The sequence below is a fragment of the Anopheles coustani genome, chromosome X (genome assembly GCF_943734705.1).
Source record: "Anopheles coustani chromosome X, idAnoCousDA_361_x.2, whole genome shotgun sequence".
Lineage (NCBI taxonomy): Eukaryota > Metazoa > Arthropoda > Insecta > Diptera > Culicidae > Anopheles > Anopheles coustani.
Window position 1 is genome coordinate 18,732,644 of NC_071290.1, and position 72,089 is coordinate 18,804,732.

The 72,089-nt window shown below is 46.5% G+C and overlaps 2 protein-coding genes across 2 annotated transcripts; both read right to left on the reverse strand.

Moving 5' to 3' along the window:
• Positions 1 to 9,705: 9,705 nt before the first annotated feature.
• On the reverse strand, positions 9,706 to 18,658 carry LOC131269398 (putative nuclease HARBI1). Its single transcript, XM_058271743.1, has 4 exons — positions 18,551 to 18,658; positions 18,413 to 18,490; positions 17,443 to 17,642; positions 9,706 to 9,832 (listed from the first exon to the last, which is right to left on the reverse strand). Exons 1-4 carry the CDS (start codon positions 18,656 to 18,658, stop codon positions 9,706 to 9,708), a joined length of 513 nt encoding a protein of 170 aa, XP_058127726.1.
• Positions 18,659 to 19,051: 393 nt separating this feature from the next.
• Positions 19,052 to 34,661, reverse strand: LOC131269399 (uncharacterized). The gene is made up of 3 exons (XM_058271745.1): positions 29,441 to 34,661; positions 28,286 to 28,400; positions 19,052 to 19,067 (listed from the first exon to the last, which is right to left on the reverse strand). Exons 1-3 carry the CDS (start codon positions 34,659 to 34,661, stop codon positions 19,052 to 19,054), a joined length of 5,352 nt encoding a protein of 1,783 aa, XP_058127728.1.
• Between the last annotated feature and the right edge of the window lie 37,428 nt (positions 34,662 to 72,089).

Here is a 72,089-nt window from a genome sequence, read left to right on the forward strand (position 1 = left end):
AACATTATGCGGCATTTTTACAAGCTTACGACTACAAGATTCGTCATCGTCGATCGTCGAATCATTGCAACGCAGACTCGATGTCCCGTTTGCCAATCTGCACCACTGATCCCGAGACGGAGATTCAGGAAACAGATTTGATTGAGGTAAATGCCATAGAGGCCTTACCTCTTACCGTGGACGAACTGAGTACAGCAACTATGCAAGATGATTCAAGAATTCAAGAACTGCTCCGCGCCCTGATAGTAGAAAAAACCGTGGTTGCAAGATACAGATTTGGCGTAGACCAAGAACAATTTGGTTTACAAAAAGATTGCCTAATGCGGGGAAGTCGAGTGTATAAACCACCTTCCTTACGTCCGGAAATGTTAAGTGAACTTCATTCACAACTGGGACGTGGTGATCCGGAAGTTCCGGCAGTTGGTCTGGCTTCATCGAGTGAAAGACCTGAACCTGGCCCAAAAGGTGCTACTGCTTAACACCTTACTGCTCCCCATTGCTATGGTTATTTCGAATTTCAGCTTTATGTGCATCTTGTTTGTTTGTTCTGTGCTTTCTTCATAACAAAGGAGTCTGTATTAACATGTAGTCTGCATGAACAGCTACGATTTTGGACGGACAGAGGAAATGCGCACATGATTGGTATCATCAGAACAAAAAATCGGAATCAATTAGGTATATATGATGTAATGACATCATCATCATCATATGAAGTTAAACTTGACGATTCGAAAGCATTAGTTAATATCTATTTTTAAATAATGTTCTCTTTTTTGGCAGCAAGAAAGTTCCAACACGATGTGTGTAAGAATTCGCATTCTTCAAGGCATCCAAGCTTAACGTCCACGATAGGTCAACGTCACAAGGTTTTATTTTCTTTATATCACTTCCTTTGTTAACTTCAGTTTTATGAACAGCATCTTCGGTGACATTGCAGTACAGCAGAATATTTCAGGAATTTATTTAGGTAAGTTATCTGCTAAGACATATCGAAATAGAACCATACAAACGCTGTGGGAACCAGGAAGGTGCATTTCAGATTTTATTTTCTAAAATCATTGAAAATAAGAATCTTAAGATTATTAAGGCAAATAATTATTTATTCTACTTTTTTTCTTTTTTTCATTCCAGACTTATCTCTGCATTGAATAGAACGTGTAATTCGTGGGTAATCAGCAAAAGAAATAAAAATAAATAAAATGAAAACCAAACTAAAACAATTTTCGTTCAGCGTATCTATTCGGCGCACGGCCTGTGACGTCACAGCCAAGCGTCGGAGTGAAATAAACAAATACACCGCGGGGAAAAGTAACTCAAGGCCCTGGGGTGCTCGCGCGCTCACCACTGAAATCCCCGGTGTACAAAAACTTGCGTGCAATCACTGAACGCCATACACTAGAATTACTGAACGCCATATACTTGAATCACTGAACGCCAAGCAATAGGAGTCTTTTTGATATATGGCGTTCAGTAATTCGAAAAATGAGGGGAAGGCACTCTCTCCCCTTCTGTTATGGGTTACCCCTCCTCGTTCCTCCCTTCTCACATGTTTCCCCATACCCTCCGGGTCTCCCAATGCCCACGAGGGAAATGTCATCCGAAAATGTAAACAAAGACTATTTAGAAATTTACCATTTGTACATGTTACTCTTTTATTCATGTACTCTTTTTACACTTCACTAGCACACCTCCCAGATCTACTTCTGGTGAAACCTACAAAAGAAGAAAGATTAAATCACTTGCTTGCACAATTATGCACAACATAATCAAGGAATACTTATCTTATCTTCTTTCCTTCGATGAATTGGAGATGGACGGACGCCAGCATCAACGAGCGGAAGAAGCGGAGAAGCACGATTTTCATTTGCTTTACTTGGTTATATGATAACAAACACTTTATTAATCAATCTTATCCATGCAATAATCTTGATAAGATTGAAAACACAACTATTTTATGCACTTATATTTTTACTGCGCTCGACGCACGCCAAGTACTGCAGGCAGCTATCAACACTGAACTAGAGTTGGAACATCGGAGCTGGATCGTATGAGTTCATTTGCTCCCTATAAACAATTTTTCATTCCGACCGTAAATTTAGTTTTATTGGCTCCTCATATTGCATTATGAAGATTCATTGTGCATAATGATTGACCCACTCGTTGGTAAGTGGTAAGTGACTGACATTCAGACAATTTGACGAAAGCTGTTTGCTCCGGAGCAATCATTTACCGGTAACAAATTGTTTCAAAGCTTGTAATTACATAAGCTGTGAAATAATATAGCCACATAATTAACCTTGCTCACTCGGGACAGGTTGACTAGTAGTAATCAATTGCCAATTTCAGGCTTTACTGCGTACTTGCCTGAGCAATCAAGTTATCTTATCGACGCACGAGTCAACTATACAAAGCAGTATTTGATCGAGCAGCGAATATAATTCTAATATTCGTTTTGTTCGTGACTTAATCAGCAGCATAAAATAATGAATAAATGAATAAAGATTATGGTGTTATAATACCATATTTTTTTATCGACGAAAGGACTCGCTCCTTTGCTGGATCGGATGCGAAGATGTCATTCTTTTCTGGAGCTATCCCATCACTACACTGGTTTGTCTTTAGACAGCAGGAATGCTGACGGCTACTATGGAAAAATACGATGGTCAAAAATAAATCAAATTGGTGAGCAAAAAACGTGTTTGCGATGAAATCAACCATAAAAAAAGATTTTTGATTGGATACTATTTATTTATAAGTGCTTCCGGTTGTATATATTAATCAATCGCACTAAAAATCGGCAGTAACATTGTCAAAATATATACGGAATAAAACTTTGACCAGATGTAAATCAAACCTTCCTACTGTGGCAAATGTAGTTAGGATTCGAGGGGAGTGAGAGATATTTGAACCATGGATACCATAGGGGGTGAAACAGGAAGGCGGTGGGTGAAGAGTAGCTAGCAGTTGTGTGCAAGCAGCAGTTTGTAGGGTAGGGTGGGTAAAACAGTCAGTGAAACGGGTGGAAGTTGTGTGCAAGCACTCATTTTGTACCGCGGGGATAGCCCGCGAAGACGCTGCTATCGCGGGGAGTTGTCGCTGCCGGCTATTATTTGCAGATAACCGGCTATAACCCACTGAACTCAAGTTTATAGCATTCAAATGGTGGGTTTTTTGGACCCAACCAGCCTCGAATTGGGTTTCATTTGAAAATTGAGCAGCCCGGAGAAAACTCCATACAAAAAAAAATCGCGGACTTAGCCGATTTTTGCGATGCCACTCTCGATGATTGCCGTCCGCAGATGCCGCGATAGTGGCGGAGACCCGTCGCTCGCGGACTTAGCCAAATTTTTCGATGCCGCTCTCGAACATAGCCCGCCGCAAATGCCGCGATAGCAAAGGAGCGTCCGTTTTGTGCGATAGAACGCGAGCGACGATGTGCGTGTGATCTCACACGCAGAGTGATTTTGACACATCGAAGTAAACAAAACAGCACGGTAAGTTCGCTAAAGGTTTTCGCTTATAATTACATGTTATTTTTACATTTCAGCTGCTACAGGGCAATATTTCTTAACTTCAATCAACCTACGATTCAGAGCAGTTAGCAACGTATTTTAACCGGAGTGTGCAATCACATCATGGTGACGATTCCTTACCTGCCGAGATGTAAACAATCTGGTAAGCAATAAAGTGAATCGCACTCCATGCGATCCGTGTTCCATGCAAATTGTTTTATCATTTATGGTATTTGTTGCGGCTAGAATGAGACCACAACACCGTCGCTGTCAGCTGCACCAGCAGTCAATGTGACAGCGGCCGAGGCCCATGCAGCAGCGATGGGGCTTAGGCCACGAAGGGGATAAAAGGGCTGCGCGAGCCACCATAAGGTCTCTTCGCGATAACGTTGGCGTGATAATTGGCGGAATAAAGACACTAATTTGTGGTTTCTTTCGATACCGAAAATTCCGACAAATTTTATTCGAATATCACTGCCAACATTCCACAAAATTAGTTTGTGAGGATTGTGGAACTAACATTCCACAAATTAGTTTGTGAGGATTGTGGAACTAAGATTCCACAAATTATTGTGTGAGCATTGAGGAACCGAGATTCCACAAATTAAGTTTCTCTAGTCGAACGGTGTTGTAAATCCGAGGGGTTTACATCGCGAGTAGAGCTTAAAAGTTACCCGGTCGTGTTGAAAAGTGTTTTCGCGAATTCGGTGTTATTCGTACGGTGTTATAAAACCAAAGGGTGTACATCGCGAGTCGCCGGTCCAATGGAGAACACCCAAGAAGCACTTAGTGACGCGGGGTCAGATGGAAGCGCGAGCGCAGCGTCGCCATCGCGCGCAAAACCATCGATTGTTGATCGCGAATTGGAGCTGGCGCGGAAACGCTTCGCGCTGGAGCGACGGGCCTTCGAGATTGACATCTCGAAGCGGGAGCTGGAGCTGGAGGAGCTCGCCATCGCGATCGAACGAGGTTTGATCCAAGGCGTGCCGGCCAAATTTACCGCTCCGAGTGATCAGCAGCCCGAATACGCGATGGCGCCAGGCCACTCGTCGAGCCTGTACACAGCTCCGAGTGCGCGACCTGCCGGAACCGCGCTACCACAGGATCACTCGTTGAGCCACTTTGCCGCCACAAGTGCGCCACCGGTCGAATCCGCGATGCCGCTGGGCCACCCGTCGAGCCCGTACACTGCTCCGGGTGCGCGACCAGCCGAAGCCGCGATGGCGCCGAGCCGCCCGTCGAGCGTTCACCCCGTTCCGGGTGAACGACCTACCGTAGGTCATGGTTCGGCGGGCACCATGGCCGCGAGTGCAAGTTGGCGTCACTCGTTGGCATCTGTACCAAATCGGCTGGACTACCAGGAACGTCACCCTACCAGCCATAGCTTCGGGTTGAGGCTGGAAATCAATGGGCAAGAGCGAGATGGTGATAGCCTTGTCTCTTTTACACCAACGCAGAAATTTCCCCGTCCCGCCACCGCCAGAAATCTCTCCTTACCGCACCCATCTGCTGCCGCGGCAGCCGATCCGAACTGAAAAATCGAGGTTTGTGCATCAAAGTGCGCATGCACAATGCAATACGGTACGAAGTTTAAATGCCCTGCGCGATCGGGTCTTCGAAGACCCAGCGCGAGCGATCGAAAACCCAGCGCGAGCAATCGTAGACCAGTCGAATACCCAGCGCGGTCGAATACGGACGTACGGGTACCCGTACGGGTATACCCAGCGCGAGCGGTCATTCATTCATACGTACGCAGCGCGAGCGATCGCTAAATGAAGAGCAAAAACCGAAACGCGGTGGCCATATGAATTCGCTCCGCGAGAGGTTTAAATGGCTAGAGCGGGTTGAGCGTATACCGATGCATTCCCATACAGTCCATACAAACGGCTACGCAGTAGATATATATTGGGCCTTTAGCACACCGTTCTCAACAAAGAGCGACGGTCTTGCGGTAGGTGCGCAGAGACCGGACCCAAGGGGATTTTTGAAATATTTCCGGCGCCTGGTCCGACCCGTTTTCGCGTCGAAAATGGGTCGGTCCAGGGCACGATGCGCAGTAAATTTCGACCCGATTTGACAGGGATGTTGACGGGCTGTCAGATTCAAATTTGATGGTGGGTTCAAATTCAAAATAGTGGGTTCGAAAAAAATTATCAATCTAGGTTCAAAAATAATATCCTCTCTAGGTCTGTTTTCCCTCCTCATTCCGCTATCTTTCCTCTTCCCTCTCCTAGCCTCTACCTGTAATGCACACTTGATTCGATATTCTTTCGTTTTTTTACTGTCGCGGTCGTGGTTAACACAGTGGTAGTGATTACATTTGGTGGTAGCTGTTGAAGAGAAATTTTTATTGTTTGGTTAGTGAGGATTGAACACTTATCGTTATACATACCATACGATGCGCAGACCGGTTGATCCATCGGCGATGTTGGAAAGTGTCTTGTTGATTGTCTGTTTTATTTTACGTAACGATGGATACATTTTCTCAAAATTGCACTCGCGCGAAATAAGGTGCGTAATATAAAATCATGAGACTAGAGGTTGGAGTTGAAAAATTCGAAGAAGTTTGTGCAGTTTAATAATGTGTTTGATTTTTCTATTGTGCAGTTTTTTTAGATTTTAACACTCAATTGACGGTGACTGCAGCATGTTTTGGTCAGAAAGCACACGCCAATAAAGTGTTAAGTGTGAAAGTATTCATGCTACGACATCCACTGGGACAATCAATGTGAAACCCACCGAAACAACTGAAAACCGGCTCAGGACATTCCATCGTCACTGTGTATCTTTTCAAATTCCACCAGCATTGACAAATCACGGTAATTATTGAAATCATGTTACAAAGATATAACTTTATATTTGTGCCATTTATAAGACAAATACTGTGTATCATTTATTTTTAGAAGGAGCTTTCAAACGCAACCTTCACAACCATTAATATCATACCAGCATCTAAGCCATCGATTTCTGGCAAGTGAATCAGAGAACAACTCTTCTTTCATTAGTTGCATGAGTTTTGTCGTCTGCAAGGCTTGCGGTATTACTTTACATTGACTTTGGTCCCATTTTCTCTTTCCCAGTGTTTCGTTTCGCCAGCCCACCAGCAGTCGCTTCATGATGCTAAGATCGATAAGATGCAAACGATCCGCTACCACGACATCCTAGACTATGTAAAAAAAATAAATCTTAAAGAGGTGTAATCGTTCTTTGGTGTCCTGGATAGGCGCCTTGCCTGAATCCTCCATCAGTTCGTTGTGTCCCAGAAAATACAATGGTGCGAGCAACGCTGCCGTAGTGACCTACGACAGTACATTTCTGGCAACTCCTATAATCAACATGTCCTACTACACCTGTGAAAATTAAATGAAAGAACAATTAAATACATGTAAAATTGTCTGCTGATAAGTTTTGTAGTCAACCTGTTATGAATGCTCTTGCTGGAGCGTCTGCAATAATAGCCCTTAGATTCCCGTTGATGTTTACTCCACATTCCATTAATAAATAGCGTTGAAACCCCATTTCATCCACATAAGCTCCATCTCGATCTTCAACTAGAATTTCTGCTTCCACGGGTATATTGTCAGCTACAGCTTCAATATTTGCTGTAGATTGCTGCGTTTTGAACATTTTTCAGACATTGTCAGATCGACGATAGAAAACAGCATTCTTTCGCAAATGTTTTAATTCGGTTTTAAGCACATTTTCAAGGGATTTCTTGTACAAAATAGACACCAAGTTTTTACAACATACTGGACGAGCGGTTATTTTAAAATGTAAACAATTCCTCAACGGGCTGTTGCTAACACACACACAAGTCTATGCTGTTGGCAATATAACGCGAGAGAAAAGGACGGAACGATAGAGCAGACAGCATTTGGATTGTCATTAGGAAGTGAGGGGTATGTCAAATGGTGACGGAGTGGTTGCGGGGTAGCTCTCCCGTCGTGGAGGGGTTTTTTTGTATGGAACTTTCATGGGTTCGGGTCGAAACGTCAATTTGGCGCTCCTTGGGGAGTGGAAACAACGCGGTTCAATTCCGCGTAACAGCTCGAGACATGAGAATGTGTAGAAGGAATAGAAGAAAATAAGAGGGAGGGCCCCGAACGGGGCCTCCATTTTTCGTTTTTGTCGTGGCAACTTCGGTTTTTATCTTCGGCTCGAGCTGGATATAATCTGAATATACAGGCGAGAATCCAGTTTTTACCCAGCGGCGTTTTACAAGGCGCAGTGATTCTAGGGTCAGTCCCAAGAATATGCGCGATGGCGGCAATACTTGGACGACTTCCACCATTCCCGTGCCGGTCGAAGCCAACCTGCCACCAGCGAGCGGCACGACGCGATGGCGGCTCCGGCAGCGGAAAATGGTGGGCCGACGAGCACCGCGAGGGAACCGTCACACTGCACACGTGAGCTGAACGCGACACAGAAGGCGGCCAGGAGAATCACGGATGATCTCCCAACGTTTTCGGGGGACATCACGCAATGGCCGATGTTTATTTCGAACTTCGAAACGTCCACAGAGGTTTGTGGATTTTCGGACGTCGAAAATATTTTCCGGCTCCAAAAGGCCCTCAAAGGACCGGCGTATGAGGCGGTGGAGCAGCTCCTTTTCTACCCGGAAGGCCTGCACGAGGCGATGAGCGTGCTGCGCGAGGAGTTTGGTCGGACGGACCTTATCATTGAGGCGCCCATCGACAAGGTGCGAAGGATGCCGGGACCACGGGTGGAGCGTCTAGAGACCGTCGCGGCGTACGGGAAAGCGGTGCGGAATATGTGCGCAACCATTCGCATTTCCGGTTTACGGGACTATGAATGTAACGTCGCATTGCTTAAGGAGCTAACGGAAAAGCTCCCCCCTACGCTACGGCTTCAGTGGGCGCAAACAAAAGAGTTCCTGCCGGAAGTGTCACTAACGGAGTATGGTAAGTGGATTGCGGGAGTTGCGAGGGCCGTGAGCGGCGAAATTTCCACTATTACCAGCAGCAGGACGCCGGACCGCCCGAGGACGGATACAGCACCCCTGCGCAGTAACCTGAACCGCGGGCAACAACAACAGCAGCGACAATCATGGCTGAACTACCACACCGCGGAAACCAAGAAGGATGGCCGCTGCGTAGCGTGCAGTGGAGGGTGCCAGTCCTTGGTACACTGCAACTGTTTCCTCGACCTTACCCCGCGGCAACGTACATCACTGGTGAAGGAGGCAAAACTTTGTCAAAGATGCTTACGTTACCACAACTATCCATGTCGCGTGCGGGACACTTGTGGCGAGAACGGATGTCGCGGAATGCATCACCGGCTACTCCACTACAACAACAGTGGCAGTAACACGCACCATCCGGAGCCGGAGCGAAACGAGGATTCAGCTGTTTACGGCCAAACGAGCATCACTAATGTTAACACTGGAACGAACATTGAGATCGCGCACACTACCACAACAGTAAACGGATCGGGACGCGCACTCGAACACTGCAATACGCGCATGAACGGTCACGACGCTCTCTTCAGATACGTGCCCGTCGTATTGTATGGAGTTGATGGCCGAAAGGTCAACACATTTGCGTTCTTCGATGATGGGGCATCATCGACCTTGGTTGAACGCTCCTTGATCGACGAGCTGGGGCTTGTTGGGGAGTCGCATCCAGTTAACCTGCAATGGACGGGGAATACGGTGAAACGGGAGATGGACTCTATTCGGGTGAAATTAAGGATTTCGGGAAAGGAACCCTCGGCAACGATCTTTGAGCTCCCGAAGGTACACACTGTGAGAAGTCTTGCACTCCGTGAGCAATCCGTATGCGTAGAAGAGCTTGCGAGGCGGTTCAAACATCTAAAGGACATACCAGCGTCCTAGGACCGAGCAGTCCCACGGATCCTGATCGGGGTTGATAATTGCTATTTAGGCACGGCACTCATCACAAAAGACGGAGGATTTGGTGAGCCAGTTGCGGAAAGGTCCCGGTTGGGTTGGACGGTATACGGACCTATTCATTCGAGTCCCACTAGCGCTCCGCACAACTTGTGCAACATCGTTTGCTGTGAAGAAAAAGGAAATTTTAACGAGGTCATGAAGGAATACGCCAGATTTACTACCGTAAGTACTCCTTACCATGGTGGTTCGATTTCAGAGGTGCCACAATTGCCCGACCACAGTACAAAAATGGAAATCGAACACGAAAGCACAAGGGCGCGTTCATTGCAGCACCCACGAGGACGACATAAACACGCACGGCAGCGCAGTGGACGAGTTGTGCGATTCTGCTACCGTTCCGGTCCCACGGCCCGGTGTGGCGTTTTCCGATTTAAAACAGTGCCGGGAGCTGTCGGTACGATCGGAGGCGACAGCGTCTCATCGGATGAATCCACGGCGTCAACCAGCGAACGAAGGGCTGGCGAAAAACAATATCCTGGACTACTTACGCACCACATCAAACCATATGCTTTCAGGAAGTGCAGACGGGAGCAAACCGACCTCCGTTGTTGATAAGCCAAGACCTACAAAGAAGGAAGATGAAATGGTTGCTGCTGATGGTTACTTACCCCGGGGCAGCTGGCAGAGAGACGTCAAGACCATCGTGGCCAAGTATGCCACTGCAGTAGGCGTCTACAAGTCGACCGCCACGAAATTGCCGTTCTAGAAGTCGTACCACATGGTTTTCTGGATGCCAGCCGACAGCAGGACGGACTGAGAGAGTGACAACACTTTGTTTTGTCACTGGCCGGGGGAATGTTGCGGCTAGAATGAGACCACAACACCGTCGCTGTCAGCTGCACCAGCAGTCAATGTGACAGCGGCCGAGGCCCATGCAGCAGCGATGGGGCTTGGGCCACGAAGGGTATAAAAGGGCTGCGCGAGCCACCATAAGGTCTCTTCGCGATAACGTTGGCGTGATAATTGGACCCCCATCGTTTGTGTATCCATGAATGCATGATACCGGATCGTAAATAGTAAGGTAAGTCGAAGTGAAAGTGTTTATCCGAAATGGATTTGCCCATTTCATATTGTGTTCTGTGATTCATATTGTGCTCTAGCTCGATATTACAGGTGTAGGATGGGTCGAGGATACCGCTTTTGGATGTATGCAGTAAGCTGTATGGTGGCCTCGGACTCTCATCCTTTTGCCTCTCTTTACCCCGCGTAGAAAGCGGTGTGACCATTCCCATCGGCACAATCTTCTCCAATGCTCCGTCACCAGCAATATCTTCAACCATCGTAGTATCTTTGACCAGTGTGGAGGGGGGTGTTGTGCGGTTAGTAGTCAACGCATCCTCCAAAGGAACTTCATTTTCTTCATTATGCCCCGGAAGTAAACCGTTCGTTGCGGTTGTCTCATCTTCACATGGCGAAACAACACATTTTTCACCGGACACTTCAAAGGCCTTTTTCGGAGTACCTTTGTCTCCACTTTTCTTGTCCTCCATCTAATCGTGCGTTGGTTCTGGGGAAGAGTAGTAACCACTTTCTTTGGTTGAGTCGGCACCTTGTTCCAACTCTTCTAGCCGTTCCTGTAACATCGAAAACCACAGTCCTATCATCCACTGTATCGTACAATATTCCTTGTAATTCGCTTAAATGTGTCGATACTTAAGATTGCGGCAATGTTTTCTGGTATTTCTTCAGATGAATCAGAGCGTTTAAGATGTTGCGTTACCTCAGGAGTTGCCGTTCGCTTTAACGAAAACTTGTGACCGACCCTTCGCTGCTGGCGCTTCCGGAAGTAGTCTGGAACTGTGGTACGGTAGGCACAATCAGAGGGAATGACTCGGAAAAGCCGTTGCCTCTTTTGGTGTACCAAACGCCGATTTCGCTGATGCTGCTGAACACCAAGTTTGTCACTATCTACTACGGGTTGTTGCCTGTGCATTAAGCGACAAATCCGCAACCGTGATGGTGGTGTTTGGGCACCACCGCAACTGGTTCCGTACCTCGTAGATCTTCTTTTGTCGGTGGTGAGATATATTTCTCGCAATCAACCGGGGCACGATCAGCCAGCAACATCCGCCGCAGCTGCAAAGACTACGTCTTTTTGGGTGCCCTCCCAATATGTTCGAGTGAACCATAGAAAAATCTGCAATCCCTATGTTATGGAGTGGAAAGCTTGAAGTTATTCACGTTTAAGAAAGAACTAAACTATAGAACCTACACTCGATAACACGCGTTGAGAACAGGCACTAGCAGTTGCTATTGAAACCTAACCTCACCAAACGGGGATGAATGAGGAGGATTACGATTCCAAGATGGCGGCATTGTTCGAAAACGCAAGTTTTGATGCGATCATCCTATTGCTAGTAGCGCCGTCGCTCTGAATTGAAAAAAAAACGAACAGTTTTTAGAATACTCTATTGCCGGAACACTTTATGAGGAAAAGTTAATTTAAAAGATGAATAAGTTTTACTAAATAATTTTCATCAACGACAAATTTTTACCGAAATTATTTTAAGTAGCTCAAATAGAATCATATTAAAGGATTCTTTTCAAATAATGAGATGATATTCATCCTGATAATATCAACGGTCGATAACATTTACATTTTCGCAACCATGACACAAGCAAAATGGTAATTACTGTCGCGGGTTACTGCGATCGAATTAATCTGTATGATACCGAATTACTAATCACCTTATTTTGCGGTCCCTCAGATCAAAATGAAAATTTTTCCAACAACCATGAACTGTCACGAAGTTTTTCATTTTCTAAATATTTGCCGCTTTGTATTCCTTTCGACCGTTCTTACATGACATAATAGAACTGTAGAAAGCCAAAAGCAAAAGTAATAAAAACCTGAGATGATACCATTCCGCATGTACGGTTGGCAATAGAGCCTAGGGAAAAGCAAATTAATAATAAGATGGCCGACTGTCAAATACCTCAAAAGCGTATCCCCAGTCTTAACAGCTGCTGCTTAGCTTACAATCGTACTTTTTCTCCATGCTTAGAAATGGCCAGCAAACCAACAGAAAGACAAAACAAAGAAAACGAGCAGCAAAAGGAATAGAAAACTGTAGATTTGTTTTACGTCCACTGCATCGCATGGTTAGTGCAGGCAAAGAATAGTAAATGTGTCTACTATCAGATTACAATCACGTTACAGTGTGGTAATGTCGTATCGTAGCGCTCGGTTCAGTTTTTATGTTCCCATGCACCATTCATATTCAACCCGTTAAATGAAACCACCGAACACCGACCCACACGGAACATACCAACGCCCACACTTGCCCACACGCTGATCGTGTCCCTCCTCAACACACTAACCATGCCTTCACCTCCTCAAGGGTTTGCAGCATGAAACAACGCACGGCGACAACATCTCGTCAACGTTCCTCCAGCAACAATCGCCTCGATACACCACCGCCGTCGGTGAGAGGGAGGAAATCCTGACCATCAAATTCCCTCAGACGGTGCGCAAATGATTTTGCTGCTGTTTTCACAAATGAAAATATCCCGACAGACAAGCGAAACCAGCGAAACAACACCACACCAAAAGGATGACAGCGACGGACGCGCTTGGGTCGATTCGAGCGGAAGAGTACGTCAGAATCCTACGTTCAACAACAAATGGGCCAAACGTTTGACAATTCGAAGGAAGGTAAATGGTAAGAGAATGCGGAAGGGCGGCTTCCATGGGACGACGGGTACCCAAATGGTGTGATGTCGGCAAGGTTTAATAAGAAATATGTTTGCTCCGGCAATGAAAGCAAACTTCGACGCACTTCCTTGTACCGTCAAACAGCGTTGTAAAGTAAAGTATGTAAACTTTGTCTAAACTCACATATACAACTCAGTTTTCTTCTTTCACCCGTTATTTGTTACTAGTTAAGTACAAAAACGTCCACTTTGAGCTGCACTTAGCAACTCCAACAAATTGGACATCCTTCCGCTTTCACGAGCTGCGGCCAACTGAAGTCGTAAAACATCAGATACTGTGTTGCATTCCTTTCGTTCAGTCGCCATCTTGTTTTTTTCGATCAACATTGCTGACTTAACGATCACGAAAGTGAACAATCGCTGCGCAATAATAAAATCTTATGAAATAGTCCTTTTACTGATAACACCCCTTCGGTTCCAATAAATTGGTGGTAGGGCATTGTAATACTGTCTGTGAAACTCACAATGAACTATCTATGAACACACAAAATAACATTGATCACAACTGAACGAAAAGGCTAACTTTACGCGTTAACACGTAACTGAACGAAAGGCGAAAATGTTAGGTTAGGTATTTCCGGTTCATAGCCGCACACAAGCAAGGATTTACGTCGCTCAAGATGGCAGCCATGAACACACCCGGTTCCCTCTGTTTATCCAAAATGCCGATTCTATTTCATCGCGGTTAAGATAAAACTAATTCTTTCCAAAGCTTACGATCCGATCTTCTCATCTAACTAATTATCCCAGACAAACAGTATCAACACTTCTAAAAGTTTCCCAATATGACAAACCATTTCGGCGACCCTATTACCTTCTTTATACTGGATCATTCTAGTCCAACTATTCACCACATGCCACGGTAGGCATTCCGAGTTTTACGTGTTCTATCATCTTCCGTGCCATTAAACCATTCTTTAAAATGGCGGCACTCCAACAGCACAGAGTGGCTCGATTACCTCAATATAGACCACCCGAGAATCGAAGGTGCGACCATTGCACGATGTCCGGGATCTGAAGAAGTTCAACGCGCTACGATAAACTCATATTAACACTTTCGGTATCCAAAATTACTCAAAACAGATAACCAATGCGAATTGGTTCCGTTCACCCGCTGTGTAGTTAATTACACACGAATATGCAACGCGCCGACGGACGCTGGAGTTGAATTATTGGTTTTCATCGGTCGCAGTACAACGATTTGGCGATCTGTCAAATGACGGTTCACTATTCTAGAAAAAATACGAAAAGATGATTGAGGAAGAAGGCCGCATGCTATTGTATGGGTGGTGTGTGTGTGTGTGTGTATGAGAAATGTACATGAGGGGACAAATAGAAACTAAAAGTTGGGGGGATTATTGCAGATTCTATTGGTCTATTGGATTGCTGTTCATCAGTGTTTGTTTCTAGATGCATGCTCCGCTAGAAACAACCAGTTGAAGGTTTATTTTTGTCTTAAAAAATGCATCGAACTTGACAGTACACCGTGGTATGTTCGATACAATTTCAAACCGGTTTGGAAAGAGCACGATAGTTTGAAAATCAACGGAGTAGCAATATTACAAATCACAGCAATATTACAAATCTATAATAATGTGTCGTGTACTCGATGATCGACCGATCGATATATTTCGTCCGTTCTCCTAGACGGTTCAGTTCGAAGAGACCGTTCTTCCTGATATCTAGTGACAGGTGCTGACGGAGAGTAGATGACATATGTATACTCGGGTCACACCTGACACTACCCGTTATACCAGCTATAACTTCTCCGGGGGGTGAAAGTCGGTCGTCCTCGTCCGAAGAAGTGCGGAGTTATACATTTTTTCGTAATTCGTTATAATAGTTCTTTTTTTTCTTAATATTAGCCCTAAATTAAGCTGATCTAAACAAATTAAAGGTGCATTCACAATTATCTTTTTTACATAGGTTCACTTTTAAATTTGTATGGATACCATAATTTGAAATAGTTAATGAATGATTAAATGAAAAATTAAACGAGATGTCTTATATAATGAAAAAGAAGGTGGTCAAAAATATATAGCACGATGTCATTTGATTTAGGCCTTGTGTCTTATCACACCTTTTCCGTTTTCGAACGGTTTTTCTTTTACGCGCTTTGGCACAATTTTCTTTGCTGGCGGCTGCATTTTTGTTCTTATTTTAGGTAATCCAAAAAGTTTCTGGCACTCGCTAAATATTGGTGAAGCCCGCTTTACAATATTTTCTGCCATCCGTCTATTTGATTTAATTGCCTTTGGCATGTTATTTTTTGCCTTAAAGAACAAAATCTCTGGTGTTCTATAGTCGGTGTTGCTTAATAATTCTGTAGTTGGAAGATTTGTATTGTTATGCTTGGTCTACACGAAGCGCAAAGCAACCTTTGCAAACGGTAAAATGCTGTGAGTTAGCGGTAAAATGCTGTCAGATGGGCAGTCAACTGTCAGAATGTGCGCAAATTTGTTTTTCGGTCGGCGAGTGAAAAATAGCTTTGCAAAAATTTGCGCAGTTGTCGGTTCATTCGAAAGAGAGAAGGTACGTTGGTTAATGATATCATATTATTTGTTTTTAAACGAGTTTTTTATTACAAATGTATTAAAAATTTAGCAAAACAATGGAGAAACAGAAAAAAACAAAGGAGAAGCTGGTAAGTTGCGGTGAAAATTAATTGAAATGTGTGTTGAACTATGTTGTCCATACTCCAGGATTTGAATCGCGTACGTTGTGATGTTGACTTGGAATTATTGATGGAATTCGTAGGTCACGAAGAATAAGTGCTACTTCATCCGTTTGTGTTGATGAAATTTGGAAGCGAGCGTGAATAATTGATAGTCTGTCCGTTTGTGGTGCTCGCGAATTCAAAACATGGTTACCCCGTTAACACGTTAAGCGCATGCCGGCGTCGGTAAGCTCGGACCGACGAAGTAGGTTTGGTAGGTCGGCGTTTCTTTGTTTTGCTTTGTTCCTTATCGTCGAAACATGATTGAACGTGAAAGCACTTCTCGCTAACCGTTGATGGTTTGCTACGAGTCGCCGGCCCAACGGAAAGCAGTGCAATTTGTGCATAGCCGTTAACGTGCTAACATGTTCAATCATGTATCGTCGGTCCGAGCGGACAGACGCCGGCATACGGTTAAGAACGCTGTCGGTTCCACGAGACCGACGTAGCGCTTAACGTGCCAACAAAAAATATATCAATGCAAGTTTCAAAGCTAGCTTAAAAAGACAACATATTTGACAACAACACATTAAACCAACCCTGTGGGTAAAACTGATGATCGTTAACAATTTCATATATTGTAGGACGTCGAACTAACCTTTAACATCATAGACGAAATTAAAAAAAGGAATTTTTTGTGGGACAAAAGATGCAAAGAATATAAAAATTCGAACAAACAAAACGATGCATGGGCGGAGATAGCAGCAAAGGCGGGATTACCTATTCCAGAAACAAAAAAAAAATGGAAAACTCTTCTTAGCTGCTACCGAGTGTACAAAGCGAAGGTGAAGAAAAGCCTACAGACTGGATCAGGTAAAATTTAAGGAATAGTAGTAATGAATTCTTTTTTTCATGTAATAAATTGTTTCATTATAATTTCTTTTCCTAGGCGTGAAGGAAGTATACAAACCAAATTGGTTTGCATACGATGCGATGCGGTTTGTTTCGGAGTGCACGGATGTAGTGGAAACCTCGGACACAGTAAGTATTTCATACCTTTTTTATTTTACATCGTACCATTTAAGTATAGGTAATTTGCCATGTGATTTCTTATAACTAAAAGGTGATCCGATGTTCTGCTTGAAACAGCCTGCAGGCTTTGTAAAGGTGATTCTTGCCTCATGTTACGTTGTGCCATGTTTCGGTGTGTTTCAGTTCTTCGTGGCATCCGCTTCCTCAAAAAGTTGTGGAAATACACTGCTGTAAGCACCACTTTTTGAGCCACTTCGGGTGCAAGTTGCATAGGGCCTTTCACAACTCGAAAGCGATTGGCAAAAATCCCAAATGCGTCTTCCACTGGCATTCGAGCTCGTGATTAGCGGTAATTAAAATTTCTTTCAATCGCTCCGAGGGTGTTGTATGCTCCCCCATAAGGTCGAATACAATATTCGGTAAAGGCGAATGCCTTGTCACCCAGGATAAAATATGGTACTCTTATTGCATACGGCTCTTGCAGCACTTCAGGTTCTGGAACATTCAGTTGTTTTGTTTCCAGCATCGTATACAAACGGGTGTTTTTAAAAATTCCACCGTCTGAAACTCCACCCTGGCCACCAACATTGACATACAGAAAATTGTAGTCCGCATCAACTAGAGCAAGCATAACGATGCTGTGAAAGCCTTTGTAATTAAAATATTGCGATCCGCTATGCTTCGGAGCTTTTATATGGATGTGTTTCCCATCAATCGCTCCGATGGCGTGAGGAAAATTCCATCGCTCCTCAAATCGTTGCGAAACATCCAACCACTCCTCCTTGGTTGACGGTAGCTGAAAATATATGGGATAAAAAAGTTATAAATAGCCTAAGTAATGCAGTTTATGAAAAGATAGACCTAAACCAATATTTTTTATTTTCAGCTCGGGCTAGCTGGAAACATACTGAGGAACACCGAACCTGTGACTTCGAATTCATCTGATGCCTTAAGTCCTTTGGAAATGCTTCTACCTGCTTCTCCTATTCCCGGACCACCCAACCCCAATCCTACTTCTCCTTATCCTGATCACAACCTTTCAACTCCGCCCTCTTGCTCATCTCCGCTATGTTATTCTAACTTTCCTGACGTAACCATTGCCCAATCCAATTCCCCAATACCTGACGAGTCAAATTCCTTTCAAGGTATTTCGCATACTACTACTCCACTTCCCAATCCATCTATCCCAACCTCCAGTACAAGACGTCAGAGACAACGGGCACAGGACAACGAAATCACAGCTTCACTTCAAGCATTATTGGACTTAACTAGTGAACACATGCAGCGAACGTCTTCAATAATCGGTGGGAATGTTGCTCGCTGGATCGAGCGATTTGATCCCACAGAACAAGACTTGGCAATCGGCTTGTTGTATCAAGCCATGCACAACATTGCATCGGATATTGCCGAGCGAAGAACAAACACCGAGAGACACGGGACATAGCGAAGTGAATCACTATTTTAAATTCCTTATTTTTAGCTATAGTTAGGTTGATGGATTAATAACTAATGAATAAAGTAAAAAATAAATGAATTCTAAACATTAAATTGTCCTTGCTACGTTACCTTTATATAATCGTGCAATGCCTCCATAATTGCATCGCAAACTTCCGGTACCACCTTGCTGATCGACGATTTTGAAACCTGTAAATGCAAATATATGATAAAACACTCCGTCCAAATAACAATACAAAGTTATATTACCCGAAACAAATACTGCAGACTAGTGTACGTTTCTCCTGCTGCTAAAAACCGTAGCGTTATAAGCAATCTTTCCCGAGGGGTTATGGCCGATCGCATGTTCGTGTCCATCCGTTGGATATGATGTTTCACCAAGGATTCTAAACAATAGAAATCCTCCCATCGCATGCGCAAAAAGTTTAAGATGGTATCATCCATCTTCTCCGCCAAAATGTTGTCAAGAAGACGATTGCCGTCTTCTTCACGGCGAAAAAATACGGGTCGCATCCACCACCTACGCCGATTTCTCCGACGATTTCTTTCTCTAAGCTGATTTGTCAAGTTTGTGATGTTCGTTACCCATCGCGGATCCGTTAGCACAACTTCCATAGCTAAAAATGATTGAATTTATCATTAATTTCTTTCAAAATACTTGAAATGTTGGTGATATACATTACCTCTGATACTGTTTGTTTACTTTTCTACACATAAACAAACACTAAATGACATTTCATTTGCGCCGGCTCACGAATACGCACGTCTACACGAAGCGAAAAAAAGTGACAGAAAAATTGACATTTGCGCGTGTATTTTCAGAGTTTTGCGCTTCGTGTAGACCAAGCATTATATTGCGTGACTGCTTGTTTTTGTAATAATCTAGTATCCGATCGTTCGTATTTGTGCATGTTCGTATTCAGAATATCCGTTATTGCACAGTGTGTGTTTCTAATCTGTTCGTTTGATTCAGTATAAAATGTATAAATCGCACAGCTATGGATACAACTAGTGTGTTCTCTTATTATAAGGTAGTTTTGTTCGTTTGATTGTTTCACACCATCTCCTATTGTCGTAGTACTAACATAACGTTCTTTTGTGAAATTGTTATTGCTATGTGTTTCTGGTAGTGTACTAACATAACACTCTTTTGTGAAATTGTTATTACAAAGTGTTTCTTGTTGGGTTTGCATTACAGTTTCTTCTGCAAATATAGCAGTTTGTTTTCCGTAATAATCGCCAGATCTTTCGGCAGAATGAATGGTTTCTAAACTTGAGGCTTCGGAGTTAGTAGTATCTAACAGGTGTTTCTTAGGACTCGAAGAGTTTTTTGTTATTGTTTCATTTGCATGAATTTCTGGTGGTATTCGACTAAGAGCGTCAGCGACTATGTTTGCCTTTCCTTGCTTATACTTCACTTCGTAATCGTAAGCTTCTAACTCTAATCGCCAGTTAAGTATTTTTGAATTTATTTTCTCTTTGACCTGCCAAAAATTTGTCAAAATTTCACCTTCTTCACCGCCGAAATTTTCAGTATTATGTCAAGGAATTTCATTATTGTTAATAATGTTTCTATTGGCTGTAAGCCGACTATTCGTGGAGGAATCTACTTCCATTTGTTCTGTATGAGTTTTAAAATGGTTTTGTTGATCTGGGTTGACCTGTGAATATGTTTGACTTGGCCCTTGGGTATGCACAAAAGATGTTTTTGCATTTGTATTAGTTGCAAATGTCTTGTTAACTGCACCGGATTTTTGATATTTTGTTTGTGTCAATTGAGAGGATATTTTTTCATTTGCAGTGAATTTGCAAAGAAATGCATAAGCAGTTTCAATACTTTCAGGCTTAGATGCTTGTACATAACCGAAATAAGGGTGCTTTAGCCCGGCAATGAATGCGGCAAGTACATCGTCTTCTATAAACTTGCAGATGGCTGTCCATCTTTCACTGTACACGCTGTTCTGCTTAGCAATTGTTTTAATGTTAAGCATCAATTCTTTTGTTTTCTTATAATATGCATGAATACTCATGTCATCACTTTGTTTATTCGATCAAAGCTGGGCTTTATATGTGGCCAGCTCTTGACGATCACCAAAAGCTTCTATTAGTACTATTTTTACTTCTTCAAAATTTATCGGGTTACCAGCTAAACACAGCACGTCCTTAGCATTTCCACAAATTTTATTTAAAATAGATTGTACGTAAATAGCGTACACCTGGGAGCTTACTAAATCTTTGAAAATTTTCAGAGTGTTTTCTACTACTGTTAACCAAGACTGTAGCTGTTTTTGATTTCCATCATAAGGCGGTTCGATTTCCATCATAAGGATGAACACGTGTTTCCAAAGTTCGATGGCCTTTGTACCGTGGCTTCATACGCTTCCTGCTTTGCAGTTATTTGTTCTATTTTATCATTTAAAATGTTTAACTGTGAAATCACTTGCGTTAACACATTTTCTGTCGTTCCCATTTGGGATTGCGATTGTTCGAGTGACATCGCTCCTAGGTCAATGTTTAAGTTAGCAATCGGAATGTGAGCTAAACTTCCAGAATCTATTGAATCAGCACTTTCACTATATTCACTATCACTCACGTGGTCGCGTCTGGTAAAAAAAAAGTGAATCACTAATTTGCACTGTTTTAACCTGTCCACTATACTCACATCCTACCGGCTGCGCCAATAATGTGTCGTGTACTCGATGATCGACCGATCGATATATTTCGTCCGTTCTCCTAGACGGTTCAGTTCGAAGAGACCGTTCTTCCTGATATCTAGTGACAGGTGCTGACGGAGAGTAGATGACATATCTCGGGTCACACCTGACACTACCCGTTATACCAGCTATAACTCTATATATATAAAAGTCACCGTTGTCTGTATATATATATGTATGCCCTCGCATCACGCAAAATCTACCGGGCCGATTTGTACCAAACTTGGCAGAAAGGTAGCTAATTTTCCATGGTTGAATGATCTGAACTTCGTTTGTTGATATCCCCATACCTCCCTACCCCTCCCCAACACCTACCCTCTAAAATTAATGAAAAACAATTATAGATGAACAATTATTAAACGAATTTTTACAAAATTTGGTACAAATACTGCTTAGATAGGGACATAGCATGGGTTAAAATTTCATCCATCTAGGGGAAGGGGAAAGGGGGACTCTCCCACTACCACATACCTCAAAAATGGTAAAAATGCAATGTGGGTATCAATTTCGTGGTATTTGTGATCTCTAAATTGAATGGCCTCACTCTTAATGTTCAACCTTTGCCCAAACTCCCTCACCCCTCCTCCTCTTCAGTAAAACAATAGCAATGCTCAAAACGAAAAGTGTAAATTCTTATCACATGTATGCTACTCAAAATTCACTAAGTCTATCTGTACCAAACTTGGCTGGAGTGTTGCAATTTTTTTTCTTTCGAATGCCCTCCTTCCCTTCTCCTTACCAAACACCTATCCATTAAAATGATGAAAAATAATAACAACTCAAAAATTTTGGAATGGATTTTTTTAAAAATTGGTACACATACCACTGAAATATGTAGCCATCATGTAATAAAATTTCATCCATGTAAGGAAAGGATGAAAGCGGCTACCATCTTACCCCTATAGCTCAACAATGGTTAAAATGCGATATGAGTATCATTTTCGTAGTATTTGGGGCCACTAAATCGAATGGTCACAATTTGATTGCTTCATCTCAGACTTCTTTTATCTTCTCCTACAAATATTCTCAATCACACAAAATCAATCTAATCAATTTAATCTAAACATAATTATAAGAAATCCAACTTTCAAGTGTGAAACGTCCAACATTCTTTTCATTGTAAAACTCAAGATACTGAATGAAAACACTCTTTCGTTTGGAATTATTTTCTACCCGGATGGATGAAATCGGGTTAATCAGCTAGTAGACAATTGAGGGTATTATGATCCAGTTCCGCGTTATTGCTCGAAAGTTTCCGCATATTTGCTCGAATAGCAACCTGGGTATTTATACAAGTATTTCAAGGTATATAAATATATAGTTTTTAACAAGTTTCGAGCACTTTGATTTTTAATCAATTTTCAAAACGATCGAGTTATTGGTGTGTTTTATACTATGGCTAAATGGCTAAATAAATCAAAGTGACTTGTCTAAACACAACGTTGATATGAAAAGTGCATCCTGAATTATCATGTTCTTGGTAAATACCAAGATCCATAGAACCCACATATGCTTCGGACACATACGGTCTATAGAGATCCATCCTCCTGGTCGATGGATGGGGGTGCTTGAAACTGCTCGACGATAACGACGCGCGTCGTTTCGTATCCGCGCATCGTCTCGACACGCAGGTGGCGTCGTTTTGGATCGTCGAGACGCTCAGCCATTTTTTCGCTTTTTTCAAAGTGTTGTTTACCTTTTGTATGGGCCAGCGTCGAGAAGTTTATCGTTCCCGCGCTCCCAATCATAATACCCTCAAATATTACAAATCGGTACCTTGCGGAGCAGGGTTGCTTGGTGATCAGGTCCGAGCACATCGCCAATGCTGGGAACCCACCCGACACTAACTCCGTCCCGTCGTCCTACCCTTGCCTCCGCAAGGTTATCCAGCACCTGGCGTACGTACCAGAAACTCTGCGACGAGCGCCAATAACACGTGGTCTGCGACGCGCAGCAACAAACGCCCTTCTGGACCCAAGGGTGGTAGGAGCTTCCCCACACACGCTGTGGAGAAGAGTGTGGGGAAACATAAGCTCCAGGAGGCTGACGTCAGCACAACGCTCCGCCCTATACCTGCTGGCAAACGGGAAGATGCGACACGGAGAGCATCTATTCCGTGCCGGCAGAGCCGATACACCAGCATGCCCGTTTTGTCCTGCTGTTGAAACCCTGGAGCACAAGTTTGCAGCATGCCCTTGCGTTGCTTTAGCATGGGACATCCAGCAGACGCGACTGCAACAAGTTACTCCAGGGTACCAGTTTCGTTTCGTTGACTTGCACTGGCCCGCTCTACACAGAATAAGAGCGGGCACACGCAGTGCAATGCTCTCCGTCTTTGCAAACTACACCATCCACATTATTGGAAACAATGATGTTGCGATTGATGTTCCCGGTAAAAGCGTTCTGTATGGAAAATCATGCTTCTGTTTTCTTGTCCAACGTGTAAAATTGTTAAATAGAACGTTAGGAAAAACTGTTGTAATCTAGCGTAAATTAAGACCGTTTTATAAAAAAATAAATAAATTGTTTAGTATTGCTTATTACATTCCATCTCGTCTCCCATTTCTCTCGACCGTTGGCGCCTCCTGGCGCCTCTTAGCGCCGTATTGATTCCCCTTGGTGCCATCCGAGCAAAAACTTTTTTCAAAAAATTTCAAAAACTTTTTTTATCATTAGAAATTAACGACAACATTATTTCAAGCGGAAACTTCTTACCAAAAGTATTTTAAACCAAGAATTGGCTCACAAATCGCATTTGATTCTCAGGGCAATTCCTCCCTACTGTTAGGTCTTATCCTGGGCTTTCTAGGTAGTAATACACATAATTTGTGGAGGGTTGAAGTGAAATGTAACTAATGTTTGCATTTAAAAAAATAGACAAATTTTGACGACTTTTATGCAAAAACGGAAAATGCTAGCACCTTTCCGTTAAAATCAAAATAAAGAGAAGCATATTTCTTTAAATTTAGGACAAGTTTGACAACTTCATCATTTGAATTGAAGCCACCGTAGCCAAAACATGAAACCAGCTACGTTTGATATCATTGCTGAAAGATGCGAAAAAGATTTGCACAAAGCCGCTTGTAAGATGGTATCCTTTCTTCAGATGGGTTTTAGGTGCAGGTGCTTGTAATCTTCTCTTTTGGATTAAGTTCTGGTGAAGATGCTGCGGTGATCCAGGGTGTTCGCGTCGCGAAATTGCGTTGTTTCTTGGATGACTGAACTGGGACTGACTTGCCTTCGTTCGTCGTGATCTTTATTTTATAGTAAAGGTTTCTTTGATACAATGGTCATCTGTTTAATGTTATCTGTTTTTAGGTTTCCTGCTTTGCCTGGAGAAAGACCTTTTTCCTGGTTCCGCTTTGAGACACTTCGTCATGCGCTCGGTTCGACGCGCGGTTCTCACGCTTTCTCTAGGTGTGACATGACGTATGACACATGCCTATGCTCCGTTAGCGCCTCGAAGGTCGGAGTTGTGTTCTTTCTAATTTATGACTCATTAGCTTAAGAGTGGGTTGACATTGACTCGCATGTTATGCAACATTGTAACCTAAGTCAAGGTTCTTCCTTCTATGGGTTACAAGTGGTTTGTGTTCTGGTTTCTGGGTTCTGGGTTTCGTATGTTCTTCCTATCACGAATTAAGCAACTTATAAAATTTGTCTATTTTTTATGCAAACGTTATGGACGGTGCTGTACTTTTTCAGCGCTCTGGGTCATTATGCATTATGTCATTATGTCACTGGGACATTACGCATAGGGATCGAGGCAGGCGGAGAAGCCTCGGTGCCATTTTTCAATGACCATGCGCCAAATTTTCTTTTGGACTTCATCAGTAACAATTCTGTCTCCATCATTTCTAATTTAGTATGCAAAGATCCCATCATCTCGTATATAGAGACCTCTGCAAGAGAAGAGAAAGGCACATTTACCATTAGAATCTTCATGCACACTTAGAAACTATCAATCGAACGATTGTGATAAGCACGTGTATCTCGTTCGATTTGCACCTGCTGATCTTCTTCCGACGGATCCCACAAAACAGTGTGCGACACTACACAGGAGCTTTGACCTTTGGCAGAGAGCGCATTCTACCATTGATCAATTACGATAGAGCGTCACAATAATTTGCATCCATACAGACTTGAGACTCGTGTTGGAAGTGTTATCAGCAAGTCACGCGTGATCAGTTTTTGAAAGTGCTTTAGTGCGAGATAAACTGTTGAATAAAAAAAATCGTGAAAAAAATGCAGCAAGAGTTTAAACGTTTGCGGACAACTGGAGCGCTGTATCGTCGGTCTGTGGCTCGGGAAAAGCTGCTGCAAGCTGGAGCGGGTTCCTCTGGCTCTACAGCCATTCCATCAAGCGAGCCAGAAGCGCATTCTAGATCTTCGGAACAAGAGGAACTTCATCCGGAGCTTGACGTCGAGGTCGAACCTTGCGTCGTCGATCAAGATGAAAGTTTTTCCGATGACGATGACGATAACGAAGACGAGGAAAACTTTGACTGTATCGATGTTTTGCCTTTGTTAATGGGACTTAGGTATTGGGCATTGTCCACTAACCAGTCTACCCATTCGGTAAACATGGTTTTGAGGCTTTTCCTCAAAACGGACGCCAAATTTCCTAAAACTGCCCAGACACTCCTCGGAACCCCTGACAGCCCATCGACGGAGATAGTTGAAATTAGCGGCGGGCGGTTCTGGTACAACGGAATCGGAAAATCGCTGTACAGCTATTTTCGGTAAGTAACATATTTGAAGGGTATAAACTTTGGGTGAATGGTAAAAATTTTATGATCTTATGGTTGCAGCTCTAAGAAACTCCGTCTCAGCGAAATATCGCTGAATTTTTCAATCGATGGGCTGCCATTGCATAATAGCCGCAATATGCAATTTTAGCCAATTTTATACAATATACACGAGGTGCCAGAAGAACCGGTCATGACGGCTGCTATTTTTTGCGGACTCACGAAACCACTAAACGTGAACGAGTATTTGGGGCCCATGTGTGATGAAATAAACAAGCTTCTCGAGCACGGATTAAACATCGATGGAAAGTGGGTTGTGGTGAGGCTGCGCGCTACCATTGGCGATACTGTAGCTCGGTGTTTTATAAAGGGTAAATATATTTTATATCTGCAGTTTACTTATGTCGTAATCATTTTTAATTTTTCTTTTTTACATCTTGTTCTCAGGTGTAGTTGGCCATAACGGATACTCCAGCTGCCAGAAATGCACCACAAAAGGGCGCTATGTGGCCCGTTATCACAAGGTGGTGTTTACCGGCGTGGGGGCAGAAAAACGGACCGACGAAGGGTTTCGAAACAACGCGTACCCCGAACATTGCAAACAGCAGACATCACTGTTGCAAATTCGCAATTTTGATATTATTAAGGATGTCGTTGTTGGCGATCGCCTTCATCTAATCGACTTGGGAGTTACTAAGCGCTTATGGAAGAAGGGTACCATCAGTCGGAAGTGGTCCGAGGATCAACGAAGAAACATAACGGAGGACCAAGCCCGCATCCATCTTCCAATCTGCGATCCGTGAACTAATCTCAGTTCTGGAAAGGATCGGAGTACGCGTCATTCCTCCATTACGCCGGCTTTGTTGGGTTGAGGGACAACATTGACGTACATCAGTACAATCATTTTATGAAATATTTTTGTGCTGTATCCTTGTTGTCCTCATCGGCGTTTAGAGTATACTGGCCCATCGCTGGGGAGCTGCTTGTACGATTCATTCAAGAGTTCCCTAGCGTCTACGGCGAACAGATGATGACTAGTAATGTTCACAACCTTCAGCACCTCCTGGAGGAATGTGAACGTTTCGGACCACTGTCAACGTTTTCGACGTACCCGTTTGAAAACAAATTATACCACCTGAAGCGCTTGATACGAAGCGGGCATAAAAGCTTAGAGCAAGCCATCAATAGGTTGTCGGAATTAGAAAAGTTTCGATCAGAAAATTCCAGAGCGTTCGAAATTAAAAAACCTGAACTAAAGATAAATGGTAGCCGTGTCACAGCCTGCGTACGGCCAGGTTTGGTTTTGAAAAATGACCCAAAGAATTGATGGTTTCTATCAAAACACGGCGAAATTATTAAATTTGTATCAGCCATCGTGGACCAAAGTGGACTTAAAATTACTGGCCAAAAACTTGACCGAACAGAAGAGTTCTTTGTAGAACCTTTTGATTCGAGATACATTTATATTTATAAAGGCTTTTGCAACACAGTTAATATAATAACACAGTCGTATAATGAAATAACATGTAAGTTTGTTAACATAAAGATGGAGGACGAAAGTAGTTTATTCGTGCCTTTATTCCACACAGTCGTGGAATAGCCAATAAAACATGAATAAAACAAAAAGTAGAATTATGGTACAAGTTCAATCTTTTTCTTTTCATTTTTCGTGCCAAGAAGTTGTAGTTCGTTCGGGTATGTGAATACATTCCTTAGCATGCCTAAACTTATTTCTAAAAAAATATTTATATAATAGATATATTTCTAAGAAAATATTTATATAAGTATTATACAAAATATAATCTGATATCTTCTTCTTGACGTAACGACCTCTTGGACATGCCTGCCCGTTAAGGGCTTACGAGACTTGTTTCCCTGTTGTACGTGGATAGTCAATCCTCTCGTACAGGGGAGGGTCCGGTCTCGGATGGGATTCGAACCCACGCCGTCGAGGTGGTGAGCCCCGGCGCTCATGGGCCGATTTTCTAACCGGCGCTACCGCTCCGCTGTCGCGGACCCCCATATTATATTTAGAAAACATAAAATATCGCACATTATACATCGGATTATTTCACTTATCACACTTATTACCACTGGTTTACTTACTAGATGCTGCAGGCATCAAATTTTTTTGCTGCTTGTTTTCTTCTTTCGATTGACGCATCCTTTCGTTGAAGTTCATTTTTCTGTTAAATTAAAACCGGATTGTAAATAGGTCTAGGATGACTGCGACGGTTGCGTACCGGTCTTGGATGCTGCGCGGGAACACCAACGATTGCGGTTCGCGACTAATCAAATATAAATATCCTTTATAATTATTTATGTATGAAAACTTTCAGCACTTGGAGGTGGGTAACATTTTGTGGAACAAACGAGCCCGAGCGGATAACAGATCTTTACAACACACAGATGGACGACAACATAGAATGAATAACTTGTGCCACACAGCATCAGAAGACAACACCAATCGACGCCTGACGTTTTAACGGTCATGATGTTGCTCCATCACACTGTTTACTTACCGATTCCAAGATCCTTCCAAACGATCAAACTTCTCATCCTTCATCATTAGAACGAGTGGGAAGACAAAGTGTGTCAAAGATAGCTCCAGGCTAGATAGAATCCAGGCTGACAGTACTGGATTTAAGGAGGTTGGAATGTGGGGAAACGGGGCAATGTTGCATGTCACCGTCAGTTGGGGAGGGAGTCGGAATTCCCAAGAATGGCAATACCAGCAGTGAAAATTAGATTCGATGAAACGATCACACCCAAACAAATTGTAAGGTATAATATTCCTAAAGCGTTCGAAAAAGCGGTAGGAGAGAGGCTAGAACAGATGGAGAAAAGGAGAATTGTAGAAAGAGTGGATAGCAGAAAACATGACATATCATGTGTATCACCATTGGTTTTGGTTCCAAAGGGAGTTAAAGATTTTAGAATAGTAGTGGACTTCAGAGAGGTGAATAAGAGAATTATAAGGGAGCCATACCTGATACCGTCGCTTGAAAAGATTTGGGCAGATATACCAAGTGGTAAAGGAAAGTTATGGTTCGCAAAGGTAGACTTAAATGACGCATATTTCCACATAGAACTTAGCGAGGAGGTGCGCCATCTCACGACGTTTATGTCGGCTAATGGGCTTATGCGGTTCAGAAGGCTACTGTAGGGTACGGCCTACTCCGGAACTTGTTACTCAACAGGTGGATAGAGAAAAGAAGAAAATGGTTTCAAAAATCTGGGTTTGTCCAACGGTACCAGAGAACGCAATATAGTGTCCACAGATCGCTACCCGCCAGGGACTTTCTGTGGATTATAATGCTAAGTATGTTGGGGACAGAGCCTAACAAACACCAGTGGTTTTTTCTCAAGTTGGGTTTATTTGGTTTTCTGGACGCCTTTAGTTACGTCACAAATGTTGTGCTAGCGATGTCTAAGACCGGTGACACTGTTATCAATTAACCGTTATTTTTGAACAGCAGGTTATCATAAACTGGTACTTGTAGGGTTTCGTTAAATTCAAAATTCCTAACTGTTCAGAACCTTGTAGAGTTCTGTGGCCTACCTTTAGGCGTCGCAATATCGTACATTCTGCCACCTTAAAATTGAATAATTTTAACTGTTTGCTTTTGGTAATACACACAGCTTTACCAATGGCCTAGTCACTGTACTTCCCTTACTTGTACGCAATGTAAAGACACGCGCTTTGCCATCCTTTCCACGATGCTCCTCGGTTACGCGTGCTAATGGCCAACACGCCGAGTGCACATTATCTTCCTTAATTATAACTAACGTTCCTGGCGTTACTGTGGTTGTACCTTCCTTTGTCCATTTAGAACGCGCCTGCAGTTGTTGTAAATACTCCTTCTGCCAACGGTTCCAAAAGTGCTGGCGAAGTTGTTGAACATGACGCCAGTGGTTCAACCGGTTTTCGGCTTCGTACAGCAAGCAGTGGTCCGGAACAAGCTGTAGGTTCGTTCCAACCAGGAAATGTCCAGGAGTGAGGGCTGTCATATCGTGTGGGTCATCTGACATCGATGTTATAGGTCGGGAGTTGACACAGCATTCTATCTCGTCCAGCAGCGTAGACATGTCCTCATACGAAAGTGATGTCGTTCCTAAAACGCGCACTAGGTGGTACTTCATGGTTTTGACGGCGGCTTCCCACAGTCCACCGAAGTGAGGAGCTCTTGGTGGGATGAACTTCCATGAAATTTTGCGTTCTAGTGTCCAAGTTTGAATGCTCTGCTGGTGTTCAGTTGTACGCAACAGCTTGTACAACTCGTTCAGCTTGTTTGCTGCTCCCTTGAAGTTCGTCGCGTTGTCCGAGTGTAACTCCAATGGCAAACCACGACGAGACACAAACCGTCGTAATGCTGCTATAAATGCTTCCGTTGTCAGGTTTGACACCAGCTCGATGTGTACGGCACGGGTGGTGAAGCATACAAATATGGCGACGTATGCCTTCACGGGCGCCGCCCGTCGGTGGCCACCTTTCAGGAACACTGGACCACAGTAGTCAACACCGGTGATCGAAAAAGGAGGGGCCGGTGTTACTCGGACAGCCGGGAGGTCAGCCATTATAGTTGCTGATGACGATGGTCGGGCGCGGAAGCAGGTGTGGCACTGGTGAAATACCTTCCGGGCGAGATTTCGGCCACTTGTAATCCAGAAGCGTTGTCTGCACGTGTTTAGCATCAGAGTCGGTCCCGCGTGAAGTAACTGTTTATGAAAATGTTCCATCAGCAGACGAGCGAATGGATGGCTGGCCGGAACAACTAGTGGATGCTTCACATCCTCCGCTAGCGATGAGTTGGATAAACGTCCTCCAACTCGGATGATTCCGTCAGCTCCCAGTTGCGGATGTAACCATTTGAGCGGGGACGACGCAGGAACGGGTTTGTTTTGCTGCAAGGCCTTGATTTCTTGCTGCAGGTGGTCTCGTTGAGCCAAGCGGCACAGCACTTCTTCTGCATCCGTCAAGTCCTTCGTCGTCAGGCCGGGGTTCTCGTACGCCCGGCGTTTGGTGCATCGGTTCCAATACTGAACCCAGTACGCCGTCATCCGTCTCAGCTTCGAGTACGATGAGAAAAGCGTAAAGATGCGATGAGATGGCAGCTCAATGGCAGCGCATGCCACAACTGCTACTCGCTGCTCTGCTTGCACTGAAGGATCTGGTGTCGCAAGCAATGGTGGAGGCCATTGATCTTCTGGCAGGCTCATCCAGGAAGGACCCTGCCACCATAGGGTACTGGAGAGGAGATCTTTGCCCAAACATCCTCTCGAAGCAAGGTCAGCCGGGTTGTCGACTCCTGCGATGTGACGCCACGTGCAACCTTCTGTTAATTGTTGCACCTGCGATACCCGGTTTGCAACATATGGCTTCCAGGAGTTTGGTGATGCTCGCAGCCAATGTACCACAGTCATGGAGTCTGTCCAGAAGACTGCCAGAGATCCTGGGTTGACCGCAGTCCTTACTCGGTCGAATAGCAAGCTGGCCAACTGTGCTGCGCACAGTTCAAGCCGAGCGATAGAGTGCTTGCTATTGAGGGGCGTCACTTTGGTTTTTGAGGCGAAGAGCTCCATTGTGCCATGGCCCTGGGCATCGCAACTACGGATGTAGCAGCATGCTCCATATCCTTTCTCCGAAGCATCGCAGAAGACATGGTATTGGATGGTGGTCACTGAAGATCTAATGGCGACTCGCGGAATGCTGATGTTGTGAAGGTAATGCAGTTGCTCAAGAAAGTTGAGCCATTCCGTTCGTAGCTGCAGCGGAAGTTCAGCATCCCATCCCCAGGGTTGTTGGTTGACGTGTTTCAGAGTCCATACACGTTGAAGAAGTTGCTTGGCAACCGCCTTCACTGGGTCAACAAACCCTACCGGATCGTAAATCTTCCCAATGGTGGACAATACCTTGCGTTTGGTTGCATCTTCGTTGACATCCGGGGCTTGGACTTTGAAGCGCAGAGAGTCCGCTGACGTATCCCATATGATTCCAAGTGTTGCCAACGATCCGTCGTCATCATCGTTGGGATATGGGCTGGATGCTCGGCTTTGTTGGTCCACATGATGCAACACCGCTTCCTCGTTTGAAGCCCATTTCCGCAGCTCAAATCCACCTTTGGCAAACAGTTGTTCGGTTTGCTGTTGCAAGGTTTGAGCAGCCTCGGGTGAATCAGCTCCAGACACAAAGTCATCCACGTAAAAGTCAGCGAACCGAGCTGCTGCTATTGGAAACTCACTCCCATGATCCAATACTGTTTGTTGCAGAGATCTCACCGCCAGGAATGGTGCAGATGCGGTTCCATAAGTTACAGTATTCAGCTCATATTCTTCGATGGGATCATGGGGCGAAGCTCGCCACAGAATGCGCTGTAGGGCGCGATCGCTGGGATGTACCCATACTTGGCGGTACATTTTTGCCACATCTCCTGTCAGTGCAATTTGATGAGTTCTGAATCGCATCAGGATCGATGTAGCATCTTGTTGAATTGTTGGTCCGATCATCAGCGTATCATTCAACGACACTCCTGTCGATGACTTGCTGGATGCGTCGAACACAACCCGACACTTCGTGGTGGTGCTGTCGGCCTTAAAAACAGGATGGTGTGGGAGGTAGAATGTTTCCCGACTATCAACTGCTGCTGCCACCTTTGTCATGTGGCCTAAGCGGAGGTATTCGGCCATGAACTCCACGTATGCCTTTTTTGTTTCGGGTTCTCGCTGCATACGTCTCTCGATAGCCAAAAACCGATGGAGGGCGATCGTCCGCGAGTCACCTAGTTTCCCGATCATGTCAGACTTTCTCGGAAGTCGGACGACATATCGGCCGGCTTGGTCTCTGCTTGTAGTGGCCGCGTAGTGGTCCTCACAGGCTCTCTCCTCGATACTCCAACTAGGGAAACTGCCTACGTCTTCTATTGCGAAGAATTTCCGCATCATCGTAGTCAGCTCGTTGGTGTGTACGGCGACTGAACACACCACTGGCAGCGACTGCTCTGCTATCTGGGCTGTGCCACTTACAACCCACCCAAATGCTGTTTCTTGGAGTGACGGCATACCTTCTCCAAGTGAGATGCGTCCGGTTTTTAAAAGCTCGTAGAAGCACGCCGCACCCAGGATGATATCGATTCCACCAGGCTTGTGGAATGTTGGGTCAGCCAAGACGCAGGTTGCTGGAATCGTCCACTGGCTGTGGTTTATACGATGGGCCGGCACATCTGCTGACAGCTTGGGCAGTACCAGCATCTCCAGCGACGTCGAAAATGATGAACAGCGTGACTGGATGGTGGCTCGTACTGATGACTTTACGTTCGTCGCTTGGCTGCCACCAATCCCCGACAGCGGAATGCTCACCGACTTCCGAGGTAGGTTTAAGAATTGCGCCAACCTTCCCGTAATGAAGTTGGACTGTGCTCCACTGTCCAAGAGAGCCCTTGCAGCATGGTTCTTCCCTGCGCTGTCAGTGATGTACAACATGACGGTTGACAGCAACACTGTCGATGGTATCGCCGTGTGAAGCGATATTGTAGCTGTACGGTGTTCTGCTGCAGATGTTGGCTGTTCGTGACGGATCTCGCTGGCGGCACTAGTCCCTTCGTCGTGGAGCAAGGTGTGATGTTTCTGCTGGCACCGACGACACGTCCACTTCGATGGGCACCCTTTGTTGAGATGACCAGCTCCGAAACAGTTGAAACAACGTTTCCAACTTCGGAGCTTGTCCCGTTTGTCTGGTAGCGATAGTGCTATGAAATCCGCGCACTTGCTGAGCATATGGTGACCCAGGCACATCACACACGTTGCGGTCGGTGATGGAGTAACGGTCGACGTGAACGCTTTAGTAGGAGCCGGCTTTGGACGAGATGGTTTGTCCGTATTGCCTGCTGCGCAGCTCTCCAACACTTCACATTGTCGCGTGATGTAGTCGAACGTACGGAACAAATCCGGAAACTCGCCGTGCTGCAATGTAAGCTCCCATGCCTTACGAGTGCTGGAGTCCATACACGACGCGAGGATGTGGGTGATGATGAGGTTGCTGGTTTCATCGATGTTCTTCTCTAAGAACTGCAACCCATCAACGTGACCCTTACACGTTTCTACTAGTGATCGAAGTTCGCTGGCTGATTCGCGTTGCACGGGTTTAAGTTGCAGTAACCCAGCAATGTGCTTGTCGACGATTGCTCTCGGGTTCGCGAACCGCTTTTCTAGCACCTCCCAGGCACTCTTGTAGTTGTTGCTGCTCACCATTGCTGCGTTAATTATCCCTGCTGCCTTTCCGGTGAGTGCCTTGTTCAGGTGGTGTAACTTTGCTGCATCCGAAACAGGTGTCCTTCCCATGATGTCGAGGAACATGGCCTTGAATTTGGGCCACTCTTCGTAGCGTCCGTCAAAGGTTGGCATCGGGACACTGAGGTGATGCGCTGCCGAAGTTACCGGAGCTGCTGACGTTGTTGGTGTTTCGTCCAGCTGTGCCTCCAGAATGGCTGTGCAGGTGGTGTGGATCTTCCGGAAGGCATCGTCGGCGTCCATGTCGACTTCGAGGTCATCTGGCAGGAGATCTATTATGTGCTGCATAATCCTGCCGTGGGTGCCTTGAAGTTCCCGTAATGTGCGTAAGTGCACCCGCGCAGTGGCCGGAGGGAGTTTGTTGTTAGTGATGTCCGGCTGAAGCTGCATAAGTTGACGATATGCCAGCTTCATTTTGGCGCGCAGCACGGCCAACTCGCGATCACTTGGCGATGACGTCGAAGGTTTTGGTGAAACGTGCTGTGGTGTCGCTTCCAATCGCTGGTCACTCGCGCACTGTTGTATGGTGGCTTCCGTAGCCTCTTGATCTGAGTTTTCACTCCCATCGTGTTCTGGTGGTGGGGAGTGCATCACTTTACTGCGAGTGTTCATTGTGACTATTAGTTAGTCTGTTGCACTTTTCACTTTTTTCACTTCACACTGTTTTTAAACTTTACACTGGTTTACCTTTTCGTCTGGATGAGACGCTGGATTCTACCACCGAAGGAGACTCACGCCTTGAGTTCGCTTCCCGTGAGGCACCGATGCGCACTGTATCGGCCTCGTGTGGTGTCCGTGGTCTGCCACCGATGTCCGATCAACCCGTCCGGTTGATGAAGGTTCCAGTTGAAGGGGATGTATAATCGCTGGGCACGAAGCGCTGGATCCACCGAATAGAACTCCCGATTTGGGTTCTCTTCCCTTGAGGCACCGATGCGCGCTGGATCGGCCTCGTGTGGTGTCCGTGGTCTGCCACCGCTGTACGATCAACCCGTCCGGTTGATGAAGTTTCCAGTTGAAAGGGATGTACAATCGCTGGGCACGAAGCGCTGGATCCACCGAAGAGAACTCCCGACTTGGGTTCTCTTCCCTTGAGGCACCGATGCGCACTGGATCGGCCTCGTGTGGTGTCCGTGGTCTGCCACCGATGTACGATCAACCCGTCCGGTTGATGAAGGTTCCTCTTCCGACGACGAATGTATGAAACTATTCAGCGCACGATAGGTTCGCTGCGCCCTATCCGGTTCGAAGGACCAAAATGTAGGGTACGGCCTACTCCGGAACTTGTTACTCAACAGGTGGATAGAGAAAAGAAGAAAATGGTTTCAAAAATCTGGGTTTGTCCAACGGTACCAGAGAACGCAATATAGTGTCCACAGATCGCTACCCGCCAGGGACTTTCTGTGGATTATAATGCTAAGTATGTTGGGGACAGAGCCTAACAAACACCAGTGGTTTTTTCTCAAGTTGGGTTTATTTGGTTTTCTGGACGCCTTTAGTTACGTCACAAATGTTGTGCTAGCGATGTCTAAGACCGGTGACACTGTTATCAATTAACCGTTATTTTTGAACAGCAGGTTATCATAAACTGGTACTTGTAGGGTTTCGTTAAATTCAAAATTCCTAACTGTTCAGAACCTTGTAGAGTTCTGTGGCCTACCTTTAGGCGTCGCAATATCGTACAGCTACCATTTGGATTATCACGTGCGCCGGAGGACTTCCAGCGTGCAATGGAGAGAGTGTTTGCAAATTTTAAGAATACTAGGTAAAACGGCCCGGTTACACGGCCCAGTTACAGGACCCAGTTACAGGACCCGGTTACAGTGCCCGTTTACAGGTCCCGGTTACAGGGCCCGTTGACAGGTCCCGGTTACAGGGCCCGTTTACAGGCCCCGTTTACAGGACCCGTTGACTGGTCCCGGTTACAGGGCCCGGTAACACGGCCAATTTACATGGCCCGGTTACAGTGCCCGTTTACACGGCCCGGTAACAGGACCCGTTTATAGGGCCGGGTGACAGGGCCCAGCTACAGGACTCAGTTTACAGGCCCTGGTAAGCCGGCCCGTTGACAGGTCCCTTTTACATGCCCTGGTAACACGGCCCGTTTTTATTTTCGAAAAAATTGTCCCTAAAATATCGAAAACGTTTCATTTCCTTTGTACTGCAAAGTTTGAATGAAACTGTATACCACGTTCACGCTTTGCTTTGTTTTATTTCGGCAAAGTAACCATCGATTATCAAAAACTCGTTCAGCGCAAGAAAAATTTCCCCTACCATCCTGCATCCGTAGTATCCTTAGCAAAAGTATAGCGCCTGGGGAAACTGTAAAGTGCGTGGGAAAACCGGAGCGTAGGAATTGTGCATCTCACTTTCACGCTCGCTTCGCTCGTTCAACGGTGCTATTGCTATCTAAGCTCAAGGTAGAAATTGTTGAAATTGTGCATCTCGCTTACGTGCTCGTTTCGCTCAATCGTACTGTCTAATGGAACCACTCAGTTAGCGGAGTTTGTATAGCGATACTAGTTTATTTAGACGACATTTTAATTTACGCCTGTACAGAGAGCGAGTTGGAGGATAGGGTAAAAGCTTTGAGAGATGTGATTGATTGAACTGATGGCTCACATTTTGGAAATGAGCGAATGTTTCTACGGGCTTACGCCACGGGATGTTAGAAGTTTGGCTTTCGAACTTGCTGACATGAACGGAATCCCGCATCCCTTCGACCAGTCTGAAAAGTTAGCGGGTCACGAGTGGCTTAGGGGCTTTCTGAAAAGGCATCCGGCGCTTTCGTTGCGGACTGCTGAAAGAACGTCCCTGGCAAGAGCAAACGGATTTAATCAGACGAGTGTTGGAACATTTTTCAATCTTTTCGAGCACATTTGGGAAGAGCGTCAATATCCAGCTCATCACATATGGAACATGGATGTGACTGGTTTTTCTAAGGTAAGTGATCTAGTTGTTGTACTATTCCGGATTTCATAATAAATATTCCATTTTAGGTTCCAACAAGGTCATCAAAAATTTTAGCCAAAAAAGGGCAGCATCAAGTGTCGGGTATTTCGTCAGGCGAGCAAGGTATAAACACAACGGTGGTCGTGGCCATGTCAGCTGCCGGGGAATTCCTAGACCTTATGTTTATCTTCGCCAGAATGCGAATGAACGACAGTCTGAAAGCTGGTGCCCCTGAAGGATCCATTTTCGCGTGCAATCCTACTGGCTGGAGCACGCGCACTACGATGGATCAATGGTTTGATCATTTTGTGGAACGTACACGACCAACTGCTGAAGCACCAGTACTATTAGTGATGGATGGACATTCAACCCATACACAAAATTTGCGAATGCTGGAAAAGGCCATACGGAATCATGTGCGCCTCCTTTGTATTCCACCGCACACATCGCACAAAGTACAACCGCTAGACGTCTCAATGATGGGTCCACTAAAAACATGCAACATTCATAAGCATAATCCAGGTATTAGTGAAAATGACGGCAATTTTAGAAGTACAAGAATTATTTAAAATTTATTTGCAGGAAAAGTAGTGACACCATATAACATCTGTGCGCTGGTCAAACAAGCTTTTGTGAAAGCAGCTACCATGCCGACAGCTCAAAACGGATTTCGTGCCACCGGTATTCATCCTTTCAATCGATCAATTTTTCCTGAGGCTGATTTCGCTGGTGCAAATTATTTGTTGGCAACCAAGAACAAATCTTCAGAGGTAGTGGACCAATTGGTTGACTATCCTACAACCAGGTTCAGTGGCCATTCATTCGCTGAGCAAAATGAGCTGGGACCAATGTCGATGAGCAGCAAAAATACATACTCTTTTACTGAGCAACACACGCAGACGGAACCAACCGATTTATCAGATGCATTGTGTGACTCTTCGGTTTGCCCAGAAGCATCGACAACATTAAGTCCTCTTAAGGATGCCACTGCTCTGAACAGAGCATCTGATGATCCTGTAAAAAAAGTTCGCTGGGACCACAACCGGGAAAAGCATGCAAATAAGACTGTGCCAAAGAATTTCAGCATATCTCCGAGTACAATCACCAAAATGAAGGAAAAGCCTCGTATCAGTCGTTGCAAGAAAGATGGGAAGAAAAGCGAAGGTGCTGTTGAACTCACATCATCATCTACCGAAAAAAACTAACAGAAACCACTGCGCTAAAGGACATTTCCAACATTAAAAAAATAGGTCGAATGCGCAAAATCCAGAAATCAAAATCATCCGAAAAGGTAGACGATGTGCTTTGCTTCAAATGCGGGGAAATGTTTTCACAGTCAGCGAAAGGAAATGGGTGGTCCAATTGCATTTATTGTCAAGGGTGGTATCATGCGATTTGTGCTGAGACCGTGGAGAAGTGTGATGAGTGCTGATCTACATCTGGACTGTGAAATATTGAATTCGTTATTATTATTATTACCTTTTTTGTTTTTATTATTTTAAGCAAAGAATTATGATCTCGAAGATAGAAGAGATAACTGAACTAAGAAGTGATGTAAACTGTAATATATGTTGGATTAGTTATGGTCATGAATATTTTTACCATTATTACAGTTATTATTATCATTATTATTATTATTATTATTACATGCAATGAGTTGTACTGTAAAATATTAAATTAATTATTATTATTGTTCCTTTTATCTTTATTACTTTAATCATTATCATCATAATAATTATAATATGGAATGAATTATGATCTCGAACTTAGAAGTAAATGTTAACATTTTTAATCGTTCCAAATAAAAATGTTGATTTATAAAAGCATTGACTTGTTGAATTTCATTAGCTTCCGGTCAAATCACAGGATATTTTTGAGCTTTTTAAATGATCCAAAATTGTTTTTTGAGAAGTGAATTGTATCTTTAATTGACGATGGATGTTGCCTCTTTGTTGTGGTGCGTATTGCCCCTTTGTTGTGGTGCGTATTGCCCCTAGCAAAGGTGCGTTTTGCCTCAACCAGATACAGATCGATCAAAAATTGAACTTTTTAAAAACTGAAAAAATTACGTTTTTCTTAGCAAAAAAAGCAAAAATTTCTGAACTGGTAACTAGTTTGAACCTTAATGAATCCAATTCAGTGATGAAATCAACAATCAAGAGCCAAGTTGTTAGAAAATTGTATAGTTTTCCTTAAGGGGTGCGTATTACCCCATCCACCCTTATAGGATATGGTTGTCAAATTTGCAAAAGAGACCATCAAACCACAGATTGTAGAAGATTCAAATTCGCGAATATTGACGAAAGATGGGACACTTTTCGGCGTTTAGGTTTTTGCATAAATTGTTGCAATTCGCGCAACCACCTGTTGTAATTTACCACCTCAATGTCGCGAAGGTAATTGTCGCCGGAAGCATAACACACTGCTACATCGTAACATGGCACATACCAACCAAGGAAATGCAGCAAGGCTAAATGTACACAATCTAAGAGAAAAATTATACTACCAAATATTTCCGATAACCGTGAAACATTGAGACCGCAAACTGCATACCTTTGCATTTTTGGACACGGGGTCTGCAGTGAGCTTAATAAAGGAAGAAGTGCAACGACAACTTAACGTGCCAGGGACACCAAGACCGACGGAAATGGTTTGGAGCAAAGGAAACAAACAAAAGGAGCTTGGAAGTGTAGAAATCGAGTTAAAAATTAGAAGCTCTGAAGGCATTTCATATCAAATAAATGAACTAAGAACGGTACGAACATTAGACCTTCCCACGCAATCTGTTGAGGCTAAAGAATTAAGGTCGAAATACCGACACTTAAATTTTATCGATTTGCCATCGTACATTCAAGGAGATCCTTCAATCTTACTGGGTTTGCCACATGCACATCTTCTACATGGGCAGGGGCATATCGAGCCGGCATGCCGGACGAACCAGTAGCAGTAAAGACTCCAATTGGTTGGACCATTTTTGGAGGTAGATGTACTGAAGCAGAACTCCAAACTGTGATGAAGGTAGTCGTAAAGCAAGGAAAACAGTAAACGTCCATGGATAAAATAACGAAGGAGCACGTTAGTATTGAAGGCTTCGAGGTGAGGCCCTTAGCACAAACAGCCGTTAGCAAAAAGATGAGGAAAGAGCGGTTCAAGTAAAGGAATCGACAAAAGAAAAAGTTTTAGCACACTACTGGAATATCTCAAGAGATACATTTAACTTCGTCGTAAAAAACATTCAACTACCTGATTCTGAAGCAAGAAAAAGCAATATACTTTCACGAATAATGAAAAATTTTGATCCTCTGGGGTTGTTAGCAAACTATTTGATAGAATCTAGATTGTTATTACATATGGTTAAGACATATGGAAAATAGGAATTTTTCGGGATGCGGGTTCAGTTTTGGTCGCTCAATTTCCATTATACGCCATTTCGCGAAAAACAATAGTACAGGTCTGAAACTTTCACAACTTCATTGTTACTATTTACTAATACTATTAAAAATATTAGTTTCTGGCTGACGCCGCTAGAGGCGCCACAGTAGCGCACTTTCCTTGGTTCAATTTAGTTATGGTCATGCTTTATTATGATGAAACGGGAAGACTTGCTGAAACGATTGAAATTATTCGAATCATGGGAAGCAGCACGATGCTATTCACCAGCAGCCACTGTAGTCACCAGACAGTTGCATGTATTTGTAGATGCTTCGGAACGGGCCTTTGCAGGGGTAGCTTATTTGCGTTCTGTTCACGAAGATGGCCTAGATGTCAGTATAGTAGCGGCTAAATCGAGAGTGGCGCCCACCAAACCGCTTTCTATACCTCGCTTGGAACTACAAGCAGCAGTGCTGGGAGCGAGGTTGGAGGAAACCATTAAAAGAGAGTTTACAGCCATTATTTTACCAAAAAAGAATGATGTTACTCAACTGATTATGAAGTCGTACCATGAGCACTATTTATTAGTGTTGTGCTTAATGAATCTTTTGGTGCGAATGAATCTTCACCTAAGATTCATTCAGAAGGATTCATGAATCTTTGCGGATTCCCTGGTAACACAAAATGAACATTTCTCCATACAAAATGGATCCCGGTTTTCTCAACGATTCTCTCAACGGTCGTCCAGTCAAACCGGGGGGATTCATTCGATCCGCGATACCGATTACACCGTGTTGCATACTTATAGGAGCCGAAACCCCGTTTTCTCCCGGGTAATGGGGATCGGTATGCAAAAGGCACGCACAAAACGGCAAAAAAAAGCTCCCACGCTTTCCCCATATCGGTTCTTGCCTTGCCTATCTCTTCTCTTTCGTTCCGCTGGTGTGTGCGCGTACGCTCGCACTCAGCGGTCGGAGTCGGGTCGGTCAGTCGGCAGTTGATGCTCCTGCGGAATGGACGTGTATTCGGGGTGTCGGCTCTTGCCGTACATGAGTGTCCGTCTCGTTCGCTCTTGTATGGTCGTCGTGTATGTAGCGCTGTTGACGTCCCGAACCCTTGAAATGGCATGATTGAATCTGAAAGAAATACTGGAAACAAGGTAGGCTATTGCCAACCTGAAATCCAACACGTTGTGTACCCAATATATATCAACGAGTTTGGGACATGAGATTCACACACCAAACGGACGAAATTAAAAAAAAAAATCAAGCAAGATAAATTATCTTGGCTATGGAGACGTGCGGTCAGTGATGTAGTCAAGGTGCAATCAGTGACGTATTGAATTGATGGTCGTCATTTTTTTTTCGAAAAATATATATTTTTTAACCAAAAAATTTTTTTTCAAGAAAACGAATGCGCGTCATCTCATTGTGTACTGATATCAATGACTTTTGTGGGATTCAATCGGAACATGTCTTTTGGCTCTTGCGCCCAAACGGTGGTAGATAGCGTCTTGCGGTCTTGGACAAACTTTAAGTCCTTTTTAAAACGCAGTTTTTGAAGTTCCACGAAAATTCCCTAAGACCCTTCCTTCTGCCCGTGAATTCAACCCAAATGTATAAATATGTGCCCTTGCTAAAATTGTCACAAACCATTCAAAACAAAATACAACACTCGTTTCACCATTCGGTCGGTCACACCACTGTGATATGAAGACAACACACACTATAAAAATTAAAATCATTCGTTAGGAATCTTCTTGTGTTGTTGGATTAATAGTGTTGCAATTCGATGGAAAGGTGGTTATAATGTAACAAGTTCTGTTTATGATGAAAAAAGCAAAAGGATAATACCATTGTATTTCCTTCTCTCTTGCCACACAGCACCTCCATGTTGCCATGCTTTTAATGCAGAAATCGGCTTCGGATCGGATTTTTCAGCCTAGCTTGTCATTTAAGGAAATAAGAGCGTATTCTGGTACCTGGTAAAAATCTAAATCTTATCAAAAACTAGATTTGCTCCCAACGTTACTTTTCACTCACATCTCCTCATCTCCAAATGTTAGCAAATTGCAACATACCTACATTGATATTTTTGCCTGTATTATGATGGCTAAAGAGGAAAGATTTCGTCAAGCTAATGTTCTTGATGTCATTTGATTTGTTTTGAATATTCCAAAATATTATTGTTCAATTGCATTTGTTTATTAACACTAGAACTACCGGACCAGTCATTTTGACTGGTCAGTCACTTTTTCAATCACATTTATTTCTTAAGGCTGAACAATTCTACCAAATGTTAATGCATAACTTTCACACATCCAATGGAATGTTAATTTTTATTATTCGAAAATAAAATTTTGTTTTTAATATTGAAAATAATTTGCGCTAAAGTTTCAAGCGTAAAAACCTCGGTAGTTCTAGTGTTAAAAACAAAAATAAGAAGGCAGAAGCTCGCGACCAGGTGCAACCTACCCCGCGATAGAGAGGCCCAAAAACAAATCTCGGGCAAAGAAAAAACACAACAGCAACTCCACACACCTGCAATAGAGTATCAACTGCCATTATGGCAAAATGTGCCATGTCCACTAAGTTAAGATATATCTCTATGCAATACGGCCAGGCAGTCCTTTCTAAAAAATAAATAAAAAAATAAATAAATAAATAGCATTTGTTTATTCAGCGTAGCTAACACTGTTGCAAAACAAACGGTTTTATTGCTGTAGCAACTGCACGGGCGGATAGAAAAAAGATCACTGCCGGACAAATTACCGTTACCTTGTAAGTTTCCTATGAACACAAATGCTTAGGGTTCGATATTACAAGGCCTTATTGTAATATTGGAGTTCGTCTAGTGATGCGATTGTATTATGAAAATCGATCGAGTGGATTTTTGAAAACATGAAGTATTTGGACAACACGTTGATGTGCAATCGTTTATTCAGTGTTGGTGACACTGTTGCAAAACATACAGCAATATCGGATGTAGCATCTACGCGAGAAGAGTGATCGAGGCTGGAAAAATAATACCGTTATTTTGTACCTTTCCTTTAAGCGCAGGAAATGCACATATTTTGATTGCGCATTGCTTCCACCCTTCACAGAAGGTGCTTTGAGCCTGGCACTACTTGAGCCTGGTGGAACGGAAAAGTTGTGATTTGTTTGTTTGCTGATTGAAAACGAGAAAGTGCGTGGTTGGATTAAAAATTCAACGCGGTCGTCGGGATTTTAAATTCAACAACTTTACTCTCATGGTAACACATAAATATGATAAATCACTCGATTGTGTCTTTTTTGTACTTTGTTCCCGATACAAAAATTTTGTTTTACACCGCGGCGTATGCGCTTGTTATTTTCATTGATGTTGAACTGTGACCGATTTGTTCAAACAACGTGTCAAACACATGGTATCTGCTCGCAGGTACCATCTTTGTCCAAAGAGACATCTTTCTACCAGTTGTTGTTTTGTAAAAACCATATGGCAATGTTCCAAATGCTTTCAAAATCATTGATCTTTGATCGTTCAAAACTCCATCAGTTGTAAAGCGATTTAGGAGTTATGACCTGAGTTGACAAGATTCTTTTCAGGTTAAGATTATGTCTTCGGATTGTGTTTAGCAACGATAAACCGCAACAGAGATTTTTTGGAATTTATATCATGCATTTTTAAAACTTCGTGTAGTTTTCTTTCCGACTCCTCGCTGCATCGAATGGCAGAACGGAACATAAACAAAACAAATGTATGAAAAAAACGTGAGAGGGACATACATGTTACGTTCTCCATTCTTCGCTCTCATATACAATTCGAATCGGTGATACCGTTTCCCATACGATTTCCATGCAGAGTCCCTGCAGGTATGCAATTTTTAGCGAGCGCTCGGTACAAAATCGATTCGGTTACATCTTTTCCAAACCGGAAATTTTGAACGCCGGCGGTGCGAGTGCGACGGCAAATTCGACTGGTGTATGCGTCACTCTCCGATCCACGGTGGAGGCGTGACCGGTTCGCGATCGAAACGGTTCTTGTTGGTGGGGATTCGAATCCTCGAAGCTTAATGAATCTTTCGAAACCTTAATGAATCTTCATGAATCTTTCATGGCTCTGTCATGAATCTCCCCGATTCTATCTTAGGCGTAGACCATGCGACAAAAAAAAAACGAAAAATACATTTTCAAAACAAGTGTTTTAACGCATTTTCGTGGATTTTTCGGTGGGGAACAACGGTGTTTGGGGTGCCAGTAGAAATATTGGTTGGTGTAGGTGGTTAGACGTACCCCGTTTGACCGCTTTCGACCCAACGGAGGCCCGATCTTCCTCGGTGAAATCGTTGCGCTTTGAGGTAAGTGGTCCTACGTACTAACCATTTGGGGCCGGGGTTGAGTGCCCACACTCTCCCCTCCTCTCCCATACTTCCCCTCAAGTTGCTCAACGCCCTCGGCAACGTCCAACGATGGACGAGCAACGAGCAGGGCAAGCGGCAAAAAAGCTGTCATCGAGAAGTCAAAGCCAGAGGTCGACTTCACGACGCTCCGCGAGAAAAGTTAAATTATCGGCGAAATTTGCGAGGAAAGTGAAAGAAAAGTAGCCAAAAAGTTGCCCGAAGCAGCAGAGAGTGAGAAAATAGTGGAGAACAGAAAGAATCAGTGTGGAACGACCCGGAAAGAAATATAGATTTTTCGGCCGGGGCGTAGCCCCACTTGGGACGCCACACAGCTTGACGGCTGAAGACCCGAGTGATTTTGCCGAATCTGTCGTCTGACATCCGAAGACCTGAGCGATTTTGCTGAATCCGAACCGGTTCAACCGGTTCAACGAGTTCACAGCTGAACATCCGGCGATCACCATCTTGCCGAATCCGTCGATTGAACTGAAGACTCGAGAAAGCGGACCAACCGAATCTGTTATGACGGATTGACAGCCGGAAATTAGAACCACGTGTTCGAGCTGGTGCTCGAAATTCGAAATTCGAGCAAGTGCTCGAACTTCGGAAAAACTGCTCGAAATTTCGCAAAATATTAAATTTCGGTTTTTCCAACCTTTTAAGATATCGAGCAGGTGGTCGTAGTTCGGAAAATCTGCTCGAAATACGGCAAACGATTAAAATTTTGGATTTTCGGGCAAGGATACTCACGTTAACAGGCGTACTAGGCCCATCTGACCCCCCTACGCCCATGCGTCCCCCCTCCTCTCCTAGGCACCAGCATGGAGGACGAAACCCCGAGGAGGACTCTTAGATCAAGGACCGCGAAAGGGGAGGCTCCCGAAGATAAGCTGGAGGAAGAGCCGGGCGAGTTCCTGATCGGGCACTCCGGAGTCGCTCGGCTTCGGTGAGCTCTTGCCAGCATTCTAAAGAGGAACGCTCGTTTTTCCGGAAAATAGGAGACAGACTTGGGGTGCTCTTGGGACCACTGCCACTAGACCCGGTATCGGCCTCCCCGTCGGGGAACTCAGTCAACAATCGGTCGGCCGATGTAACGATTGATACTGAAAGCAGCGACGAGGAGACTTCGGAGCACTCGATTGCAACGCCAAAGCCAACGAGCGCATCACTATCGTCAGCAGCGGCATCACCATCACCACCGCCGGCTACGCCGATCTCTACATTAGTAATCGGGCGCACGATGGCGATGGACGAGGGTCGAACTACCCCAGAGAGAGATGGTCTCGTTGAACAGGGCGCATCGGCCCACCTGGCAGCATCATCGGCCGAACCTGAAGCCCACAGAGGGCAGGATTCAGGGGTGATGGCAGACATGCTGGCCGTCATGCGGGAGGAGTCATCGCGGAACGCGACGGTCATCACTGAACTGCGGGAGATGCTCAAGGAGTTGCGAGATGACAACCGTGAGCTCCGGACCCAGGTTAGCGTCCTCACCCAGCAGCTGGCGACCATGAAAAATGAGCAGAACGAGCAACTGGCGCAGACCATTAAACAAGGTGCTGCAACAATCAACAACCTGGTAGTTGAAACGCTCGGAACGGCTCCTTTGTCGGAGACTAAAAAGCCTCGCCGCAAAGCAACCAGCAGCCAGCAGAAGAAGGAGAAGCCGGCTCCGAAAGAAAAGCCTCAAAGGAGCCAGCAAATAGATCCGCAGCAGCAGTCGAAGCCTCGGCGGGAGAACCCGGATCAGCAGCGGCAGCGGTCAAAGCAGCAGCAGCATCCGCATGGGCAGCAGGGTCGGCAGCAGCAGCAGGAGAAGCGGCAGCAGCAGCAGGAAGATGGGTTTACGATGGTTGGCAAGAAAGGCCGCCCGGTTGATAACAAACAAGGGCATGACCAACACACCAACCAAGAAAAACCCCAGGTCAACAAAGGCAGGAGAATTGACCATCAGAGTGCTCCGAAGGAAAAGCAGAGCTTCGCCAGTGTAGTCGGCTCGTCCACCGAGCGCCCGACAGCCGCGGCCACTTGCGAGGAGGGACACTCCGGCGGAGCCACCACCAAGAAGACGAGGAAGCTGAAGCTGAGGCATCGGCTGGATGTCATCACGGTCGTGCCGGCGCCAGGAACAACATTCCTCGACGTATTCAGGAGCGTTCGGGCGGACACGAGGGTGGCAGCAGCGGTGCAGAAGGGCATCCGGACCGCGTCCAGCCACCTCGCGATGACGCTCAAGCGGTGCGCGGATGCCAAGGCAATCTACCAGCGTGTGAAGGAGTTGGCTCCTGAGGGCAGCGCGGTCCACCTGCGGCTGGATGAGGTGACCGTCGTGTTCCGGGGCGTAGATATGCTGGCGGAAGCAGCTGACGTGGCCAAAGCGGTGGCGGATCACATGGGCGAACCAGTGGATGCGGGATCCGTGCGGATGCACCGCTATCTGAAAGGCGATCAAATGGCCCTGGTGCGAGTCCAGCGGAGAATTGCCAACGCACTGATCGACGACCGGGTCCACATCGGCTACAGCAACTGCCGAGCGACGCTGGCACCGCCCCCGCAGCTCGAAAGAATGCGCTGCTCTCGCTGCATGTGGCTCGGCCACAAAGCGAGCTCCTGCAACGGCCCCGACCGAACCGCATTGTGCCGTCGGTGTGGTGAAAAAGGACACAAGGCAGCAAACTGCAGCAATCCGGAAATGTGTCTGGATTGCAGAGGACCGCACTTCACGGGTGCAGGACAATGCAAGAACCGCCGTCCAAGTTCGCAGTGATCCAACAGAAATTGAGACGGAGTGCGACGGCCCAGGATCTCTCGACCCAGTTGGCCCGCGAACGTGGTGCGGACGTGGCGTTACTGTCCGACTACCACCGCGTTCCCGCGAACAATGGCAACTGGGTCTTCGATCCAGCAACAAGAACCGCGGTCGTCGCATTGGGGAGATACTCGATACAGCGAATCATCAACGTCGTGGAAGGGATGGTGGCGGTGGAGGTTAACGGAATTACCTTCATCAGCTGTTATGCCCCACCATCCTGGGATCTCCCCCGGTTCAAGGCTCTAATCGAGACGATCCAGACAACAGCCCACGGACGCCAGCGTGTCATCGTCGCCGGTGACTTCAACGCGGCCGCTGTGGAGTGGGGAAGGAGAACAACAGATGGCAGAGGGCACGAGATCCTCGCCCTGGCGGAGTTGCTCTCCCTCCGTGTCGTCAACGAGGGTAACACACCGACGTTTACTGGGAACGGCGTGGCGCGTCCATCGGTGATTGATATCACGCTAGCCAGTACCAGCTTGGTGGGAGTCGACAGCTGGGCGGTGCTGCCTGATTACACCTCTAGCGACCATCAGCCGATCGTTTTCAGCATTGGAACACGGGCAGCGACGAGCCAGACGCCATCCGCGGGACCAAGGTCGTCGGCGCCGCCCGGACGACGCTGGGACACTGCACTTTTCTCAGCGGAACTGTTCGTCGAGGCCCTAAGGACGCTGCATTTCGACGAGGTCGTGACGGATGCGTCGACGCTGATTTCAACACTTCGGGCAGCATGCGACGAAACCATGCCGAGGCTAACCGGCGCCAGAAACCGGACGCACGTATACTTTTTTTTTTTTTTTTGTTTAACGTCAGGGGAATCTTCCGAAGATACGGGCGCGACTCCGTATGCCGGATTTTTACCGACTAAACCACCTGACGGGCGCAACCCTCATCCCCCCCAGTTATTGCCGCGAAGCGTTACTGGGGGAGGGGTTTGGCTCCTTTCTGGAGCTTTAACGCTGCGACCCGCTTGGGGCTCGCGCTAAGCCCTTGCGCTGACACTGCTTGACGTGTCCGAATGTGGGTTCATCCACCCGCTGCTTGCGCTGAACGGCGCCGCTACCACGACTCTGCCACAGCAGTCCAGGGTACTAGCGGCCTGAAGTTGTGGCTTCGGTGATTGCTGCGTCCTCGTCGGAGGTGAGGGCTCGTCGGCGTGAGCCGTCAGCCTCGTCACCGCTTTCACCGTCGCTGTCGCTGCTGTTGCTGCTTCTGCTGCTGCCCGAGCTGTCATTGCCACCAGCAACGTCGATAGTAGGGAGCGTGAGTAGAAATAGCTCCTCAAAGTATCCGCGGGCAAGCGCAACCTGTCTTACGCGCTCCAGAAGCTCGCGACGACGTCGCCGCTCTTCACGAGAGACTTGTGCGGATGGTGACTGTTGCTGCTGGTGTGGCCACTGCTGTTGGAGCCGCCGCTGCTGCTGCTGCTGCTGCTGCTGCTGCTGCTGCTGCTGCTGCTGCTGCTGCTGCTGCTGCTGCTGTTGTTGTTGCTGCTGCTGCTGCTGCTGCTGCTGCTGCTGCTGCTGCTGCTGCTGCTGCTGCTGCTGCTGCTGATGCTGCTGCTGCTGCTGCTGATGCTGCTGCTGCTGCTGCTGCTGTTGTTGCTGTCGCTGTAACTGTTGTTGTTGCTGATGGTGCTGCTGCTGCTCTCCGGCCTGGCGAAGCCGGAGCCGCTCATAGTATCGGCGTTCACGCTCTGTTACTGCCGCTCTGCGAGCAAGGATTCCCGGGGATGGAGGGGCCTGCGATGGTTGTTGCCTCGCGTGCTCAGCACTGCCCGCTGCCACCCGCTCGTTGCGTTGAACATTCCGGTGGTTATCGCGAGTCCGTAAGCTTCCAGCGTGTGTGTCCCCTGCTGCCTGGGCTGCATCTCCCTGCCGTGCAATCATTAGGTTGGCGCGCTCCTCGTTCCACTCCGACTGAAGGGTCGACGTGATCCGTGTCGCGAGTTCCGTCACGCTACTCCACTCCTCAGGTCCACGGAGAAGGAATATCTGTAGCATGTCTGGTGCCAGTCCACTGATGTACTCCCGGCGGATTTGAGAGAACCGTGGGCACTCAAAAACGGCATGCTCGGCAGTCTCTGGGATTCCCTGACATCGTCGACAGTCTGGGGATTGCGTGAAACCCATGCGGCACAGGTAGTCTCTAAAAAATCCATGTCCAGAGAGAACCTGGCACAGGTGGAAGTTAACACATCCATGCTTCCGCTGCATCCAGGCTATAATGTCCGGGATCGCTTTATGCGTCCACCTGACAAAGCGTGAAGCACCTGGTCTGGCCGCCTTCTCGTCCCACTCCTCCTGCAGGGTTTGGAGAGTTGTCATCCGCTCCTGCTCGCGAACCTGCTTGGGACTCAACTGGTTTCCTTCTCTTTGCAGCCTGGCAAAGCACCTCTCATCTTCCTTTACCAGGCGGCATATCGGCACTACGGTGGCTATCACGGCAGCCACTTTGTACGACACCGTGCGGAATGCAGAGGCCGTCCTGAGAGTGCACTTGCGCTGGGCCCGACATAGAATCCTGCGTGCCGTTGTGGTCTCCACGGCCTCATGCCACACGGGAGCAGCATAACGCAGTGTTGACTCGACGACCGCGGACAAGAGCCGCCGTTTGGCATCTTTCGGTCCGCTGTGGTTCCGCATCAGGCCCGTGACTGCGTTGGAAACCCTTGATGCTTTTTCGGCAACCTCCCTGATGTGTGGAATCCACGATAGGCGCTCGTGAATCCGGACTCCCAGATACTTAATGTCCTGTTGTGTCGATATCCGCTGGCCGTTTATCTCCACTGGGATGTTCCGATGTCCTGTTCTCAGCTTTGACACCATAACAACTTCCGTCTTTCGTGGAGCTAGACTTAGACGGTGGGCTATCATCCACTGGTTAACGGCTTCTGTGGCTGCGGTTGCTCGGCGGGAGGCGACTTCGGGGGTCGGGCCAGGGACGAGTAGCACTATGTCGTCAGCATAGGCCACTGCCTCCGTCCCCTCCGGTAGATTAACCGACAACACGCTGTCGTACATACAGTTCCACAGGGTGGGGCCAAGGATGGACCCCTGTGGAACCCCCGCCGACAACGGCCTTTCAACCGCGCCATGATCGGTGTCAAAGACTAACTGACGATCCTGGAGCCAACTCTGCAGTATTCGCGTGATCGGAGTTGGGACTTCCCTCTCATGCAGGGCCTTGGCAATCTCCAACCAGCTAGCAGAGTTAAAGGCATTTCGAACGTCCAAAGAAACGACCATTAGACATCGATCTGCATTCCTGCTCGTTGCATGGTGAGATCTCGCAAGCTTTCCTGCGTCTACCACCCGCTGAATGGCCTGCACAGTCGAGCGTCCTCGGCGAAACCCGTACTGGTTGGGGGACAGGCGAGGTGTCTCCACGTCTTCCAGGTGCTCGTTCAGCCGATCAACAATCAATCGTTCCAGCAGCTTTCCTGCTCCATCCAGCATTCCCAGGGGGCGGAAGGAAGAAGACTCGCCAGGAGGTTTGCCGGGTTTCTGAAGCAGTACCAGGCGCTGTCGCTTCCAAGGGGCGGGGAAAAAACCCCGGTCGAAGCATTCCTGATATATGTCGCGGAAGATTCCAGCATGCTCCCTAATTGCCACTTTGAGTGCCGCGTTGGATATGCCGTCCAAGCCTGGCGCTTTCCTGGAGGGCAAGTTAGTAGCGATGGCACGAATCTCTTCCTCGGTGACCGCCCGTACGGTGGCCTCCATTACGGCAGCCTGCGGTGTGGGCCACTCGAACGATCCGTGCTCCGGGAACAGGTCATCTACAATCCTCTCCAGCACAGCTCGGTCTCTATCGGGTGGCACACGGTAACCTCTCAGGCGAGTCATCACTACTCGGTACCCGGACCCGAAAACATTCTCCTGGACATCTTCGATGAGCTGATTGAATTGATCGTCCTTGCTGGCCTTTATGGAGCGATTCAGCTGCTTCCTTAGCTCTTTATGGTGATCAGTGGCGATGGCTCTTTGTACAGGGTCTGTGAGAGAGAGTAGGCGCTCGCTGGCCGCTAGACATTCCTCGCGAAGCCTACCGATCTCTGGGGTCCACCAGAACATTTGTGGCCTGATGTGAAAGCCAGAAAGGTTGTTACGCTCCATTATCTCATCACATGCTCGCATAAGACCCTCCACGAGTCCCTCAGGGGAGTCCGCTGTCACCGGGAAGTTAGTGACCTCCAGCGCCAACTTGTACGCCTCTGGCTGAAATTGACGCATCTTCCACCGGTTACCTGACGTTCGTTGTCTGCTGTATGCTGGTTGTACATGTTGGTGTGGAGGGCCTGCAGTCGCTGAGACGCTAGGCACGTCGAAACGTACGTACCGGTGGTCGCTGTACGAGTATCGATCGACTACTACGTACCAAGTTTCCGGGAGCGCCAATAGGTTTCTAGCGAAGGTGACGTCGACTACACTTGATCTCGCCGCTCCGTTTCCGCAGAAGGTCGGGGTGTTTCCGCGGTTGAGCGTGACAAGTCCGAGGTGGTCAACCAACGCCAGCAACTCCTCTCCTTTCGGTTTGGTACGCGAGCTGCCCCAATGCTGATGCCACGCGTTAAAGTCGCCAGCTAGCACTATGTTTTGGTGTGCCCGAGCCTCGATTTCCACGGCCCGAAGGAACGATTGGAAACCGGTGATGGTCAAGCTCGGGGACGCGTAGCAACTCACAAATACCACGCCGCCAATTTGTGCTGCCACTATCCCGGGGGCATCACTCCAAACTCGCTGAATCGGGTGTGTTCCAGTAGCAATGATTGCAGCTTTGCCTGTGGTATCGACCGACCAGTTGCCATTGTTACCCGGGTAGCGGTAGATTTCGCAAGCCACCACTACGTCCACGCTCATATCTCTCGCTGTCTGTAGGAGCAGATCTTGTGCTGTCCTACTGCGGGCTAGATTGATCTGCAGCACCCTCAATCTAGCCGCGGGTCGCTGTCTGCCGTCTGCGTTTAGGGGGAGCATGGTGATGGTCCAGATGCACAGACTGGATCCCCCGTGATGTGGGATCGGCCGCAATCTTGGCACTTCGGTGGCGCTGTACAAGTCCGAGCCTTGTGCGCTGTTGAGCCGCAGCGAAGGCACAGGTTCGTCCTGTCAACTTTGCTTGTACAGCTCCTTGCTTGGTGGCCTCGATGATGGCATCTCACGCAGCGCTGCTCACTGACTGGAACTGGCGGCAGCTCTTTTACTACGCAACGCGTTAGTCCAATCGTCACGTATTCGTTTCGGATGTTTTCCATCGTTGCAGTGGGCACGCTAATCCTGGCACGTTGAAGACCGCTAGGGCTGCGCCACTGCGCAATGTCCTCAGGCAGAACCGTCACACCAAACACCTCAGCCATGGCAGTCATCGTGTCCTCGGGCGTTGCGAGCATGTCTATCCCGGAAACAACCGCCACTGTCCTAGGGACCTGCAGTCTGGCTTGACCCGCTTCCCCAAGTGCCTTCCGCACAATGCCCAGTGCTGTTGAGCCATCCGAGTTTCTCTTTAGGCTTATCCTGAGGACGTTATCTGATGCCCTGGTTGCCTTCAACACATGCTCGTTGATGAGCGGATCGCTACGAATCTGTTTGTACATATCCAAATAGGTTCTACCCTCAGGGACCGTTACTTTTATTTGAACGGGCCGAGTTTGCTGCTTCGACTTGCTGCTGTTCACAGCATGTTTCTGCTGCTGGTGCGAGGGCTGTTGCTGCTGCTGTTGCTGCTGCCGGTGTTCCTGCTGTTGCTGTTGCTGCTGACAGTGCTGTTGCTGCTGCTGTTGGTCTTGCTGCTGCGACTGCTCCTGGAGCTGGGAATCCACACCGCGCGGCTCCCCCGCAGCCGGGGGGGAATTTTTCCCTTGTTTTCGGTTTCGGTTTCGTCTCCCTCGTCTACCACGGGATCTCCCAGTTTCTTTTCCTGCCTGGGGAAGGCTCTCCGCGATCATCCTCTGTATCGCCGCCGTCGATTCGGTTATCAGTTCCCCCACGTTTAGGTTCTCTCTCCCTCTAAGCAATGCCTCCAACGACTGCCGGCATTGCCGCTCATGATCTAACTCCTTGGCCAGGAGTTCCACCCTCTCGCTCAGCCCATCTATTCTCTTAGTCAAAGAAGAGATTATATCTGCTGTGGGGGAGATTTCGGCTGCCTCTACATTCTCTTGGCTGCTCTTTGCCGGCGAAGAAACTGGCGGTGTGGCCGAATGTGCCTCTATACTCCCGGTCGGCGCTGCGGAGGACATCGGGTCCGTCAACCCAGCTTTATTAACCACTCGCGTGGGGCGCACCGTCAGCTTGCTTGTCGGCGGGTTGCCTGGTGGTTTCCCTGCCAGGCGGGTCGAGTATCGCGTCGCTTGTTGTGTAGCTGCCATTCAAATCCGCTCTTAACTTGGGCCCTCAGCAACGCCAGCACACTATTCCAGTCTGGGGAATTTCCGTTGGTGCAGATTTTCGCCTGCCACGCGCACACAAGCACACACACTCGCACTATACCAGACTGGGACTCGTGATTCCTCAGTCAAACACGATCAAACACGATCGAACACGCCGCTGAGTATGGCCTCGCTCGTGGCGCACTCGGTTTTTTTTTTTTTCGGTTATTCTCTGTTTCTCTGTTCTTTCGTACGGGAGCTCCGTCAGAACACTCGGTTTTTTTTTCGGTTATTCTCTGTTTCTCTGTTCTTTCGTACGGGAGCTCCGTCAGAACACGTCCGCTCGGTTCGAAAGCTCGACTGCGACTGGACGCACGTATACTGGTGGACCGAGGAGATAGCGGGGCTGCGCACGGCGTGCAAGCGCGCCCAGGCAATCGTCCGTCGGACCCGCGACCAGGTGCTGCGATCCCTGCGCGCCGGTAGTTTCCGGAGTCTTCGAAAGAGCCTCCGCAAGGCCATCAATGCGAGCAAGCGTCGATGTAACGAGGAGCTGGCGAACACCGTGGAGGACGATCCTTGGGGGAACGCGTATAAGCTCGTCAAGCAGTGGGTGAAAGGTGCTCGGATGCCCCAGGAGACCGACCCCGAGGTCCTGGGCGGCATCGTCGACGAGCTATTCCCCACACACGCTCCAACGGAATGGCCAGATACAGCACCCACCGATGAGCCGGAAGTTAGGCCCATCACTGAGGACGAGCTTATGACCATCGCAGCGCGCCTCAGATGGGATCCCCAATGGAGCGGTGACTGCTGCCATCAGAGCGTTTCCTGCCACGTTCAGGAGCATTTTCCAGCAGTTGCTCGACAGTGCACGATTCCCGGACCAGTGGAAGTTGCAGAGACTGGTGCTGCTACCTAAGGCAGGCAAGCCACCGGGCCAGGCGTCGTCTTACCGGCCCCTATGTATGCTCGACACTGTCGGAAAAGTGTTTGAGCGCATAGTCCTGGATCGCCTTAATGACCATCTGGAGTCCCCACAGCCAGATGGTCCCCGCCTCTCTCCTCGCCAGTACGGGTTCGGTAAGAGGAGATCGACTGTGGATGCGATTCAGGAGGTGGTCGCAGCAGGAAGGCGCGCGATGTCCTTCGGCCGGACGAACAAAAGAGACCGTCGCTGCTGCATGGTTGTGGCCCTCGATGTTCGTAATGCGTTCAACTCCGCCAGCTGGACGCACATCGGCGAGGCGTTGAGTCAGAAGGGAGTCCCTGCGCAGTTGCGGATGATCATCGGGGACTACTTCCAGGGCAGAGTTTTGCAGTACGCGACGAGCGGCGGCACGGTCACACGCAACATAACAGCCGGAGTTCCACAAGGGTCCATCCTGGGCCCGACCCTTTGGAACGTAATGTACGACGGCGTGTTCGAGACGCGGCTACCTCCTGGTGTGGAGCTTGTTGGATTCGCGGACGACCTCGTCCTGACCGTCCCCGGCCGTACACCACGGGAAGCATCGAGGCTGGCCATCCAGTCCGTCTTCGCGGTGCAGCGGTGGATGCAACAACACCAGCTGTCCCTAGCCCTGCACAAAACGGAGATGGTAATGATCAGCAGTCTCCGGAGGGGCCATCCGAAGGTGCCGGTACGTGTTGGAGGATCGGTACTACGCTCGAGCCGTCACATCAAGTACCTGGGGGTGCAAGTTGAGGATCACCTGTCGTGGAACTTCCACGTCAGGGCGGTCACCGACAAGGCAGCGAAGCCGTGCCCTTGGCTGTTTGTTGCGGAACCATGGGGGGCCGTCCAGCGTTCGTCGCCGCACCCTTGCCAGCGTCGCGACGTCCGTGATGCGGTACGCGGCTCCAGTGTGGTGGAAGGGGACCGAACTCCAGTGTAACCGCAGAAGGCTGAACCGGGTTCACAATCGGTCGGCAAATATGGTGGCCAGTACGTTTCGTACTGTCAAGTACGATGTGGCCACTGTCGTAGCTTCGCTGCCGCCGATTGTGGAACTGATCCATGAGGACCATCGATGTCACGAGCGCCGCCAAGCAGCCACCGAAGCCCCCGCGGTGATCCGGCAGCAGGAGCGGGCTGAGACGTTCCGGAGATGGCAGCGCACCTGGGACGATCTCGCTCAGGATCCGGAGCGAGGGAGCAGGTTCGTGCGGTGGACGCATCGGCTCATCCCGGATGTGGAGCAATGGGTGACCCGGAAACATGGACGGGTTGACTTTTTCCTTTCGCAGGTGCTGACGGGGCACGGATTTTTCCGGCAGTACTTTGCAGTGAAGATCATCCGATCCCCGGGCTGCCCCGAATGCCCAGGAGTGGACCAGTCAGTCGAGCACGTGATGTTCCAGTGCCCTCGTTTTGACGAGGTACGGCAGCGGCTCCTGACTGGCCACGGTATGCAGACAGCGACGGCCGACAACCTTGGCATTTACATGCTGCACAGCCCGGAGGCGTGGGACCGGGTAGCTGAGGCGGCAAGGGTGATCTGTTCCAGGCTGCAGCGCCAGTGGAATGCGGACAGGGCAGCTGAAGCGGAGCGGACGACGGCGGCGGGGAGACGGCGAGTCGTTGCGCAAGCGGAGGCAGTCGCGGCGGCGCAGGAGCGGCGCCGGATGGGTCGGTTTGGACGTGACCCGACCCTCCGGGGAAGAGTCCTGGCGATGGAGGAGCCCGCCAGGATAGCTTTCAGGAGGCGGGCGCGGCAGCTGCTCCAAAACATCCGGCGGCTGCGAGGGCGACAACATCGGATGCCGCCAGCCTTGTACGCAGCGACGATGGCCAGGAACATCGCAGCGCTCCAGCTTCATGATGCGGGTCCAGAGGGTCAGCAAGCAGCGGCAGCAGCTATGCAAGAAGCTGAAGGAAACCTCCGGCGCGCTCGACGTGAGCGCGTCAATGAACGCCAGCGGGCGAACCGGAGAAATGGTGAAAATCGAGGCCAGCCGGGCCATCCTATATAATAATTTTCCTTCCGAGGGTCGACCATGGCCCAATAAACACGCGCGCGAAAAGTAACCCTTATTCGATCGAAGTCTGATTCGATGTCGCTACTAATTCAAAATCAGAAAACAGGGCCTGCTAAACAAAACCGACCCTTCTGTGCGCAATTGTTGGAATTTTGAGTTGTAAGTGTGTGTAAGAGTGAGAGAAAGAAATAGGGAAAGGTGGAACGAGAAAGTGAGAGAGAAAGAGAGAGACATACAGTAAAGATAGAGGCAGTCATAGTGGGAAAAAGAGAGACAAAAATGGAAAGTATGACAAAGTGAGGCATAGGGATAGGGATAGATATAGCCAGAGAGCGAAAGAGAGAGAGAGAGAGATGAATAAATAGGGAGAGAGATTATGAGAGAGAGACAGTGTGAATGCGATGGGAGATAGGAGATGGGAGATGGGTGATTTGTGGCAGGAGGTTTGTGGTTTGTGATGGGAGATGGGAGGTATGTTGGTGGGAGGTGAAAGATGAGAGTTGGGTGGTGGGTGGTGGGAGGTGGGTGCTGGGTGGTGGGTGTTGGGTGGTGGGAGGTGGGAGGTGGGAGGTGGTAGATGTTAGATGTGAAATGGGAAATGTAAGATGGAGAGGGGAGAGAGAGAGAGAGAAAAAGAGAGAGAGAAAGAGAGAGAGAGATAGAGGGAGAGGGAGAGAGAGAAATACAGAGAAAGACAGACAGAGGGAAAGACAGAGGAAAAGAGAGAAAAGAGAGATAGAGAGAAATCCAACGGCATTGGACGGTATGTCCGAGTTCACTTCGCGATTATGTGAGAGGAAGTGAGAACAATCACGCTCGCATACAGGATTAGCTTATAACGCAGCCAATCGATTCGTATTCTAATCTCAATGCTTGTGTTTGTGGATCTACGAATACAAGAAAACAAAAGAAGAATGCGAGAAGTGGGGACCGCTATCCACGGCAGAGTAGACGGACGACCGATCCGAGAGTACTGTTGTTCGGACAGGTAGCTTTACCTTCCGCGAAACGAACAAGGCAAGAGATGGGGGTCGTTCCTTCCGCGAAACACAGGAAGTGCGGGATAGAAAGCGGCAGAGTGTGCCGAACGTCGAGTCGTTACTGCGCCTTTCGCGAATCGTCACGCACATGGAAGGAATTCTTCATTACAAACGCAAGAAAGGAGAAACTGATACGTGGGGAATAGTGAGCCCCAGAATTTGCAGCGAATGCGGCACGGATGGCATGGAGAGAGAAGGAGGTGCAATGCAATTGACATCTCTGAATTGTTTTAATACTGTTTGAGAGGATTCTTACAATTGGCCGAAACAATGCGCAATTCACATCGCAAATCGCATTTACGGATTATCATGCGTAGTAGGAGTGTTATGCTTAGTTTACACGAGACGCAAAAAACATTTTTTTGTAAACCTTTTTTTCACACGCTGGCCGAAAAACAAATGTGCGCAGATTTTGACCGTTGACTGACTCACTAACAACATTTTACCGTTTGCAAAGGTTGCTTTGCGGTTCATGTAAGCTAAGCATAAAAAGTGGTGCAACCACAGGGCATGCGCTGTGGAGCACAGAAACTGTTACAATATGCTGTAACTCGGTACAAGTATCTGTCTTTGAAAAATTTCCTATTAACCGAGCTGTGTGATAGACGCGTTTAGTTTTTTGGTAACATTTTGCGATATTACAGTGTGTCAAAACGACAGGGCTGCATGCGTGATAGCGTGAGAATTGAGGAGTGAGAACGGGAACGCTCACTCGGGACTAATATTAGCTTAGAACTACAGTCGACTCTCGATAATTCAAACGTTCGATAATTCGAAACTCTCGATAATTCGAAGTATATCAGTAGTCCCTTGGAAAACTCTCACTATTTCGAATAAAAACAATACTATTTGATACACTCGATAAAGCGAAGTAAAATTCGAAGCTAGGTTGCTCTCTTCACGCGGTAATTCGAAGCTGTATCCACTCAACTCGCAACAATTCGAAGTTCTGAGCAAGTTGAAACGCAATAGAACGCGTCACATTGCGGGTGCCCTATAACACTCTGTTGAACAGGGACGAAGATTTTCGTCCGAATTAGACTACATGGTGTAGACGGGCAGACGGACATATTTGGGGCACACATGCTTTGTAGGAAGGTGCACAAAGAAAAGTGAAGAAAAAACAGTTAGCGAAAACGGTGGGTAAAGGCATAGCGTAAATCAATACACGCATACTTATTTCCAGTTCATAACTCAGCAACCGTAGCTACTTATTTCCTACCACTCTTGATAATTCGAACTCTCGATAAATCGAACTTTTTCCTGGGTCCCTCCAACTTCGAATTATCGAGAGTCGACTGTATATAGTTCAAATGTTTGAACCGGAGCCCGGGACGGAATATAAAAGGGAAACCCGAAAGGGACTCGGGGTTAGGATCAGGAAAACGGATGAATTAACTTAATTTTGACGAGTCAGTTGACTAAGTCTAAAATAATGATTCGCTTCGAACTTCTTCGAAATCCGAAAGTTGTAGTTACAACACAGTGCTTTTACATTTATGTCGATGGGGGCTTCAGTTAAAGGGATAAATTCTGTGCGCCAAGACCAGGCACTGGTCGAACAGGGAGAGGGTCAGATTATTTCGTTAGTTTTGATCCCACAATTCATATTTGTATTTGAACCTGCTAACTGCTCGGCAATTGTCAACACAATATACCTTCTGCAGAAAGACCTAGAAACTGTAACGGGGACGACATGGAACCTTTAATGGACCGGTAGATGAGCCAGGAACTGCTGACGGGCCAGGTACCTGGCCTAAAAAACCTAGTTTGTAAAATAAAAACAAAATAAACGGAATTGAGGTCCCGATCGGGAGTTAGAAAGTAGGGCCATACGGTCTGATGCCCGCCCCCACACAGCTCTACCGTGTAGGTGCATGCTGTGTGGGGGCAACGCAAGGGCAAGAGGAGGGATTAGGCTATTTCTCGGTTATCTGTGATAGTAGTAAGACATAGAATTTGAAGTGAGAAATATACAAACCCTCATGTAAAAAAAAAAAAAAAAAAAAAAGCAGGGCAAGCGGCTGCCCGATTCGCCCGCTGAGGGAGAAGGTTCAAGCAAGGTGACGGTTCGATCGTGGCCGCGATCGCTGTCCCGTAGCAGGCGGTTGGCGGTTCGGCTCGCTACCGAACCAGGGACAATTGTAGTAGCCGTTGAGCTTGGAGCTCGAGCAGACGGCCCAGATGGAGCAGACGGTCCAAACGGAGCGCACCGAAGCCTTCCTTCGCACGCAGCGCGCTTTTATATTAATCTTTCACAAAAGGCCCAATGACACGACGTAATTAAAGTAAGGTGACCGCGTGCTTGTGATGCGCAATATTATCCTTTTCGGAATCTATATATAATTTGATCACCTTACCCTATCTAAATTATACTCCTTCTTCTTCTTCTTCTTGGCGTAACGACCTCTTGGTCATGCCTGCCCGTTAAGGGCTTACGAGACTTGTTTCCCTGTTGTACGTGGATAGTCAGTCCTCTCGTACAGGGGAGGGTCCGGTCTCGGTTGGGATTCGAACCCACGCCGTCGAGGTGGTGAGCCCCGGCGCTCATGGGCCGATGTTCTAACCGGCGCTACCGCTCGGCTGTCGCGGACCCCTAAATTATACTCCTAATTACCATAATTTCAATAACCTTTCTTGTGGAATTATTTCCTATCTATTTATAATTATATTTCGATTTATCAGTCTCTTTCTTATTGTCTAGCTATCTATCTTATCTGACCGCTCGGTGCCAATCATCTTATCAGCCCTATTTGCTTAATTTTGCAAAGGCTGCCTGCACTTCCACTTACAACGCATGAAAACAACAAGCTGCCGATCCAGCTGAGATTTCAAACTATATGGCGAGGACTCTATGTTGTTGCACGATGAGCAAGTTTGTGGACATGCAGGGCAACATACATAGTGGAAACATGGAGAGACGGGTGGAATCTGAGTGAACTGAGTGATTTTGTTCAACCGGGACTTCACAATGGAAGAATATGGCACCAGCATCGTTAGCGGGATCCTGGACCCGGAAGATGAGCAACGCAATGAATTAGACAACCGCGTCTGGACGGAAGGTTACCCCACGGCAGTAAGAAGTATGGAGTCACTAGAAAGCAAATTCGAGAAAGCCTTCTACTTGCCTCTAGGAGTGATTCAAAATCCAAAAATCCTGATAAGTTTAGACTGGTCTGGGAGGCTACAGCTAAGGTGAAGGGTGTTTACCTTAACTCAAGAATGATGAAAGGGCCCGATTTCCTGCCAACGCTCAGCCAAGTATTGGGTCGCTTCAAAAACTATCCCGTGGCCGTGTCGGGGGGGGACCTTACGCAGATATTTCATCAAATCGGAATCCGCCACCTTGATCACCAATTGCAACCATTCGTTTACCGCAAGAAACCACCAGATCCAATGGACGTGATGGACGTGGCGACTTTCATATCACCACAATATGTAAAGAAACCGAACGCCCAGGTTCAGTCGAAGGAGTTTCCAGACGCCCCTAATGCTATTCTTCAAGATAATTATGTGGACGACTATCCTCAAAGCCTCCCCAAGGAGAACCGTGCTGCACTTTCCTACCAAAAGTGCACATACCTACCAAAAAGAACCTTGCCAAGTGTATTTTTGGTAGGCATGTACTCCTCATAACCTACCAATGATGTTTTTTTTTTTTGGTAGGCACCGCAATGTTTCGAGAGGAACAGGCTGTTAAACCTTTGTTTGTTTACTGTTTACTGTTTACTGTGCAAGTCTGGCCAACTAGCAGGCATTCTACCGTGTTTTTACCAGCGTATTCGTCCTATATAATAATTTTCCTTCCGAGGGTCGACCATGGCCCAATAAACACGCGCGCGAAAAGTAACCCTTATTCGATCGAAGTCTGATTCGATGTCGCTACTAATTCAAAATCAGAAAACAGGGCCTGCTAAACAAAACCGACCCTTCTGTGCGCAATTGTTGGAATTTTGAGTTGTAAGTGTGTGTAAGAGTGAGAGAAAGAAATAGGGAAAGGTGGAACGAGAAAGTGAGAGAGAAAGAGAGAGACATACAGTAAAGATAGAGGCAGTCATAGTGGGAAAAAGAGAGACAAAAATGGAAAGTATGACAAAGTGAGGCATAGGGATAGGGATAGATATAGCCAGAGAGCGAAAGAGAGAGAGAGAGAGATGAATAAATAGGGAGAGAGATTATGAGAGAGAGACAGTGTGAATGCGATGGGAGATAGGAGATGGGAGATGGGTGATTTGTGGCAGGAGGTTTGTGGTTTGTGATGGGAGATGGGAGGTATGTTGGTGGGAGGTGAAAGATGAGAGTTGGGTGGTGGGTGGTGGGAGGTGGGTGCTGGGTGGTGGGTGTTGGGTGGTGGGAGGTGGGAGGTGGGAGGTGGTAGATGTTAGATGTGAAATGGGAAATGTAAGATGGAGAGGGGAGAGAGAGAGAGAGAAAAAGAGAGAGAGAAAGAGAGAGAGAGATAGAGGGAGAGGGAGAGAGAGAAATACAGAGAAAGACAGACAGAGGGAAAGACAGAGGAAAAGAGAGAAAAGAGAGATAGAGAGAAATCCAACGGCATTGGACGGTATGTCCGAGTTCACTTCGCGATTATGTGAGAGGAAGTGAGAACAATCACGCTCGCATACAGGATTAGCTTATAACGCAGCCAATCGATTCGTATTCTAATCTCAATGCTTGTGTTTGTGGATCTACGAATACAAGAAAACAAAAGAAGAATGCGAGAAGTGGGGACCGCTATCCACGGCAGAGTAGACGGACGACCGATCCGAGAGTACTGTTGTTCGGACAGGTAGCTTTACCTTCCGCGAAACGAACAAGGCAAGAGATGGGGGTCGTTCCTTCCGCGAAACACAGGAAGTGCGGGATAGAAAGCGGCAGAGTGTGCCGAACGTCGAGTCGTTACTGCGCCTTTCGCGAATCGTCACGCACATGGAAGGAATTCTTCATTACAAACGCAAGAAAGGAGAAACTGATACGTGGGGAATAGTGAGCCCCAGAATTTGCAGCGAATGCGGCACGGATGGCATGGAGAGAGAAGGAGGTGCAATGCAATTGACATCTCTGAATTGTTTTAATACTGTTTGAGAGGATTCTTACAATTGGCCGAAACAATGCGCAATTCACATCGCAAATCGCATTTACGGATTATCATGCGTAGTAGGAGTGTTATGCTTAGTTTACACGAGACGCAAAAAACATTTTTTTGTAAACCTTTTTTTCACACGCTGGCCGAAAAACAAATGTGCGCAGATTTTGACCGTTGACTGACTCACTAACAACATTTTACCGTTTGCAAAGGTTGCTTTGCGGTTCATGTAAGCTAAGCATAAAAAGTGGTGCAACCACAGGGCATGCGCTGTGGAGCACAGAAACTGTTACAATATGCTGTAACTCGGTACAAGTATCTGTCTTTGAAAAATTTCCTATTAACCGAGCTGTGTGATAGACGCGTTTAGTTTTTTGGTAACATTTTGCGATATTACAGTGTGTCAAAACGACAGGGCTGCATGCGTGATAGCGTGAGAATTGAGGAGTGAGAACGGGAACGCTCACTCGGGACTAATATTAGCTTAGAACTACAGTCGACTCTCGATAATTCAAACGTTCGATAATTCGAAACTCTCGATAATTCGAAGTATATCAGTAGTCCCTTGGAAAACTCTCACTATTTCGAATAAAAACAATACTATTTGATACACTCGATAAAGCGAAGTAAAATTCGAAGCTAGGTTGCTCTCTTCACGCGGTAATTCGAAGCTGTATCCACTCAACTCGCAACAATTCGAAGTTCTGAGCAAGTTGAAACGCAATAGAACGCGTCACATTGCGGGTGCCCTATAACACTCTGTTGAACAGGGACGAAGATTTTCGTCCGAATTAGACTACATGGTGTAGACGGGCAGACGGACATATTTGGGGCACACATGCTTTGTAGGAAGGTGCACAAAGAAAAGTGAAGAAAAAACAGTTAGCGAAAACGGTGGGTAAAGGCATAGCGTAAATCAATACACGCATACTTATTTCCAGTTCATAACTCAGCAACCGTAGCTACTTATTTCCTACCACTCTTGATAATTCGAACTCTCGATAAATCGAACTTTTTCCTGGGTCCCTCCAACTTCGAATTATCGAGAGTCGACTGTATATAGTTCAAATGTTTGAACCGGAGCCCGGGACGGAATATAAAAGGGAAACCCGAAAGGGACTCGGGGTTAGGATCAGGAAAACGGATGAATTAACTTAATTTTGACGAGTCAGTTGACTAAGTCTAAAATAATGATTCGCTTCGAACTTCTTCGAAATCCGAAAGTTGTAGTTACAACACAGTGCTTTTACATTTATGTCGATGGGGGCTTCAGTTAAAGGGATAAATTCTGTGCGCCAAGACCAGGCACTGGTCGAACAGGGAGAGGGTCAGATTATTTCGTTAGTTTTGATCCCACAATTCATATTTGTATTTGAACCTGCTAACTGCTCGGCAATTGTCAACACAATATACCTTCTGCAGAAAGACCTAGAAACTGTAACGGGGACGACATGGAACCTTTAATGGACCGGTAGATGAGCCAGGAACTGCTGACGGGCCAGGTACCTGGCCTAAAAAACCTAGTTGTTTCATAAGTTGTTTGGTTTTTGTTATAGCCGTATTATTGTGTGTGAAATGGACAGTCTTGTAAGAATGAAGCGCAGTGGCACGTTTTACCGTCAAATAAACAGTATTCGTAGAGCATAAAAAATTAGAGTGCACTAATGAAGGTGGGTTAGTTGTGAATTAGTAAACAATACCATTATTTTGCCAAACTACAACGTGAATTACCTTCCTTGAAACAGATTTGATCAGCCAGCCATCGGAAAATGTTCCAGATGGATCTGTGATTACCCGCTCGCCAAGTCCATTACGTACACCACGCCCAATTGGCTCTTCCAGCCCAGTTCATCCATCTTGCCCAGTCCGTGAACCTAATCCAGTAAGTTTATCTAGTTCAGAGCTCCCTGCATGTATAATGTATGTTTCTACTTAATTGCAGCTCAATCGTTTTTCGCTTGAAACTTTTGGGATGAGCTATGTTCAACGGCTTAGACAGTGGGCCCTGAAGACCAACCAGTGTCACAAGTCAGTCGATTGTCGAACCTACCACGTTCAGCAAAAACACTGCTGAAAACATCAAAAACAGAGACAACTATAATTGTTGGAATACCGGGAGGAAAGTATTGGTACAAAGGCATTGCAAAAAGTCTTTCACATGTTCTGAAGTAAGTAAGATTTAATTGTGTAACAAATAGACTGTAATAAACACATGCAGTATGATACATCATAGAAATTTATTTTGCTTTTTTCAGAGATCTGCATGTCCCAAACTCCATCTCATTGAATATGAATGTCGATGTGATATCCGTGTTTTGTTCAAGCTCCACGCAGTTTTGGCCTATACTAGTTTCGATACACGAGATGCTCAAAATTAGCCCGATGCCAGTTGCCATATTCTGTGGCAGTAAAAAACCGCTTTGCTCCGCGTCATTTCTCAATCCACTAGTGGCAGAGATAAACGACATGTACAATAATGACATGTGGCTAAATGGTAATCGGTTAAATGTAAGCATTCGGACTTTTATTAGTGATTCGCTTGCCCGGGCATTTATTAACATTTTGACTGCCATGTCACCCAATTTTGGGTCCTCCTCCACTATAATGGCCATGGACACCAACCTCTTGGCCATGCGCAACTTAATAAAAAATGCCGGATTGAATGCACAATTTAAGTCATGTTCGATTGGCATCAAATTCTTCACCAAAACATCAATAGACCGGCAAAAAATAGAAGCTCTCCTGGTTAAGAGTAAAATCAACTACTTTACGCACCCGGAAAGAACCATGAAGACAGTTAAACTAATCATCAAGGGCCTACCATCGCTTGAGCCGTCTGAAATCAAAGCCGACCTAAAGCAACAACTGGGAATCGAACCACTGGGGGTTTTCCCAATTGGTCGAGCTACCCTAGACAACTGTATCTACATAGCAAAGTTTAGAAAAGGCGACGTTAGTTTGGAGCTGCTACAAGCCAACATCCGATTCCTTTGTGATGTAAAAATCCGGTGGGAACCAGAACGGCCAAACCGCAATAATGTCACACAGTGCCATCGTTGTCTCATGTTTGGCCACGGTGCTTCTTCATGCCACCTAAACCCACGATGTGCCAAATGCGGTTTGGCCCACCTCACCAATATTTGCGAAATGAATAGAGAATATTGCTGCGCGAACTGTGGAGGAAACCACCAAGCCAACGATCTTACCTGCCCCGAGCGGGCTAGGTTTATCGAAGTCCGACTGTTACAAATGGTTTGTAGAAACCCTGTAACGATAGCAGCTTAACGTAACGGGATGAGTACCAACGTATTATTTTGCCCGTGGAACTCACGGGCAAAAGGATATAAAGGGGGGCCACAGACGTGACAGACTTAGTGTGAAAAAATCCAATACGAATAAAGGACTAATTTTTTAGTTTATTCCACTAGCGAAATTCTTAAAGAATTCCTTTGTTTTCTCACTCACGTTGCATTTGCAACATTCTAAAAAATTAGTACAGTACATTAGTAAAGTCATTCTCAGTAAAAAGTGCTTCGCGATTGATTTCGACTAAAGTACGCGTTCGCGAAATGAAGTGAAAAGAAAGTAACCGGACACTCGTGTAATGACCCAACAATATTTGGCGGGATTCATCGGCAGCGTACGCGATGGCGTCGGCGCAAGACGCGCTATGCCGGAATACCCGAATCGGGGACGGTCAATCACATCACTTCAAGGCGAATGGTTTTCTGGGCAGCCGGCAAGATGTGATTTCTACACGCCGGGGAGCCCCGGATGGTCGTATCCTACGCAAACGGAGCCACTACGCTACGAGCATGCACTGGGCCAGCCGTGCCAAAGGTCGAGTCAAGATGCCCGCTGGGAGCCGCCTGGATGGCACCACCGAAGCGCATCCTCGAGCTCGATTGAATCGAGCCGACCACCAAACCCTTCTTACTACAGGGAGCACGAGCTGGAGCAAAGCTATCAGCTTAGATTAAGACAAGTTGAGCTTGCCGAAATAGAGCTCGAAAAAAGGAAACTCGAGCTCGACATGAAGGAACGCATCGCAAGGGAGCGAGCGATGCATACACAGTGGCAACGCGAAACGGACGCGCTGGCGCAAGCGGAGCGCCATTTTTCGCACACCACGAAACACAGCACTTCAAGTGCAAATGAACTCTACACTACATATTCACACACATCACGACACTACACGGCAAACGGCACTGAATACGATCCACGGAACACTAAAACACCTTTGGAAGCAGTTCGTCCAACTTATGCTCCATTCACGGAGGAGCAAATACGCGCACGTAAGGTGACGGATTGGAGATTGCCGGTGTTTTCGGGGTCGCCGAAACAGTGGCCGAGGTTTATCGAAGCCTACGAAAGGTCGACGAAACTGTGTGGCTTCTGCGACATCGAAAACCTCCAGCGCCTGAGAGAAGCTCTCCAAGGAAAGGCGCGTAAAATGGTTGACATGTCGTTAATTTTTCCCGCGACGGTTCATCTTGCGATTGAACACTTAAAATTGCGGTACGGCAGGACGGAGTTGAATGCGGAAGGCTGCCAGAGCGCAACGATTGCGATGCCGGATAATGTCCTGGAGAAAGAAAGGGAAAGTAATCGTTCTTTCCTACCACCGATGCGCACCGTAACGGCACAAAAACAGAACGATACCGCGCTTGTGTTTAGCGAGAGCCCGCAGCGTAAACCACCTGTATTGTTCGCCGTGTCCCGTGTAACGCCGGCAGCAGCAGCATCCACACCAGCTACACTTGCTTCAGCGGCGCTTTCGTTTGTGGCAGTGGGTAAGGAAAGGTCGGAACCCTCCGACAATACTCCGGGGCCATCGATCGTGTCCCAACCGGTGCATGTTACCGAGCATCCGGTACAACGGGAGCACTTCACTGCGATCGATATCGCACCTGGCATTGCGGATAGCACCATTGGAGCTGAGCCGGACGGGGACTGCCATGGGGGCGAGGTGCGGGCATCATCGGCTTCTCTATCGATTCCGATCGATCCAGTAGCACCAACGAATGACGAGGTTGACAAACTCGCCTTTGTTAATCGCGTCGCTGCTGTGGACGCGCGTCGGCAGCTACCTTTCGAGACCGTCCAGGAGGAACAATCGCCTGCGCTGCTTGACCCGTCGTCAACGCTGCAATTTCATGCTTCCGATAATGTTCTTGGCTCGCCGGAGCAGCAACGGCAACCCACGATCGCGATGGCCGAAGAAGTGGCTGCAATTAGTAGCAGCATCGAGATGCATCCCGTCGGAGCGAGCGGTCGGAGCAGTGTTGCTACCAATCCTGGTAGTTTTATTCGGATTTCGGCTGCTTTCCTGGCGGTTTTCGGCGTGATCAGCAGACGAATCGCGATCCCGCTGGATGGAGAATTACGTCGGCCAAAACCACCAAACGATGTGCCGCCAATTCGTGCGCTCAAACCACCAGATGAGCACAATTATCGGGTCGCTGTGGCTGGAGCCTAAACAGAAAAATATTTAGCGACAATTGTGACCGGCACGAATTTTACCCAGATTTCGGATGCTGGCCTGTTTGTAAACATTAAGCTGCGGTTGTCTAAGTAGCACACAACACAGGGGTGTGTGTGTGTACTGCCGGGGAGAATGTTACAAATGGTTTGTAGAAACCCTGTAACGATAGCAGCTTAACGTAACGGGATGAGTACCAACGTATTATTTTGCCCGTGGAACTCACGGGCAAAAGGATATAAAGGGGGGCCACAGACGTGACAGACTTAGTGTGAAAAAATCCAATACGAATAAAGGACTAATTTTTTAGTTTATTCCACTAGCGAAATTCTTAAAGAATTCCTTTGTTTTCTCACTCACGTTGCATTTGCAACACCGACAGAAGGCTACCACAAAAGCGACACCAACCTCCCGCACATCACCATCGCAGCAGCTAAACCCACACATACGAACGAAGGATTCTCCGTCCTTCGTGGATATCCTCACAAATCTGCAAGCCTGCACACCAATAGTCACAACTACCAGTAAAAAATCATCAGTGCGTACAAACCCCTCCGGCGCCGCACATCTTCCTACTTCCAACATGCAAGTCGACGCACCTGCACCAGACAATAGTCATCTGTCGCCGTCTTCAAGTCTGCCATCTCAGCTACCTGCATCCCAGAATGCTGCATCAGCTTCATCCCCTGCTGTCTCGCTCACACTCACTGATACACCCAGCTCGAGCACCAACAACCAGCTACCTGCGCACACATATTCTTAATAATTTGTTGCCCGCCCTTACCTCGTGTAAGTCTAAGGTTGAGCAAATCCATGTACTTGGAACCTTTATTATCCAATATGTCTGCTGAAATTCAAATGCTCACATGGAACGCCCGCTCTGTACGGCAAAAACAAGTTGAACTAGATCATTTTCTTCAATTGAGAAAAATAGATATTGCAGTTCTCACAGAAACTCATCTGATCCCAGATGTAACCCGAGTTCGCCTAACAGGGTATAATATTATTAGACTGGATGGTACGGCTTACTCAAACGGTGTAGTCATAGCCATTAAAAGTACAATACAATTCAAAACTCTACCCCATCCAAAAACAACTGTTATAAAATCTTTAGTCATCCAAATCTAGAGATTAAATGGACCTATTAAAGTAATAGCCGTATATTGCCCGGTACAATGTTCAGCCCGTTCAGAACGAGAATCACAGTTTACCGCTGATATAAAAAAGATAACATATGGAAATCCACAACAAAAGTTCATTATTGCAGGAGATCTTAACGCTAAACATCGATCATGGAATAACTCAAGCGATAATTGTAATGGGAGAATACTATATCAAATTCTTCAAGACGGCCACTTTAACATCTATACACCACTTTCTCCAACCTTTGTAAGAGCAGGAAACAGACCATCTACCTTAGATGGTTACCTATTTTTTCTTGTCTAACCTAGTTAACATCAGTCTCCCGAAAACTTTGACCGCCCTATCCTCTGACCACTTACCGGTACAAGCATCAGTCTTAGACACTCTTCAAATCAAAGATCCAGTCGTTAAAAAAGATTTTAAGAATGCAAACTGGGTAAACTTTGAAAGATTGGTGGAGTATAATATTAATATTGGAACACGCTTGGAAACAAATAATGATATAGATCGATCCCTAGAGGAACTCACAGAAGCCATGGTATCTGCGGAAGCTACCACTATTCCAACTATTCAATTCAATAGCTCAAACATCGCTATAGACCACACTACACTTGCTATAATAATATTCAGGAACGCTACACGTAGACTATTCTATAGAAAGCGAACAACCACTTTCAGCACTTGTCTTAAAAAATTAATTAAAATAATCCAATCTCGATGCGAAGAACTAAAAAACCTAAACTTCAGTCACATGGTTGAAAACCTCAAGTCATCTAGCAAACCGTTCTGGAAAGTCACAAAAATTCTTAGGAAAAAACCCAAACCAATACCCCCTCTTACCACTCATGATAACTCAGTATTAATTAATCCTCTTGAAAAAGGCAACGCCATCGGCCAACACATATATAGCTCTCACACCCTAACAGCCATAAACCCTAGTCCATATGAAAGGCAAGTTCGCTCATCAATACAAAAAATTGAAAGATCGATACCGACAAATATCCCGGTCTTATCGTACATCCAAGTCTCAAACACTATTAAAAGCCTTAAAAACTTTAAGGCTCCTGGGAAAGATGGAAGAAGATTGATGAACACATATTCTGCCAAGGCTTTAGATAAAAATTAACAATGGTTAAGTAATATCAAAGTATATCTTTAAAAACTTTGATCAAGCTATGTGTTAGGGGCGTTTAAGATGTTAATAAGCGTGTCTGGCAACGCTGGACTCGATGATGTCAGTTGTGTGACAGCATACGAGGAGAGAGACGGCACGACCGTTGCGGCCTGGAGGGCATCGGCCTTTGCGAGGCAGACACAGCTTCGGGGCTTCTATCTCCGGTGCTCGTCCGGGCAAGACGTATTTTCATAATTCAATAAAGTCCCGTTACTCACAACCTACAGAACGGCGACGAGATGTGTTTTAAAGTTTGACTTCTATTTTAAAGTCTTATGTCTGTTTTAAAGTTGTGTTTTTTTTTCGTTTTGAATGTAACAGAAACCATGTATGAAACCTTAAAACACCAAAAGTCAGGCGCTTGCAATGCAGTTCGGAGCAAAAATTCAGAAAATTGCGACGTTTGTTGAACAGATCGGAATGAAACGTTTAAAAGAAAGGAACGACATAATAACTGATCAAATTAAATACTTGGGACACATTATACCGACAAATATCCTGGTCTTATCGTACATTCAAGTCTCAAACACTATTTAAACCCTAAAAAATTTAAGGCTCCTGGGAAAGATGGAATTTTCAACTTACTTTTCAAACACTTAAATATCAACACCATAAAACACATAACAAATATTTTTAATCCCTGTCTCAACAATAGTTACTTTCCAAATTCATGGAAGACAAGTAAGATTATCATGGAAGACAAGTTGCGGCCTGGAGGGCATCGGCCTTTGCGAGGCAGACACAGCTTCGGGGCTTCTATCTCCGGTGCTCGTCCGGGCAAGACGTATTTTCATAATTCAATAAAGTCCCGTTACTCACAACCTACAGAACGGCGACGAGATGTGTTTTAAAGTTTGACTTCTATTTTAAAGTTTTATGTCTGTTTTAAAGTTGTGTTTTTTTTTCGTTTTGAATGTAACAGAAACCATGTATGAAACCTTAAAACACCAAAAGTCAGGCGCTTGCAATGCAGTTCGGAGCCAAAATTCAGAAAATTGCGACGTTTGTTGAACAGATCGGAATGAAACGTTTAAAAGAAAGGAACGACATAATAACTGATCAAATTCAATACAAAAAATTGAAAGATCGATACCGACAAATATCCCGGTCTCATCGTACATCCAAGTCTCAAACACTATTAAAAGCCTTAAAAACTTTAAGGCTCCTGGGAAAGATGGAAGAAGATTGATGAACACATATTCTGCCAAGGCTTTAGATAAAAATTAACAATGGTTAAGTAATA

Excerpts from the sequence above, each read along its gene's own strand:
- LOC131269399 (XM_058271745.1), bottom strand. The coding sequence starts at position 34,661 with ATGAACACTCGCAGTAAAGTGATGCACTCCCCACCACCAGAACACGAT. Across the intron at positions 28,401-29,440 it reads TGTCTTTACATTGCGTACAA|TACTGTCAGCCTGGATTCTA; the intron begins GTAAGGGAAGTA and ends CCTTAAATCCAG.
- LOC131269398 (XM_058271743.1), bottom strand. The coding sequence starts at position 18,658 with ATGGACACGAACATGCGATCGGCCATAACCCCTCGGGAAAGATTGCTT. Across the intron at positions 17,643-18,412 it reads CATTGCACGATTATATAAAG|CTACCGTCAACCAAGGAGGA; the intron begins GTAACGTAGCAA and ends ATATATTTTCAG. Across the intron at positions 9,833-17,442 it reads GATGCGGACTACAATTTTCT|CTCCCGGCACTGTTTTAAAT; the intron begins GTATGTCAATGT and ends TCGTACCGACAG.